At 45.2% G+C, this 70,634-nt stretch overlaps 3 protein-coding genes and 1 pseudogene across 5 annotated transcripts; 1 reads left to right on the top strand and 3 right to left on the bottom strand.

The window, feature by feature from the left end:
• Positions 1–17,183: 17,183 nt before the first annotated feature.
• RAE1 (ribonucleic acid export 1) lies at positions 17,184–44,832 on the bottom strand. Of its 3 annotated transcripts, none has more exons than XM_033186822.1 (12): positions 44,705–44,832; positions 41,978–42,074; positions 41,293–41,397; positions 39,395–39,487; positions 31,241–31,327; positions 29,463–29,549; positions 29,277–29,348; positions 27,469–27,576; positions 22,718–22,824; positions 22,559–22,634; positions 21,484–21,678; positions 17,860–18,304 (listed from the first exon to the last, which is right to left on the bottom strand). In XM_033186822.1, exons 2-12 carry the CDS (start codon positions 42,065–42,067, stop codon positions 18,218–18,220), a joined length of 1,107 nt encoding a protein of 368 aa, XP_033042713.1. In that variant the 5' UTR covers positions 42,068–42,074; positions 44,705–44,832; the 3' UTR covers positions 17,860–18,217. The 3 variants fall into 3 exon arrangements, with proteins under 3 accessions (XP_033042712.1, XP_033042713.1, XP_033042711.1); XM_033186820.1 differs by lacking the exon at positions 44,705–44,832 and adding an exon at positions 44,557–44,674; XM_033186821.1 differs by lacking the exons at positions 21,484–21,678; positions 44,705–44,832 and adding an exon at positions 44,557–44,674 and having other exon boundaries at positions 17,184–18,304.
• MTRNR2L3 (MT-RNR2 like 3) lies at positions 36,452–37,490 on the top strand. The gene has a single exon (XM_033186823.1). It carries the CDS (start codon positions 36,903–36,905, stop codon positions 36,975–36,977), a length of 75 nt encoding a protein of 24 aa, XP_033042714.1. The 5' UTR covers positions 36,452–36,902; the 3' UTR covers positions 36,978–37,490.
• Positions 44,833–50,596: 5,764 nt separating the features above from the next.
• On the bottom strand, positions 50,597–66,190 carry SPO11 (SPO11 initiator of meiotic double stranded breaks). The gene is made up of 13 exons (XM_033186819.1): positions 65,532–66,190; positions 62,928–63,041; positions 61,609–61,697; positions 61,131–61,197; positions 60,789–60,897; positions 60,036–60,122; positions 59,394–59,430; positions 58,942–59,051; positions 56,497–56,596; positions 55,873–55,910; positions 54,389–54,465; positions 51,729–51,840; positions 50,597–51,234 (listed from the first exon to the last, which is right to left on the bottom strand). Exons 1-13 carry the CDS (start codon positions 65,762–65,764, stop codon positions 51,115–51,117), a joined length of 1,293 nt encoding a protein of 430 aa, XP_033042710.1. The 5' UTR covers positions 65,765–66,190; the 3' UTR covers positions 50,597–51,114.
• Positions 66,191–66,841: 651 nt separating this feature from the next.
• LOC117068302 lies at positions 66,842–66,997 on the bottom strand (annotated as a pseudogene).
• Between the last annotated feature and the right edge of the window lie 3,637 nt (positions 66,998–70,634).

Raw genomic sequence — 70,634 nt, 5'->3', positions numbered from 1 at the left:
GTCTAGGACTGAGAAACAATTCCGCCAGTAAACATAGAGCATACGACCCCGGAGGGAGCTACACCAGGGTGCAGCCATAGAAGCGGTTGGGCAGAGGAAGCAGTTGTGGGCTCTTTCCAGCTCCACCCCGTTCTGGGCTGGTGTCTGGGACCCTTGGGGGCAAGCTGAGAGCAGACCCCGGTCCCTCATCCCGGCCCCCAGCCATAGAAGGGCGGCCTATACTGGGGCTCTGTGAGCTTCACACCGGGCAGGGCCAGCCACAGAATTTTCGGGGCCCAGTGCAAAATGCAAATGCGGGGCCCCTGATTCAAAACCTAGGAATTTCAAGTTGGCATTGGTTGAGCATGAAACCCAGCCCCGGGCTTTTCTGAGCGAAGGGAAGGGCCGTGTGACTGCACAGGCCCTGGGATCCTGAACCTGCGGGTCACACTCTCCACCCCTGAAGCCGAGACTGGGGGACCTCAAGCCCGCCTCATCTCCAGAACCCGCGGTTGCGACCTGTGCAGCTGGGAAACAGCAGCTCTAAGCCGGGTCACTGCCGGCCCCAGCCCTGCGGCCTCCCCTCAGCACAGGACGACGCAGGTGGAGTCTGTGGGGACTGGGAGTGGCACTCCGTGGGCTGTGGGGGACCGCGAGGCCGACGAGGAGTTCCCCACGTTTCCTCCAGCGCCGAGGAGCTCCCCGCGTTTCCTCCGTCACCCTCTGCCCTGGCTGCCGGCGGGGAGGAGTCTGTCCGCCCCTTCCCCCACTCCACGGCCCATGCTCCACGCGCAGCCTTGACCTCTGACCTCTCCCTTCCCCAGGTCCCGCTCTAGCCCTCTGCTCAATGGGGATGGGACCCCGAGTCTTTCGGAAGCCTCGGCCTCCTTTCCTCCCTTCCCGCTTCGTTCCTCGTTCCTGGCGCTCCTGTCCCTGCTCGCGGCCCCCCTTGCCCTTTGCCCCGCGTGGTTTCCTCTCCTTCCTTCGCGGAGCTTCCCCCCTCCCCGCCCTGTGTGTTCGCCTGCCTGGAGCCCGTCCCCTGCTATTTGGGCGCCGCGAGAACAGAGACCTGGGATGTTTCGCCCGAGCTGGAGGGCCTGGCAGGGAGGGGGCTCTGGGATATGTTTGTTGAGTGTATCCACGATGGAAGGAGGTGGGGTGGGGAAAGCTCCAGCCCAGCCGGAGGCCCTTCGAAGCGCCTTTGAAAACTTTCATTTAAGTGTGACCTTCACTTGCCCCCTAGAGGCGGGGGGAGGCGGCCACTGCCCGGCTGCGTGCTCTTAGGCCAGCTGGGTCCCTTCACCGGGCCTCAGTTTACCCTTCAGTTTTTCCGAGGCTGTCCCCCGCCGTCGCGTTACCTGGGCGGGCTGGAGCCCCGTCGATGGCGCGGCCACGCGCTTCAGCCCAGAGGCGCCCGGGCTCCCGGCCTACAAGTTCCAGCGCCGCCCGGGCCCGCCCCGCCCGCGCCCCTCCCGGCAAGACAGCCCCAAGTAGGGGTGCGGCCGCTCGGGTGCTGCCGCGGGGGCCGGGCCCAGGCGGCGGGGCAGCCTCGAGGACTCTGCCTGCCCCGGAAGGGGGCGAGACAGGACCGTGGAGGCTGGAGACGCGGTTGCCCAGGTGTGGGTCCGGTCGCACTCCTTCGCCCCAGGTCCCCTTGGGTTTCTGGATCACCAATCTCTCCGCCCCTCCGGCGGCCCCATGTCGCCATGGGTCACCAACTTCTGCCTAACAATCAGTCATTCACCCAAACACACACTTTAAAAAAAATTTTTTTTGAGACAAGGTCTCGCCGTGTTGCCCAGGCTGGAGTGTAGCGATCATAGCTCATTGCAGCCTCGACCTCTCCGGCTCCAAGCCATCCTCCTGCCTCAGCCTCCCAAGTAACTGGGATTACCGGAGAGTATTACGATGCCAGGATAATTTTCTATTTTGTGTAGAGACTGGTCTCGAACTCTTGTGCTTAGGCAATCCTCCTGACTTGGCCTCCCAAATTGCTGGGATTACAGGCTGAGCCACCGCACCCAGCCTCAAACACACATTTATGAATGACCCCAAACATACACTTACGAATGGCCCGTCACATGCCAGGCCCATGTTCTTGGTCCCAGGGACACAACAAGTAGGAAACAAACATCCCTCTGGAGCTTACATTTTAAGAGGGGACAAGAGACCATGTATGAATGAAAATGTTTAGTATTAGAGTTCTATGTAGGGAAAATTTCCTAGGCAAGTGCTGAGTAGAGCACAAGAGGAGGGGCCCAGGGGAGGCCAAGAGGGCTGGTGTCCACAGGGAAGGCCTCTGGGAGCTATGAGAGAGACAACCGTTTGCACAGAGGGAACAGTGGAGGGAACAGAATGCAAAGGCTCAGAAGTGAGAAATACAGTTCCTGCCATTTAATGAGGACTTTCTAAGTGCTGGGTCCATTCATGTGGTTAATTCTTTACAAATCACTAATAACAATCGAGGTCAGTTGCCTTGGAATGCCTGTTCTAGGCCAGTCCTGGACTGGGTGTCTTACATACATTAAGTGATAATCTGGAAACCGCCTTTGTCATACGTAGGTGCTCTTGGCCCAGTTTTAAGAGGGAGAGGGCTGGGCACGGTGGCTCACGCCTGTAATCTCAGCACTTTGGGAGGCCGAGGTGGGCGGATCACGAGGTCAAGAGACTGAGACCATCCTGGCCAACATGGGGAAACCCCGTCTCTACTAAAACTATAAAAACCAGCTGGGCGTGGTCGTGTGCGCCAGTAGTCCCAGCTACTCAGGAGGCTGAGGCAAGAGAATCACTTGAACTCGGGAGGTGGAGGTTGCAGCGAGCTGAGACGGGCCACTGCACTCCAGCCTGGCAACAGAGCAACACTCCGTCTCAAAAAAAAAAAAAAAGGGAACGGACCGAGGCTCAGCGTGGCTTCTCTAATGCCACCAAGGGCAGTTCACAGCAAGCTGGGTCCCTGATCTCATTTTGTTCCCCAACAGCATTTAGAAGACATTGTCTCCCTGCTTTAGGGTGGGGCAGGTACACCTTCAGAGAGGCTAAGTGAAGTGCCCAAGACCACACAGCCAAGTGGGGCAAGGGAAAGTCAGGATTAGAACTTCAGGGAGGAAATGACTCCATTCACCCCAGCTGTCACCTGAGCTGCAATGGGGGTGTTGGCAGTTCTAGCCCTGCTCACCTGATTCATGAATCAATAAGGGCAGTTAGTCCAAACCCCTGTTGCCATAGATGGGCAAGCTCAGGACAGAGCAGGCTCAAGGCTTGACCAGCCCCAGGCTCTCTGAGCCTATGCTGCCTGCAGCCTTGACCAAGGGATAAATGGCAGAGGCCATTTATCAGACAGCTTGCAGAGCCACAACCCACACTGATGTGGTCCTGGATGGTGTGGCCATGAACAGGCTGTCCCAAGGCTGGACAGAGAAGGGACAAGGAGCAGGGCTGGAGCCAGGGGGCCTAGGCTCCCAGCCTTACCCTCACTAGCCGTGTGGCCCTGGCCATCATCCTTAACAAACCTTCTATACATGGGGATAATTATAGCGCTTGCCACACAGTCAGTGGGAGGATCCTGTGATTCCATGGGCAGAGCACAGGGCCTGGCACTGGCCACCGGATCTCGGTCACCCCTGCAGTGCTGTCACTGGGACACTGACTTGGGATCTTCTTTCCATCCCTGGCTAGCCAAGGCTTCCCTAACTTCTCAGTCTGAGGGAAATCCTGTCCCAGGAACCCAGGAAAGGCTGGGAAAGGGTGAGTGCATGAGCAAGGGGAAGGAGTGAAGAGGTTATCGAGCCACGGGAGGCAGGCCTGAGATGGAGATATGGAATTTCCAGACAAGTCAGATTTCAAAAGACATTCCCAGGTCCAAGATCTCACCGCTTTTTAAAACCTTCAGCTCAACCCCAGTAAAGTGACATAGTCTTGATGTTTAATAGTGGTGAAGACAGGTGCCCTTGTATAAAAGTCCCAGGATAGTGGCGGGCACTGTGGGCAGCCACTCCCACCCTCTTCTTCCTTACCCATTACCACTAAAGGGTTGGAAAAATATATCATTGCTCTTCCAGCTTCCCTTGCAGCAGAGGGTGACCATGTCATGTCACCCAGTTGGGGCCAATGAGACCTAAGTGGAAGCCTGTTGCGGCCTCTGTGAAAACTTCCACTTTTCTGCTAAAAGACACAAAGGCAGTTGGTACCCTTATTGTTCTTTCTGGCCTAAACATGGGTGGGATGTCTGGAGCTGTGGCAGTCATATTGTGACCATGAGGCAAAGTCCAGGAGACTTATAGACACTGTTCCTCATACCGCTAAATCCAGAGGACATTTGGCAATGTCTGCAGACATTTTTGATAGTCCTGACTTGAGGGAGAGAACGCTACTGGCTTCTAGGCAGTGGAGGCCACGGATGCTGCTAAACGTTCTATAATGCACCAGACAGCCCCCCACAACAAGATTACTCTAGCCCAAAATATCCACAGTAAGATAGACAACCCCTGTGCTAAACCAGCACCAACAAACAGACTCTTTGTTAATACGAAAAATCAATCCTGAAGTGTTTAAGCTACTGTTAGTTGGGTTTTCCTTGGTGACAACCAAGAGCATTCCCAAATGATGGAGATGCCATTTGGTGACTGCCACTGACAGGGCCAGCGTGGCCTGGAAATGGGTCTTCTCCCCCACTGCCCTCAGTCCCTGTGGCTCAGTGGGTTGGGGGCCAGCCTGGAGTTTGACCTTGGCCCCATGGGTTTGTGAACGTGAGCTGGTGTAGCTCCCTCTAAAGCTTCAGCCCCTTCATCGACAGGAGACAACAGCAAGCCTTCGGCATGGGGGGTTGGGAGGCAGCAGTGAAGGCACACGGGGTGGTGGTCTGGCTGGGCCTGCGGGGTGTGCTCCGTCCACCCCTGCTGCCCACTCAAGCCCCACTGCTCACTTGAACCCCGCTGCCCACTCGAGCCCTGCTGCCCACTTGAGCCCTGCTGCCCACTCAACCCCCGCTGCCCACTCAAGCCCCGCTGCCCACTCGAGCCCCGCTGCCCACTCGAGCCCTACTGCCTGCCTTGCGTCCCCTGAGGACAGATTCCCAGGCTCGCTGCTCTGCATGTGGAAGACAAATATGGCAACCCAGGGCTCCCGTAGTTTCAAAGGAGCCGGCCTGCAGGGTAGGGGTGTACAGGCCACTGCACCAAGCTTGGCCCAAAGCTGAGTCCCCGAAGAGCCTTAATATAAACACCAACACGACAAACAAAAAGAGGAAGCCCAAGAGCGCGGGGCCTGAAGACTCAAACCAGAGCCCCGCCTGGACGGGGCCCGCGCTGTTTCAGATCGCAGTGGCCGGCCTCACCCGCTCCCCTCTGCCCATCCTCATCAGGGTAAACTCACTCTCCCTCCTCTGCAGGGCAGCTGGAGCCACGGCTGGGAGCAGAGAGCAGGCCTAGGCCAGGCAGTTCTGCATTTGTGCCCTGCACACATCACACATTTGCGAGGGAGGCAGGAGAGGACCTCTCTGAGCATCAGTTTCCTCAGCTATATAATGGGCATCATCGTAGTCATCTCTTCCTAGGGCTTTTGTGAGATGAACTAAGATAACACACAGAAAGTGCTGGGCTCATCCTCACATTGAGCAGGAATTCTGCATTCCAAGCTCCTGCAATTTCTATTTTCTCACCCAGCACACACAGTTGCCAGTCCTCCCTCCCGCGCTCCCCAGTGAGGCCTGAGGGACCCAAGTCACCTCTGCCCAGCCTGGCTCCCAGCCCAGTCTCACAAAACTGTGTTCCCTTTCCAGGGGCCCTTTGTGGGCCATGGAACCCTTGGCAGTCAGCTGATACCTAAGGTAATAGTATTAAACACTTAAAAATAAAATGCTTACTAGCCAGGCGTGGTAGCTCACATTTGTAATCCCAGTACTTTGGGAGGCGGAGGTGGGAGGATTGCTTGAGGCTAGGAGTGTGATGTAGCAATGTGGGCAATAAAGAGAGACCTTGACTCTACAAAGAAATTAAAAAATTTAGCTAGATGCATGCCTGTGGTTCCAGCTACTTGGGAGGCTGAGGCTGGAGGATCACTTGAGCCCAGGAGGCTGAGACTACAGGAAGCTATGATCACACCACTACACTCCAGCCTGGACAACAGAGCAAGATCCTGTCTTTATAAAAAATAGTAATAACAAATAAAATAAAATGCTTAGATTAGCAAAGGAAAACAATCACCTTAAAATATAGGCTGGGTGTGTTGGCATGTGCCTGAAGTCCCAGCTACTCAGGAGGCTGAGGCAAGGGGATCAGTTGAGCCCAGGAGTTCTGTATCAGCCTGGACGACATAGACAGACCCCCCTCTCTAATTAAAACAAACAAAAACGGCTATGAAAATATTTTTTAAAATGTGTGATATAGCAATGTGGGCAAGTAATGTCTTCCTCATCAATGTGTTCAACAACAAGGTCACGTAGTGGTGCTGATGAGACCGTAGTTTTGAAGGATTGATGAGCAAAACCGCTATGTCAAGACGTCAGTGACAGCCGTGTATGTGAGGGTGCATGACCTCTGTGACTTCTTTTTTTTGAGACAGAGCCTCACTCTGTTGCCCAGGCTGGAGTGCAGTGGTTGAATCTCCGCTCACTGCAACCTCCACCTCCTGGGTTCAAGTGATTTTTGTGCCTCAGCCTTCCGAGTAGCCGGAATTACAGGCATGCGCCACCACGCCCTGCTAATTTTTGTATTTTTAGTAGAGACAGAGTTTCGCCATGTTGGCCAGGCTAGTCTCGAACTCCTGACCTCAGGTGATCTGCCTGCCTCGGCCTCCCGAAGTGCTGGGATTACAGGCGTGAGCCACCTTGTCCAGCCCCTCTGTGGCTTCTTGTGGCTTCAGAGCAGCAGGTGCTGCTGACAGAGGCAGAGGCCGGCTGCATCTGTGCTCACCGTGGGCCTCACTTCAGCTGAGCTCTGCTTGATGAAGATAAAGATCTTTGTTCTCCATCAGGCTCACAGACCCTGAATTCTATCCCTGGGCGCTGTGGGGTCTGTGGACCCCAGGTCGGCACCCCTGTGTATTGGTTTCCTAAGTTTACTATGACAAATGACCACACATTTAGTGGCTTCAAACACTCCACAAATTTCTCCTCTTCTAGTTCCAGAGGTTGGAAGGCTGAAATGGGTCTCAGTGGGCTAACATCAAGGTGTTGGCAGGGCTGAGTCCCTTCTGGTGGTTCTACAGAGAATCCCTTATTTCCTGGCTTTTCCAGTGTAGACACCACTCACATTCCTAGGCTGGTGGCCTCACTTACTGTCTCCAAAGTCAGTGCTGACGGTGACGGTGACGGGTGGAGTCCTCCTCACTCTGCGTCCCGCCAGTCTCACTCCCATCTGCCCTGATCTTCCACCTTCAACAACGCTGTGATTCCAGCGGGCCCACCAGAGAAAGCCAGGACCATCGCCCTGTCTCAGGGTCCCCAGCCTCAACCACATCTGCACAGTCCCTCTGGCCGTGGAAGGTTGTGGGTGGCCATCGCTGGGGGGTAGGGTTCTTCAGCTCACTTCACTCCTTTCTCCGCCTCTTTCCTGCACTTTTGGGGTGTCTTTCACCCCCCGGGCTTGACAGTGTGCTAGGGTCACATGTGAGCTGAAATTATTTTCTATTTCCCAACCGATTAAAAGAGCTCTTTTTATAAGAGAGTGAGAGTGGCTGAGGTCGCGTCCTCTGGCCGCTAATGCAATCCAAGCTGAAGGTAAAGTATGCCTCTCTCCAGCTCCTCCGGCCAGGTAGGGCCGTGGTGGTCTGGCTGCACCCACCTCCCTGGCAGAGCCCACCCGCCTTTGCCCATTGCTGTCCTCTGAGCACCTGTCTCTTCATGGGGGTCCAGTTCCCACCCCTCACCACTGCCAACCCCTGCCCCCAACAACTACCTGATAACCCTCCTTGGCAAAGACTGTCAACCCATCTCCAAATCCCCAGGGATGGGCCTTCTGTCTGGGGTGTCACAGCATCTGTGGCTCTGTCCGCCTTGTCCCAGGGATTCTAGGCCCGCCCTGATTCCAGCAGGAGGCGTTTCCATGGAGGTTGGTGGCAGTTGCCACCATGGCACACTTTGGGGAAAAGGGTAAAACCTCCCAAGAGCTGCTGGCATACCTGAATCTGGGGCTCTGGCAGCCTCCCAGCCCACCTTGGCAGCCTTGGACACTGGGGGCAAGAGCTGGTGACACACGAAAATAGCGTGTCCCAGAGAAAGGTTTCCAGATGAGACCAGGCAGTCCTTCTACTGCTCTGCTGGCCAAGACCTGTCCCGGCATGCACCTGCACAGAGAACAGCAGAAAGGCAGGGAGCCTTGATCCAGAGTGCCTCTCCATTCAGGGCTCTAGCAGAGTGTCAGTGATGCCTATACACCTTCTGTGCACTGCCTTTAAGGTTCCCCATATTGGCTGGGCACGGTGGCTCATGCCTGTAATCCAAGCACTTTGGGAGGCTGAGGCAGGTGGATCACCTAAGGTCAGGAGTTCGAGACCAGCCTGGCCAACACAGTGAAACCCCATCTCTACTAAAAATACAAAATTAGCCGGGTGTGGTGGTGCGTGCCTGCAATCCCAGTTACTTGGGAGGCTGAGGCAGGAGAATCACTTGAACCTGGGAGGTGGAGGTTGTTGCAGTGAGCCAAGATCATGCCACTGCACTCCAGCCTGGGTGACAGAGCAAGGCTCTGTCTCAAAAAAAAAAAAGAAAAAAAGAAAAAAGGTTCAATACTACTGGGCACAGAGGCCAAAATGCACCAGCAGGCACTGGTACTGGGGAGAGGAAAGGCTCAGCTCCTCTCCAGGGGGCACTCACAGGCTCAGTCGATGCTGTCACAGGCCCCCAGCAGCGTTAGTGGACAGCTCCTGGAGCAGCAGAATGCACACGCCTCAGTTTCAGCTGCAAAGACAGGAAGACACTGGCCTGTGTGCATGGCTGAATCCTGGCCTCTGCATCCTAATCCCTGCAACCTGTAACATGGCACCCTGCCTGGTGACAGGGACTCTGCAGATGTGCCTAAGCTAAGGATCTGGAGGTGAGAAGAGTATCCAGGGTCATCCAGATGAACCCATCGAAATCATAAGAGTCTCCATCTGAGGACGGCTCCAGGTGATTTGACTAAGGAATGGGAATAGATGTGAGCCCAGAAGCAGGAGGCTGGAGTGATGCAGCCATAAGCCAAGTGTTGCTGGCAGCCACCAGAGGCCAGGAGAAGCAAGAAATGGGTCCTCCCTTCAGGCCTCCAGAAGGAACCAGCCTTGCCGCCACCTTGATTTTAGTCCCCCAAGAGTCATTTTGGACATCAGGCTTCCAGAACTATAAGAGGATTCATTTCTGTGGTTCTGAGCCAGTAAGTGTGTGGCCATTTGTTACTGCAGACTTGGGAAACTAACACAGCTCACATCGAAAGCTGTGCCCTCATCCCCTAGGGAAAGGAGTGCAATCCAAGTGGCAAATTGGGGGTGCAGCAGAATGAGAAAGTGGGGGAGAGCCTGCTGCTCCCTGTCAATAACCAAATGACCTGATTGGTCTCCTGTGCTCAAAGTTGTTCGTTGCCCCAGGATCTTTCTCATGAAGAGGGACGTGGCCTTGCTATGCAGCGTGGACAGGTGTGTCTATGAGGGCAGGGGCTGCATAAGGGCCCAGGCAGGTGCTGGCGCCAGCCTGCATGGTGGCACTTGCCCCTGGGCTCAGTGTCCCCTCATCCTTTGGCTTCAAGATGGTGATGAGAGGCTGGGTGCTGGTGGGTAATCCCAACACTTTGGGAAGCCAAGGCAGGTGGATCCTTTCAGGTCAGGTGTTCAAGACCAACCTGGCTCCCATCGCTACAAAAATTAGCTGAGCATGGTGGCAGGTGCCTGTAATCCCAGCTACTCAGGAGGCTGAGGCAGAAGAATCGCTTGAACCCGGGAGGTGGAGGTTGCAGTGAGCTGAGATCACGCCACTGAGATCACGAAATCATACCACTGCACTCCAGCCTGGGTGACAGACGGAGACTCCATCTCAAAAAAAAGAAAAAGAACAAAAGAAAAAAAAGGTGGATGGCCGGGCGCGGTGGCTCAAGCCTGTAATCCCAGCACTTTGGGAGGCCGAGTCGGGTGGATCACGAGGTCAGGAGATCGAGACCATCCTGGCTAACACGGTGAAACCCCGTCTCTACTAAAAAATACAAAAAACTAGCCGGGCGAGGTGGTGGGCGCCTGTAGTCCCAGCTGCTCGGAGGCTGAGGCAGGAGAATGGCGTGAACCGGGAGGCGGAGCTTGCAGTGAGCCGAGATCCGGCCACAGCACTCCAGCCTGGGCGACAGAGCGAGACTCCGTCTCAAAAAAAAAAAAAAAAAAAAAAAGAAAAAAAAGGTGGTGATAAAAGCTCTAGGAAAAGGAAGTGCCACGAAGAACAAGGATTCTCTTGAGCTGAGCTGGGTTGCCGAGACATCAGGTAAGAAGCTGGACAGCCGCAGGCAGCACCTTGATCAAACCAAGGAAAGCAGTCACTGCTGGCAGGAAACGTGGGGCACAAATGCCACAAGTCTCTGAGGGATGCTACCCACTTCTGGCTTTCTGGCACCTTGCAGGTTAGCAGGTGAAGGGAAGCCTGTAGCGAATCCCCGAGCTGTGAGCTGCACGTGGTGCTGGGGAAGGCTGAGTTTGTTTCCACAGTGGCTGCGAGGGTAGCGCAGGCCGGAGATCCTGCCCCGCCAGCGCCGCTACAGAAAGCTCAGCACTGTCTGCCTGGGAGCCCAGCGCGCGGTGGCTGGTGCTGTGGATCCTGCAGACACCAGGTCATGCAGCCCAAATGCAAGTGGCCACTGGAGAAGACTGTAGTGGTCACCTTGAGCTGCTGTGACAAACTACCACAGACTGGGTGACCGAGCGACAGAGGTTTATTCTCTTAGAGTTCTGAGGGCACAAATCTGAGATCCGGATATCTGCAGGGCTGGCTCCTGGCAAGGCCCTTCTCCGTGGCATGCGGACCTCGCCCTCTTCCTGTGTCTTCAGGTGACCCTTCCTCTGTCCTTGTCTGCGTCCAGATTTCCTGGTCTAGGATACCAGACCTATTGGATTAGGGCCTCATTTTATCTGAATTATTTAAAGACCATGTCTCCAAAATATGGTCCTAATCTGAGTTACTGGGAGTTAGGACTTCAACATAGGAATCTGGGGGATGACAGCTCAGCCCATAACAAATATCAATACCAATTTTGCTTTTGTAGGTTAAGCAGAACTGTGCTTGGGCCTTCCACACCAGTCAAGATGCCCTCACAGCAAAGCCCCACCGAAGGGGCCCACAGGGTGGACTCGAGGTACATGAAATCCCAAGAGATGACTTGAAGCCCCACATGGATGCCCTGGGCTCCCCAGCACCAGAGGGAGACACCCCCTCGCCGAAGACAGTGGCGAGCGCCATGCTTCAAGTAACGCAAGGAGCAGCCTCCAGTGCACCTGTTTTAGAGGCCAGCCCTGGAGGCAGAAAGATTTACAAGGGAGTGGAAAGGCTGGCAAACACAGGACACAAGGAGATGCCCAAAGTCAGTGGGGGTCAGGGTTCAACCTGGAAATGCAGTCTCTTCAGCTGAGGAAGGCAGCGAGTCCTGGCCAGGAAGCCGGTCCAAGCCCCCGCCTCGTCCCCAGTTCACCTCGTGAAAGCTGATGGATGACCAATGCTTACACATGGGTCTGGAGGAACGGTGGCACCGTATTCAGGGGCGATCAGGCTGTATCTTGATACTGGGATTCACAGAGGTGGAAGCCACCCATCGTGCTGACGAGGAGGGAAGAAGAGAAATGAAAGACGCAAGAGAAAGCCAGGTGCAGTGGCTCACTCCTGTAATCCCAGCTACCCCGGAGGGTGAGACAGGAGAATCGCTTGAACCCGGGAGACAGAGGGCACAGTGAACTGAGATCACACCACTGCACTGCAGCCTGGGCAACAGAGCGAGACTCGGTCTCAAAAAAAGAAAAAGAAAAAGATACCAGAGAGTGCCGCCGCCAGTGAGCCGCCAGAAGCCACAGCGTGGATGCGGGTCCGCAGGACGCTGGGACTGTCGATTCTTCTTTGAGCTTCGTCTCCTCCCACACCGCCTCCCCTCCCCTGGCCCACAATCAGGAGGGAAAAAGAAGAAAAGATGAAGAATGCAGGTCAGTTCGTTTTGGGGAGCTGATTTACCTTTTAAGCAAGTATGCAACAGGTGTTTCTTATCTGCTTTGGAACTAGCCCTCACCTTAAAGAATATTTCTCAATAGATTGATGCAAAATTCACAATAGGCTCTTAGACTGTGGTGATGGTTCCATGGGTGTATGTTTATCGCCAAACACATCAAGTTGTATACATTAAATACGTACAGCCTTTTATGTGTCAGTCACACTTCAATAAAGTGGTGTAAAAACTCACACAGTCAGCTACGAAACTATTTACACTGCCCATATTTGCCTTACAGTGACCTAACACCTGTCATCATAAAACCCTCAAAGTTGCAGCCACAACCTGTCCTGACGTCTCCCATCTCCATGGGATAAATGTGGGCCGTGAAACAGGGGAACCGCAGTTAGCAGGAAGACCTCGCAGAGCTGTGAAACATTGCCAGTCTCTGATGAACAGGACAGTACCTTGCAAGGAAATACAATGCTTGTGTTGAAACTGCCTTTCCTAAACACTATAGCCAGGCCCTGGTGTTGGGGCTTATACAGCTTCTTAAGAACCTAGGAAAATGTTGAAGGGGAGCAAGGTAGAAAGGGAGAAAGAAAAAGAGAACTAGCTTTAAGATATTTAAAAACAACAACCCCAGGCTGGGTGTGGTGGCTTATGCCTGTAATACCAGCACTTTGGGAGGCCGAGGCAGGAGGACTGCTTGAGCCCAGGAGTTTGAGACCAGCCTGGGCACACATAGCAAAACCCTGTCTCTACCAAAAATACAAAAAAAAAAAAAAAAAAAAAAAAAAGAGCCTGGTGTGGTGGCACGCACGCACTTGTCATCTCAGCTACTCAGGAGACTGAGGTGGGAGGATCTCTTGAGCCTGAGAGGCAGAGGCTGCAGTGAGCCGAGATCGCACAACTGCACTCCAGCCTGGGCGATGCAGCAAGATGCTATCCTCCCCCCAAAACACCTACAAACAAACAAGAAAAATCCCCAAATGAATCCGTTTAAGTAAAGGCCTACAAATATAATACTAGAGACCTCACGAACTGTTTAGTGTTCCAATATCCAATCGATTTGAAAACAATTTGTAGCTTTGTAGGAAATGCTGCACTTTGTGAGAAATTCCCTAGTATTTGAGGTGATGATTAAAAAATCAACATGAAGTATATGCTAACTTACTGCCAAATGATTTCAGAAGTAAAATATGAAATTTTTTTCAAAGAATTTGCCTTTAAAACAGTGTGATTTAAAGCAGGATGTGGGTGCATTTTAATATTTGGTGTGGAGTGGTGAGTGACACCTCAGAGACCTAGTGCAGTGATGTCCCAGAGACAGATGAATATAACATGAGCCACACATGTAATCTACAATTTTCCAGTAGCCACATTTTAACATTACAAGCAGGGGAAAGTTAAATTTATTATTCAAAATAGTATCATTTGAATGTGTAATTGGTATGAAAATTAATGGCATTTACATTAATTTCGAGAGCATGTGTTTAGTTCATTTTTTTTTTTTTGGCACTAAGCCTTTGACATTTGCTGTTTTAGGTTTACATCTCAATTCCAACGGGCCACAGAGCCTTCCAAGTTACTAACACGCGTCTTAAAGTGACCTGTTTGCCACCACCAGGGATTTGTGTTTCCCAAATCAGGGCAAGGGTGATGCTTTGGAGCACAGGAGTGCTCAGAGGCCCCCACATCGCGGGCGCCAGGGCTTCAGTGTTCCACGAGGAAACCATCGCGGCTGCTAAGTTTGAAACAGAAAAATCAGGGTCTCACCTCTGACAAATTATCTCCTTTAGCATTTTCCAAGGAGGTCTTCAATCTTCCTATAAAGTGTGTTATTTTTAAGACGATTCTTCTAACAGCAAGAGCAGTGTTTTGATTCTACTTCCCAAATATCTTAAAAGCAAAGCAGCAACAGGCCGGGCGCGGTGGCTTAAGCCTGTAATCCCAGCACTTTGGGAAGCTGAGGAGGGCGGATCACGAGGTCAGGAGATCGAGACCATCCTGGCTAACACAGTGAAACCCCGTCTCTACTAAAAATACAAAAAACTAGCCGGGCGAGGTGGCGGGCGCCTGTAGTCCCAGCTACTGGGAGAGCCTGAGGCAGGAGAATGGCGTAAACCTGGGAGGCGGAGCTTGCAGTAAACTGAGATCGCGCCACTGCACTCCAGCCTGGGTGACAGAGCGAGACTCCGTCTCAAATTAAAAAAACAAAACAAAACAAACGTTTAGCAACAGCAAATGGAGGGGCTGGCCAACACTTCGTTTCTTTTAATGAACTAAAGTCTGTAAAATTGAACACAGAGCAAATGCTCCTATGTTGGCACTGGGGCCATTCGCGCCATCTGCTGGCCAGACCTAAGCACAACACGCGGCTCCCGGGGAAAGAACCTTAAGAGACAAGCTGGATCTCCAGTCAGCTTGGTCTCTGGACCTTTTTGTCCCGCCTGTACACCGACAGCACTGCACCACTGAGCAGACTTCTCATGGGCGTCATCCTCACTGGCACTTACAGTAGCAGCTACATTTAAACTCTACATCACAGGCCAGCCACAGGGTCACTTTTACGCTTTAACTCTGACTACTCACACAACCATTCTGATAGCTACTTTTAATGTCTCCCATTTTGCAGATGAGGTCACTGAGGCTCAGAGGTTTAAATCACATGCTTAAACAAAGGGTAAATCACATGTTAGCAAAGTTGGTGACAGAGTTGGAACTGAAGGTGGGCAGTCCAATTCTAAGCACGTTTGTATTTTGAGACAGGCTCTGTTGTGATCTAGGCTCACTGCAACCTCCGCCTCCCAGGCTCAAGCACTCAGGCAATTCTCATGCCTCAGCCTCCCCAGCAGCCGGGATTATAGGCATGTGCCACCACGCCCAGCGAGTTTTTCTATTTTTAGTAGAGCTGGGTTTTGACTTGTTGGCCAGGCTGGTCTGGAACTCCTGGCCTCAAGTGGCCCGCCTGCCTCGGCCTCCCAAAGCGCTGGGATTACAGGCATGAGCCACCGCACCCCAGCCCCATGTCAATTGCAATGTTATATGGTTATTTCAAGAGACCTCAAGTGCAGTTATGGCTATTACTTGAAGTCACCGAAGCTAAGAACTCATCCTAAACCACATAAAAAGTGACAGGAACAGAGAAAGATCACACCCCAGGATATTAAAATAGGTAATACATACATATATTCCGTAATTTTTTGTGGCTCCACTAAAAGAAATGCTCATTGTGACAACTACATTCATTTCACAACCTACGAAGGGGTCATGAGTCAATTTGGAAAAGGCTGGCTTAGGTGCTCCTGCGTGTTCAAGAACGTGTTTAGTTCATGTTTTAGAGTCTCTCCTTCAAGAGACTAAAATTTTGGTTGAATGAGAAAAACAAAAATTTCCTACATGACTCAAATAAATTTTTTTGAGACAGGGTCTTGCTTTGGTGCCCAGGCTGGTCTGGAACTCCTGGCCTCGAAGTGATCCTCCCGTCTTGGCCTCCCCAAGTGTTGAGATTCCAGGCGTGAGCCACCGCGCCTGGCCCTTGCTGTTTACTTTCTCTTGGTAGTTATTTTCTGGTGAAAGCCAGCGAGCTCACTGCCAGCAGGCCAAGCACTTGCTGCATCCTTTGTTCTTCCTCTACCAGAGGATCCTCTGGCATGAAGCTAACCCAAAAATGGGGTGAGGCAGGTGGGTTCAGCTGGCCCCTTTGACTGAGAGGGTTTCATAGGCAGGCTTACATGCACACGTGCACACACGTGAGCACAGGCTCACAGACCGGTGTCTCACACACACGCATCACAGCTCCATCCTGCTTCCCACCAAACATGACAGGAACCAAGTGCACCTTCCGGTACCCGCGCTAAATCCCTGCCACCTTGTTTAAGCAGCATCTTTATACAAAGTTCTTCCCACCAGGCCCTGTTCCCACAGTGAGGAACCAGGGAAGTGATGTTACACCAAAGAGTGGGAGGAAAGCCAGGCAAAACCAAGCAGAAAATCAAGGGAAAGATCAGTGTTCATGGTGGCATCCTGGTGGCAGGCAGATGGCAGGTGTATGTTCACTGCCAAAACCCTTTCCACTTTTTTTGTATGTTTTAAAATTTTCATATGTTGGAAAAAACTAAGTGAAAGAACACAATGTGTCTTCTCCATGAGGTTTATATACCTTACTTTCAATGAAAGCAGCTCTGTTTCTAACAGGGTGTGCAGTAAATATTTCATGGCAGGATGACTTGACATTTATTAAAACAAAGAGCCACGATTACACTAGTATATCTTTGAACTAGAAGATGCCATCAAACTTATGAATACTTAATGAGCACCTACTGCATGCAACTTACAGGTGCCTGTAGAGATGCTGAAGTTTAAGATGAAGAGTTCCTCTAAGTCTCCGTATGCATTTTAGGAAACGTGAAAACAAATATTTTAAGAAGCTTCATGATCTCAGTGAATATTTCCTAGATCCTCATTAGCAAACATGCAGTGTGCGAAAGCTTTAGGTCCTGGGCAGCAGAGAAATGAGTCTTGGCCTCATCCAGGGCTCACATCCTGGTGGCAGCAAAGAGCTCCCTGACCCCCAGGTTCTGACAGCCCAAGTCCAATCTTGGACTATTTGCCAATCACAAAAACTGTCCCCTTGGGGAGGTGGCAAGGTCCCATCCTGGGAAAGCATACTCTAAAAGGCCTGTGATTGAGACTCAGTTTCCACCCTAGCTTGTCACTAGCGCTGGTAAAAACAATGAAACTCTGGCTAAGCTAAAGCCGACAAGTCTATTCCCCCTCACGTGAAAGTTGGCTGCTGAGATGATCAAGCTTCAATCCCCCTCACAGCAGTCTTAGACTTGCTAGCTAGATCTTCCCCACGTTGATAAGACCACAGGCCTGATTCATAAAGTGAAGAGAGCAATGAGCTGGAAACAGTTAACCTGAAAATTCAGTTATTTTTCTAGTGCACCTGCCTTTTTATCTCTAAAAAATAAGTTTTTTAGGCTAAAAAATAGGGCTGGAGAGTGAGTGGGTCTGAATTCATTTGTGACCTACCAAAGAATTTAAACCAGAGTGCAGATGGTCTCTTCCAGTAGAAAATTTTATTTTCATTGTTTTTTATGAGTAGGCAAACACATCTTACAACATTATCAATACTAGAATTTCACACTCAGCAAGTCAGACTTCACACATTAGTCCAAACAGGAAGGCCTAAGAAGCATTTGAGATCACAGGTGAAAAATACAGTGATCGACCCAAAAGTCACACGGTAAGCTGAATTTCACTTTGAATACTTACCAACCAGGAATTTTAAATGATACAATACACAAAAGCAACAGCCAAACAACCACTACCGAGGGGGTGAGTTCAGGGCAATTCCCATGCAGGGGACCTGGGTTCTAACTTGAAAGTCACACAAGTGTCACCCACAAATGGCCTGTCACCCAGCACAAGTAACGGTCCCCATTTGAGTCACTCGGAAATCTGAGCAGCAGGGCCAGAAAGCACTGGGGATTCTGAAGATGGGAATGAGGGAAGCAAGGAAAAACACATTCAAACTCTTCCCACCAGGGCTCACAGAGGCTGCCGTTCCGCGTGGCAGAAGGGAGCGCAGCTGGGGAACCCCTTTCCCCTAAGGTTGCTGTGTTTCCCAGAGGTTGTCTGAAATCTCAACACAAAACCCCACGCTGATGCTGGGCAGGACGCACGTTCCTGAAGTTACAGGGTGGGAAAGGGGAGAAAAGGACAAAGGAAGCTGGGAAAGCAATCTGCAAAAGACTTTATTACAAAACACAGCACGGGGCTCCCAGACGCTTTGCCAATATTCTCTAACACATACACTGAGGCACTGCCAACCCCCTGGTGGTGCCTGCAATCTAACGTCTATAGTAACCTCAACCCCCTTAGAGGTACAGAAAAACCCTGCAGCAGGCAGTGGAATGGAGACGGCAAGTCGCCGCGGACGCCTGGGCTCTCGGCTGCTCAACAATGACATCGTTTTCTCCGGGGGTTGAAATCCATGTCCATGGCTGACAACCCAACAAGGCTGGGACCCAAATTCGTATAGAGATGAGGCAGAGTGGAGAGAACAACTCTGGCCGGGCCAGAGTCTCCAGCCACTACTTCTTATTCCGGGGCTTTAGCTCTTCGGCTGCATTACGCAGGAAAATGTAATTTTTTTTCTGGGGATTATAAAATTCATGTCCCTAAAGAGAACAAAAAACACCAATGATCTTATTATTCAACAGAAAGCGTTTGTAGGTGCTTTTTCTAGGTGAAGTCCTGTGCTACCATACTGGAAGCATAATCTCTCAGAGAAATAAAAACAACAAAGATAAAGTCAAATGTGAAGTAAAACTTCAGTCCTCAGAGAAAGGCCTAAGGACGTGTTGGTACCAGTGTGTCATCCATGTCCTGCTGAGAGAGTCTTCACAGGTTCGTGTTTTCGACATTGAGCCCCCTTTTAACACCCCAGGACTTTAACACCAAGATAACTGCCTTGGGCCCCTTGGTCAGCATTAGCTCTGACCTGAGAATGTTTCACGGAAAGGAGGACATCTGACCTGTGAGGTATCATGGGGATGAAGGAAGACACCCCGCCCCACACAGAAGGAGTGACAGACACAGAGCGCAGCAGAGGCATGCATGGTGGTGAGCGATCCAGAGGCGTGTGTGGAGGTGTGCACGTCTGCCCAGGCCCACACTGGAGGGGATGCAGGGCTACATAGCATCGAAAGACCCCTGAAATCAGGATGAGGCCAGACTACAGGGCAGTGAACGGCAGAGGGAGGCCTTTGAATGTTATTCCCCAGGAAAAAGGAGGCCGTAGGCAGGTCAGTGATGTGATCACATTTCAGTTTTAGGAAGAGGCGAGTGGGGTGGGCCAGGTAGATGATCCGGAAGAGAGACAGCAGGCAGGAGCCACAGGTGGGCCAAAGACTTGGAAGAGGGAGGTGGGGCATGGCGCCGGGTGCACTCTGTCACCTGTACTGTGATGACACGTTTTTATTCTCTTCCCAACAGGCACGCCAAGAAAGCTCTAGAAGGTTTGCTCAACAGTGACCACTAATTCTCATAATAAACAAAGTGTAGTTTTTCTGAACAGTTACTCAAGCAGCAAGCTAATAACATCAATCATATGTGATCAGACTTTGCACTAGAGATAACTGTCCTTGAACTAAGAGCAATGAAAAACCCCTGAAGCAAATTTCTCTTTTAAACTAAAGAGATTCTAATTTATGTAACCCCACAATAAGCTGACATTAATTGCTTAAATGAATTAGATTACTTCAATTTTTAAACAGCACTCAAAGCAATTACTTTTCTCACTGCTTTCAATTTATTACGTTTTTTAATGCTTATAATGTATAGAGTCCCGCGTGTCATTTAAGTTAAAATGCAGAATTTTGATGTAGCTGCTGGGATGACGCAAAGAGAAGATTCGGTAAAGAGCCCAATGTGGGAGTTGAGGCCTTGGGCTCCAAGCATGCCACAGCCTGTCCAACCTCATCAGCCAGGCAGAACCAAAAAGGTACACTCTTGTCATAAAACTGAGTGCATGGCTTACACAGGTGAATGGATAAACAAATGGCACACCCTACCTGGGAATACTACACAGCACTGAAAAGTAACGGACAAGCGATTCACTCAACAGCATGGGTGAATTTCAAAATCCTTATGCTGAGGGAAAGAAGGTGGGGCAAGGAGAAAATGTAGTGTGGGGCTCCACTTATAGAAAATTCTAGAATATTCAGACTAGTCCATAATGCCAGAAAACAGATCCATAGTTTTGTGTGTGCGTACGGGAAGATTACAGGAATACACACAAAAACCTTTCGGGGAGATAACTGTGGTGATAGTTTCATGGGTATTTACAGATGTTGAAACTGATCAAACTGTACACTTTAAACAATGACTGCATTTCAACTGTACCTCAATAAAGTTGCTTTAAAAAAAAAAATGTAGCTGCATGGCTCACACAGCAAACCCTCAAACAGGGAAACACAGAAGCAGCAGCAGGCCTGGAGGGTCAGAGGGATGGAAGGCAATCAGCTAGACTTCTGTGTCTATGTTCAGGGCCTCAGGGAGACTAAGGTGCAGCCATACTCCTGAGACTGGGAAATACTAAAGGTGGAGTGGGCAGGGCTGGGACCAAGGGACGTCTCCAGTCACTGGCTTGTGTGGCAGCAGGTGTCTTGGGAATGCAAAGCACTGGTTAGAGCCCTGTGGTGGCCCCCCAGGCTGAGATGGCGAGACGTCAGCAAGGCAAGAGGGGCCAAGAGACAGGAGCTGGTAGGAGGATGGAAACCATAGCCCGAAGCAGAATAAACCAGGACGTGACCAAGCAGTAGTGAGGAGAGCTGTGTGGAAGAGGAAGGGACAGGTGAGTGCCTGGCACAGACAGAAAGGAAGTTTCTGGACTGGACGAGGAGGACGTGGCCACGGGGACTCTGAGTACAGCTCTAAGAGGCCAGAAAGTACCTGGCAGTGGACTGAGGAGGGGACCGAGCACAGGGAACCAAGAGGGCAGGTGCTGACACCACTCTCGCGATAGCCTTACCATACAGGGAAACGGTTCCAGGCTTCCGTGCTTAGACAGAGGGGAGGAGATGGTGAACGGGGACAGAAGACAATGGGAGAAGGCCCAGAAAAGAGCCGTGAGGGTGGAAGGAGGTGGGGTCAGCACAGGTGGACATGAGGTGAGGGGGAAGGACACTGCAGGCCACTAGAAGCCCCTCCTATGTGAAGCAGGCGACCTCCCCATCGGAAGCCAGGGCAGGGTAGGGAAAAGTCTAGAAGGCTGCTGTGGAGCAAAGGGCAGAGTGGGGTGGGAGAATGATGAAAACCACAAATACAACGATGACAACCTCTCCAGAAGAGCTGAGCAGTGGAGAAACACGCAGGCTGGTTGAAAGCCAACACACTTCCCACAGGGTTGGGCACTGAGTACCCGACTCTACACATTTCACCATCACTCCCAAAGGCCTCAAAATTGCAGCCCTGCTCCTGCCAGCTCCTAACTCCCCCTGCGCAAACCACCCAGCTAACCAACCAACCAACACCACCCAGGTGACAGCTCCATGACCCGCCCTGCCACCCCCTTCATAAAGTGCAGCCGCTGGCCTGCCTGTGCTTCTGTGCCCAGGAACAGAGCAGCCCATAATGGCTCACACTGGCTGAGTGCTTCCTGTGTGCTGGGTTCTGGCCAAAGGCTGTACTGAATTCCCACAACCATTTGAGGAAGTCCTGCAATTTCCCCTTACAGGGAGGGGACGGTGACCTGCCCAAGGACACATGTGAGTCCGGAGAAGAGTCACAACTCAGGCCTAGGCCTTCTGAACCCAGAACCTGGCTCTACTACCTTGGAGCGCCCAGGAGTTCTCACCTTTGACCAGTCGTAGCTGGAAGCATATGCAAATATGTTTCCATTGTGATTGAAACAGCAAGCTGAAATGGGCTGATCTAACTGTTCTGAAGTTTTTAGTTTTGTTCTGGCATCTTTGTCCCAGAAGCTGAATCTACCATCAGATCCCACAGTGGCAAGGGTGCCATGAACAGGATGGAACGCGATTCCATTTACCTGCAAGGATTGACATGCACAATGAGCAGCCAGGCAGAGGGGCGCGGAGAAGGTTCCACCCACGCACACTTCCTGCTTGAGTTAGGAAACAAAGCGCACAGGTACATTTCCTTCGAGCTGCTGCCCGCTGATCGCAAAAGAAACTATCCAGACTTCCTCCATCAAATGCCAGCCCAGAACCCAAACTTGCCTCCTGTAAGGCCTGCACACCAGAGAAAGTGAGCATGTGGACAGCAAGAAACAAGGAGCAGACCTCAGGAAAACGTTTCTTTTGAGCAAACAGATTTCTCAGTCTGAGCTCGGTGTGTGAGCTGTCTACCAGTACTCCTAAGGGAGGGAGAAGACTCTGGCAAAACATCCTAAGCTTGCGTTCAGAAACAAATACACAACGCTGCTAGTCAGGGGGCACATTAACACAGAAAACAAGGCCGGGCGCGGTGGCTCACGCCTGTAATTCCAGCACTTAGGGAGGCCGAGGCAGGCGAATCACAAGGTCAGGAGTTGGAGACCAGCCTGGCCAATATAGTGAAACCCCGTGTCTACTAAAAATACAAAAATTAGCTGGGCGCCTGTAGTCCCAGCTACTTGGGAGGCTGAGGCAGGAGAATCGCTTGAACCCAGGAGGTGGAGGTTGCAGTGAGTTGATACCATGCCACTGCACTCCAGCCTGGGCGACAGAGTGAGACTCTGTCTCAAAAACAGCAACAACAACAACAAAAACCCACAGAAACCTGAAGCCTACAGCATAAGCCACTTATCTCCAGATATGAACACACACAAGCTCTTCAATGATGAGTTTTTTCAGATCCCACAATTCCTCAGCCACCTCCAAGTCTGGTTTCCAGATGTATCACCACAGTTAAAGTGTCTAAAAACGTACCGCATAGATGTCTTGAGGAGCTGAAGTGTTGGTTCCATTAGATCGATGACATTTAAAGGTGAAGTTATCTTTGGCACTGAAAAACAAAGGTTCATGTAAGTCTTCCTTTGTTAATAAAAAAGTCAGGTGAAATCTGCAAGCTGACAGAATCACACTTACGGGTTTGGGGGGTTGATATAGTGAATAGCAACTCTCCCCTCGATACTTCCCAGGGCAAAACCAGTAGGCTTGTTCTGTTTGTCTTTAAAAATAGCCACACACCGATGCTACAGTTAAAATAAAACAGACATAATCACAGCATAATATAAGATTTCATGACTAACATGAAGGTAAGTCATTTTTACCCCATGTTTAGGTTGTAGAAGAACCAGAAGAACATCACTCAAATACGATACAGCAGTAAGCATTGCTTTCTAACCCCTTAATAACTCCGTCTAAGCCGTGAGCTTATGACCAAACTGCACACCCCGTGCTCCTCCCTGCCTCCGTTGCTCGCTCTCCCTCTGCCACCCTACAAGGCCACGTTCACGCCAGCAGAGCCCCATGGGTTGCGAGGCAGGCAGCGGCTCTGCCCGTGGGGAATGGAGACGTCCCTGGCTAGGCAGACACCCCTCAGGAGGTCACCTGATGCTTCTGCACCTCTGCCTCCCCAGCTGGAGGACGGACGCAGGCTCTGCTGCACCAGTCTCACAGGGAAACAGGGTGAAGGGGACAGTGGGTGTAGTGGCCATGCTACACACAAGCAACACGTTGCACTTCACCCAGTGTTGAGTTTGAGGGCCCAAGGGCGGGTCTCCACTCTACAAAAGAACCCAGAGGTTCTACTACCCAGCCTTCTGGGCAGAGAAGCCGACCACCCTGAGGAGAAGCTAACTTCAGAGATACCATTTCTTCCTTCCAGTCGTGGCAACCTGGCCAAAGCCCGGAGGGCCACCCACCCTGCCCAAGCTGGCCATCTGAGCTTCTGTGTGAGTTCAGGGGAAGCCTGGCAGGACCCAGGCAGGGGCTAGGCAAGACGAAGGGAGAAGCAGCCTCTGGTGTTGTGACAGCTGCTGGGGATGCACGTTTCCTAAGTATGAAGGAAAACAGCCTGTTCTTTCATTCCTGTACTGTTTGCTCCCCCACCTTTTAAAAAATTGCCAGACCATTACTTTTGTGAGTACAAAGAAAAAAAGTAAAGCAAAGTGACAAACATCTGCAAGTTCTTAGATGACAGAAAAGGCCATGGCTGGTCCTCAGCACAGGGTCTACTGTGTGGCACACACCAGGAACTGCACAATGCCAGGGGTGCCACTTGCACCAAGAGCCACACGCACTGGCCCTGTGCAAAGGCCGATGGCAATCAGTCCTCGACAACGGAGAGGCCAGGGCGCTAGCACCAGGTGGCAGGAAGTGAAGCCAGATGGGACCCGGTTTTTTGAGGATTCACCCAAAAGGAAATGGGGAGGTGGGGAAGGGCTTAGGCCGCAGTCCGGCAAGGCCAGTGGTGCCACTTACAAGAGCTGCTGCCTCACCTCGGGAGGATGCCTTGAACGAGAGCCAAGGTCTACGTGCTTGTTTTATTGTGGTAAGAACAGTTAACACGAGAGCCACCACTTAACACATTTCTAAGTCTACATTATTGTTGACTACAGGTACCATGTTGTACGGCGTATCTCTAGAGCATTCTCATCTTGCTTAATGAAATTTCATCCCATTGATTAAGTAGCTCCCCATTTCCCTCTCCCCCAATCCCCTGATGACCACCATTCCACCCTTTACTTCCGTGAGTCGACGTTGGATGTCACATTTCAGTGGAATCATGCAGTTTCTTTCTGTGTCTGGCTACTTCACTTTGCATAATCTCCTTCATGGTCACCCACACTGTCACGAGTGGCAGGATTTCCTCCTTCAGGCTGCACAGCATCCTACTGCAGGTATACATCTCATTTTCTTTATCTGTTCACTTGGCTGTTGTGAACAGTGCCGCAAGGAACACTAGGAGTACAGATCTCTCTTCAAAATACCCACTTCGATTCTTTTGAATCAAGACCCGTAAGTGGAACTTCTAGATCATATGGGGATTCTGTTTTTCATGTTTTGAGGCCTCCAGTTTTCTGTAACGATTGTGGCATTTTGCATTCCCCCAATAGTGCGCGCGAGTTCCAGGTTCCCCACACCCTCCCCAGCACGTGCTATCTTTGGGCTTTCTGGTAACAGTGGTCCTGTCAGGTAGGAGATGGTATCTCATTGTGGTTTTCGGTTGCCTTTCCCTGATGGTATGTGAAGCACATTTCCATACACCTGCTGGATATTTGTATGTCTTCTTTGGAGACATGTCTATTCAAGTCTTTGGTCCATTTTTCATGTCACCAGTTTTCTTGCTATTGAGTTGCAGGGGTTCCTTATGTATTCTGGAAATCAATCCCTTGTCAGAAATAGTCTCCAAATATTTTCTCCCATTCCACAGGCTGCCTTTTCACTCTCTTTATGGTTCCCCCTGCTGTGCAGGAGCTGTTAGTTTAACATAGTTCCACTTGGCCATTTTTGCTTTTGTTGCCTGTGCTTTTTGGTGTCATAGCCAAGAAATCACTGCCAAGACCAATGTCATAGAGCTCTGATCTAAGTGCTTTCCAATATTTGAATTAGATGTGGCAGGAGGGAGGGAGAAAAATGAACAGATTCCCAAATAATTTCAGGGTGGAGGGGAAGAGATTGAGGATTAGTGAGACAGGAGGGGGAGAGTTCAATCAGGGGTGACCTCAAGATTTCTGGCTCTACCAAAGGAGATGGAGGTCCCATTGAATGGGCTGTGAAGCACATCAGGAGCAACAGGTTGGTGGTGGCCGAGAGGGGCAGGTTCAGATCCAGTGTTCACTCTGCAAATATTTACAGAGCACCTTTTACACTTGAGGCCCTGCTCCAAGTGCTGGGAGGTGGCAACAAATACAAACAAAAACTCTGCTCTCATGAGGTTTACATTCTAGTAGGCAAAAGAAGTGAAATATTTAGTATGTATATGACATCCATACATACGTATAAAATAGATGGTACTGCTGGCAGTGGCAAGGGAGAATCCTGAGGCAAGGGTAACATTTGAATAAAGAGCCACAGAACGTAGTCTTGGGTTTGGCGTGGGATACTGCAGGCTCAGACGCCTGGGAGACACACCAAGGAGCTGTCCGACTGGGTGTCCATGTCAGGAACACAGAAATGAGGTCTCAGTCTCCAGTCCACAGGGCGTGGCTGAGTGACAGTGGATGGGAGATCAGTTGAGCTTGGGTGGAGGAGGCAGCAGCTTAGGGAGATATCTGTGGAACATCCACATTCAGCCAAGAGCCAGCAAAGACAGAGTAGCAGCCACAGAGGTAGCGGGTAAGAGGCTGGCAAAACAGCAGCCAGGGAAATGTGTCTTGTAAGAACAGTGAATGGTGCTCTGTTCCAGTAAGAGGATGGCTGTCCAGTGTCCCCTGGAATTACCAATGAGGATGCCACCGGTGGTCATGCCAAAAACCGTTCTGACGGAACAACAGGGGCAAAGGTCTCACGAGTGAGAAATGAGTGGGAGGTAAGGGAACAAAGCACATTTCAGGCAAGATGCCCAACTGCGGAAGGAAAAGGGACACAGGCGGTACTGGAGGAGGATGTGGGGGTCAAGGGAGGTGTGTTTTCTAGGATCAACTAGACTTGAGCAAGTGTCAGTGCTAATGGAGAAGTACTACGTGGCAGGAGAGATGGGGGAATGGGAAAGAGGTGATACTCTGCATATGGTTCCCGATAAGGCTGGAGGGCATGGGGTCCCACCACAAAACTGGCCTTAGCAGGACGGTTTCCACCTCATGGGGGAAAAGGCAGGGGAGGAGGCAAGCACAGACAAATTTCTAGATCCGGCAGGAGAAAGAGGAGGAAGTTCCCATTAGCTTCTTTTTAATCTGAGCAACAGCTGATCTGATTGGCTGAGACAAAGACTAAAGGATGGAGAAGCTGACAAGAATACAGGCCCAGCAGCCCTGTGGCAAATGGAGGCCTGAGCGAAGGAGAAAAAGCTAGCAACTGTCTAGGTGTGATGCAGGCTGAGTTGAGGTGGGAAGCTAGGAATTTACAATGGAACCAACCCATCCAGATGTGTAAGTTTATTCTCAAGGAAACCAAAATACTTCGCCCCGAAACAGACTTCTCCGACATATTTCAAGATGGCTATTCAGAAGGGCTGGAAATAATAGCTGAAAAGCTATCTTTTGTGGGGAGATTTGCACCTGCAGAGACAAATGGGCATTGGTGCAGCCAGGCTTTCTCCGAGGCCCTTCCCTTGTACTGATTCAGGGAAGATTAACTGCCGTCTGAGGCCGTTATCTCAGTCCTCTCTGAGGGTGCTGCCTGAGGGGCTTCCTCCACATAACAAGACCACCTTTGCCCCACAGAACTCCTCTTCTCTTCTTCCCATAACCTGTCTTGTCACGAGAACCCGATTTACCATGAGAGCCTGTTTTGGGCCATGCCCTGAGCCCTCTTCTTGCTGTGACCTCGAGATGGTATGAAAGCATCAACCACATTGCCTTTAAGATCTTTGTAAGATGCTGTGCACATCAATAAATTTGTATGCCATTTCTCCTATTAATCTGTCTTTTGCCAGCTGGTTTTCAGTAAACTCCTTCAGAGAGCAAAGGAGCAGCTTTCTCTTGGTTCCTACAATTCAGCTGCACTCAGCCATCCGGGGGCATGTTTGGAGAAGACATAAGTTCAGTTCATCCAGGGATACCTTAGTATTACTTAGTATTCACTCACTAAGTATTTGTGTTTATATCCTTCAATTCACCCTCCTTTGAACATACTTACAGGTTTTTCAAAATACAACTGTATTCCAGATGTGAGCACAATCTTGCATATAGCAGGTGCTAAATACATGCTTCTTGATTTGACTAATGACGCACCTGATGTTTCAGCGGAGATTCTATCCTCCTGAATTCAGAAGGTTGATTCTCTAGTTGATAGACAATCAGGCCCCTCTCTGCAGTTGCCACCACGGCCATGGGGTATATCTAGGGAATAGAGGAAAACAGGGATGCGATTCAGGTGAAGCAGTATGCTGTTTTTATACTAATGTGTTTGATTAAATTTTGGTTACAAAATTAAGTCTGGATTTTAATAATCCTGTGATTATGTTTCACTAAAACCTAGAGAAACAGTATTTGAAAGTAGAACATTGATATATTTTAAAAAGTCTTGTGTTTTGAAATTAACTATAAAATATTTGGATATTTAGAAAATATACTCAGGAACTAAGAATAAATACAAATCCCCTACGCCACCCCTTCAGTGGCTCTCACTAACTGGTTAACAGTACAGTATATTTTACTTCAGTCTTTGTCCTCAGCATCATACTTGGTATGTAGCATGTTTCTGTACAATTCATATCCTTTACTCAAAACATGTTTCATAAGGTCCATGTCACACACTTTCTCAAGCACTACTAGCAGCGGCTGTCTAACGTCCCCTCAAATGAACCTACAAAGGGTTTATTTATCTGTGTCTTGGTGACCCCTTAGACCACTTCCAATGTTCCACTACATAACATAAAACAAAGACCAGCCAGGCGCGGTGGCTCATGCCTGTAATCACAGCACTTTGGGAGGCCAAGACAGGTGAATCATGAGGTCAAGAGATTGAGACCATCCTGGCCAACATGTGAAACCCTGTCTCTACTAAAAATACAAAAATTAGCCAGGTCTGGTGGCACACACCTGCAGTCCCACTTACATGGGAGGCTGAGGCAGGAGAATCGCTTGAACCTGGAAGGCAAGAGGCTGCAGTGAGCTGAGATCGTGGCACTGCACTCCAGCCTGGCAACAGAGCGAGACTCCGTCTCAAAAAACAAACAAACAAAAAACACACAAAAACAAAGACCATTTCTATCTTTGATTATTTTCTTGTGATAAATTCCTAAAAGTGGAATTACAGGACTGTTGGTACAAAACTTTAAGACATGACTAAACAGATGGAGAAAGTTCCATTTCTTTCTTTATTTCTTTTTTTTTTTTTCTGAGACGGAATCTCACTCTGGCACCAAGGCTGAAGTGCAATGGCATGATCTCAGCTCACTTCAACCTCTACCTGCTAGGTTCAAGCAATTCTCATGCCTCAGCCTCCCAAATAGCTGGGATTACACACATGTGCCACCATGCCCAGCTAATTTTTATATTTTTAGAGGGGTTTGTATTTTTGTATTTTTTTGGTGTAATTTTCGTATTTTAGATGGGGTTTCACCATGTTGGCCAGGGTGGTCTCAAACTCCAGACCTTAAGCAATCCACCCACCTTGGCCTTCCAAAGTGCTGGGATTATAGGCGTGAGCTACCGTGCCTGGCCGAGAAAGTTCAATTCTATCCCACTCAGAGACAGTCCCCAAAGACCTGGTACCACCTCACAAAGTCACTGCAAGTTTTCCTACTGCCATGGAAAGGACATGATAGATGTCACACTAAAGATGGCACGTAGCTAGCTGCATATGTTCAAACAAGTGGCAGGAAAATTTGACATCCAGTATTAAGTACTTCTAGAAGAAACGCAGTACAAAAATCTCCCAATTGAAGACGACTGAGGCAATCTGAACTCTATCCTTTATATCTATTACTAAAGTCGGTAGGATTTTTACATTACCCGCTAACTGCAAGATACCAAAGGTGAGAAATACTTATTTTGTTTTTTTAAAAGTAAATACATGTTAAGTTAAAATCCCTTACCACATCAGCACAGTAACACCTTTCAGGGAGTTGCAAAACCATCATAGGATTTGAGGATCGAGTATCCCAAAACTAAAAGCAAAAAAGAGAAGTCAGTATGTGACCATTCAGAGCAGAAGTCAAAATGGTGCAACAATAAGTGACAATCCTGATGGGGCCAAACAATGCTTCAATTGCACATTCTACCTTTAAAGTCTTATCCCAGCTCCCAGTCATCACACAGCTGTAGTTTGGAGCTTTGATCCAATGGATGGTTTTAACAGGAGCATCATGCTTTCAACAAGACAAAAACAAAACAGGCCAAGGTAAATGTACGAACGTGCTGAATGGCTTTAGTTGTGGCAATTCAAAGGGAAGAAACTAATTTAAACACTGAGGTCATACCAAACAAAAATCAAAAGATATTTAGCATTTTACCAATCTTTCCTCACTGACATAGTTTGCATGTCCCCACTAAATCCCATGATGAGATGTAATCCCCAGTGTTGAAGGTGGAGCCTGGTGGGAGATGTCTGGGTCATGGGGGTGGATCCCTCCTGTCTTAGTGCCGTCCTCACGATAGTGAGTTCTCACGACATCTGGCTGTTGTAAGGTGTGGCACCTCCTCTCTCCCACAGCTCTCTCTCCTACTTTTGCCATGTGATGTGCCTGCTCCTGCTTCACCTTCCGCCATGAATAAAAGCTCCCTTGGGATTCCCCAGAAGCCGAGCAGATGCCGGCGCCATGCTCATACAACCTGCAGAACATGAGCAAACTAAATCTCTTTTCTCTATAAATTACCCAGTCTCAGGAATTTCTTTACAGCAACGCAGGAAGGGAGTAATACACTCATGATCAAAATAGTCAATTTAACACAAGAACATATATCTACCTTCCATGCTAGCAAACTTTAACTTTTTTACTTATAAGACCTATGTGCGGCCGGGCACGGTGGCTCAAGCCTGTAATCCCAGCACTTTGGGAGGCCGAGACAGGCGGATCACGAGGTCAGGTCAGGAGATCGAGACCATCCTGGCTAACACGGTGAAACCCCGTCTCTACTAAAAGTACAAAAAACTAGCCAGGCGAGGTGGGGGGCGCCTGTAGTCCCAGCTACTCGGGAGGCTAAGGCAGGAGAATGGCGTAAACCCGGGAGGCGGAGCTTGCAGCGAGCTGAGATCCGGCCACTGCACTCCAGCCTGGGCGACAGAGCGAGACTCCGTCTCAAAAAAAAAAAAAAAAAAAGACATATGTACGAGTGAAAGTAAGCTCCTCCTTAGGGAGATACTCAGAAGTAACAAGTAGGGGATTCCACCACAGTTTTACTCACTAAGGTGACATGAATTAAGAGATCAAGGAGATGTTTCTAGTACACAGCACTATGACCTGAGTATGCAGCGCCTTCCTGAAAACGTTCCAGCATTGTGCTCTTCCTGAAGCCCCCTTAGCAGCTGGACCCTCTGGTTCTAGGTTCTCTTATCTTCATTATTACTTCTGCCCTTGGCATTCTTCCCACAGTACCTGCCAGTGGCCCTGAGTAATGCTGAAAGTTCCACATGTGTGGGGAAATGCCCCTCTTACTCGCTGCTCTATTACTGACCCCTAGACAGAGAACACTTGCTGAACGAGTAAGTGACCAAATGCAGTTGGCAGAAGACCAGCCATGCATGAGATCAAAACGTCCAACCTGTGAATGTCACGGATCACCTAGGACCTATCTTTCATAGATTTTAATGTCACTAACTCCTTATGACTCCATCCATACATATATGAAGACCCGTGACAAGACAATCTGTGAACACTAGTTAAGAATGAGAATGGTTATAAAATTGTTATTTCTGTGCTCAAGACGTTTCTGCTATATTGTCTGATTGATTTGACAGAGTCTAACTGCACCTTTTCTTATTATAATAATTACTTCACTTAGAGCCATGAGAGTCCTGGGTACCACTTGCGCCCAGCCTTTCTGCAGAGGCTTCTGTTACCTGTGCGATCTGTATCGCTTGGTTACTGCTGAGGTCCCACATTTTGGCAGTTTTATCACACGATGCCGTAAACACTTTGCTACCATCCTAAAATAAAACAAAAATTTTGCATTTTAAGGAAAATTAAATCTCTATATACATTTAGATACTAAGTTCTTTGGCAATCTTTATTTTTCCAACTGTTTGGGGACCAGTGTACTGCAAACTACAGTGTCATACAAAAAACTCATTTTCATCTATTTCATTATTGACTTACTTTTCTAAGTAAGAACACATAAACAGGATTTTAAAAATCAGAAATCACAAACTAGTGAAAACAAACTCTCTTGTCCCCGATCTCAGGTCTCCTGTCAGCAGCAACCATGGGCCACTTAAAAATTTTTTCTTATTTTGATAAACCTTAAGCCTTCAGAAAAGTTGCAAAAATACAAAAAATACCCATAAGCACTTCACACAGATTCACCAATTGTAAACATTTTGTTACATTTACCCCTCTCTCTACATATAAAACACATAACTCTATAATCACTATTACTTTTGTTCAGTCCCTTTCTAATAACACTTCGAAGTACATGCAATAAAGCTATGCCAATTTACAACAGTCACTGGTCCTAGCTAACCTGTCAAACAGATTTAAAAATTAGTGGTCACTGTCTGATGGTTTCACAATATCCATACACATAACTGAAAGTAGGTTTTCTCTGTCACTGCAGCTTGAAAGCAGCCAGACATATTATGTCAATCAATGAGTGTGGCTGCATTCCAATAAAACTTTTATTTACAAGTCAGTGGGTCACGTTTGACTCATGGGCCATAGTTTGCTGAATCTTGGCCTAGTCTATTTATTTCATTTTTGGTTTCAGAGCTCAAAAATTGACCACCATTCTCCTCTAGCAAAAACTTGTTCTACTGAAGTGACTTCATTTGAAAGAAGAGATAAAACTTGCTCCTCATGCTTTTAATGAGGTTGTAATTCTATAAATCCTTGAAAACACAGCAAAGGAAAGGTATGAGTGTATGGAGAGGGCCGCTCTGAATCCAAGTGAACACTGGCCTCTCAATCTCATAACGCCAGCCCCACCACATGTCATCAGTATTGTGGAGCAGAGCATGCCAATCTCAGTGGACACGTGCAGACATAAAGGAGAATCCAGCAAAGCACTGGGAAGAGAAAGAGTATGTGTGTATGCTTCACCAGCTGCTCTAAGTCTACCTGCTTCAGCCGCAGAGTTTGAACCATGTCCTTAAAGTACCAAAGATTCAACTTTACCAAGTTTGGCTTGGGAGGAAGGATAGCTTGAGGCCAGGAGTCTGAGACCAGCTTGGGTAACATAAGGAGACCCCGTCTCTACAAAAAATAGAAAAATAAGCCGGGTATGGTGGTGCACACCTGTAGTCCCAGCTACTTCAGAGACTGAGGCGGGAGGATCACTTGATCCCAGGAGAATGAGGCTGCAGTGATCCATGAGGACACCACTGCATTCCAGCCTGGCAGCAACCCTGTCTTTCTAAACAAGAAAACAAATTTAGAAAGATTAAACAACTTGGCAAAGTCAAAAGCCTGGAAGAGACAGAGCTGAAATTTGAACCCAGGCCTCAACTGGATGAGACAATGCTTAAAAAGCTATAGGCATGTGGTTTACTTTTTAAGAATCAGCTCTACTGGCAAGGCGCGGTGGCTCATGTTTGTAATCCCAGAACTTGGGGGAGGCCGAGACAGGTGGATCACTTTGAACTCAGCAGTTCGAGACCAGCCTCGGCAACATGGCAAAACCCCGTCTCTACAAATCAGCTGGGTGTGGAGGTGGGCGCCTGTAATCCCTGCTACTTGGGAGGCTGAGGCAGGAGAATCACTTGAACCCAGGAGGCGAAGGCTGCAGCGAGCTGAGATCGCACCATTGCACTCCTGGGTGACAGAGCAACAGTGAAAAAAAAAAAGCTCTATTCTTGTTTTCTGTAAAGTATTCACAGAAGCCTTTCCAAACTTTACAGTTGCCTTCTGTATTCTTTTCCCACCCAGCACCAGTTCATCTTACCTCCCTCAGAACGTACAACTCTCATTCCTATGTCTGATCCTCCCACTAGATGGTATGAAACTTACATTCAGTTTTATAAATTCCAATAGCCATTAGATAACATTTGAGCAAAAGGATTCCTGCATCAGTTAGTTCTATTTCTTGCCATACTTTATAAGAAACTTTCTAATTCTGACCCGTTGCCCAATCAGTAAAGACAGGCAATATACATTAGAAAAGTTTCAAATCTACTCATGCTGCTCCTTTTCCATGCGTAAGCTAAAAATAAGTTGCATATGAAATGAATGTTTCACTTTTCAAACTTTTCATGTATCTATTAATGTAGTGTCATAACTTGATCAGGTGTGTCAGGAAGACATTTTACAGATGATAAAAATGCCTTAGAGAAGCCTATCCTTGCTAATGAACGAAATGGGAGCAACTGTGGCCCCTAAACTATGTTAAAATGTTTACACACAGAATTCTTTCTTATATACGAGCTAAATAAGATCACATGAAAGCAGGAGTCCCCAGCCTTTGTGGCACCAGGGACCGGTGTCATGGAAGACAATTTCTCCAGACTGGGGTGGGTGAGGGTGTCGTTTCAGGATGAAACTGCTCCACCTCAGATCATCAGGCATTAGATTCTCATGAGGAAGACACAGCCTAGATCCCTCACGTGCGCAGTTCACAACAGGGTTCGAGCTCCTATGACAATCTAATGCTGCCGCTGATCTGACAGGCGGCGGAGCTCAGGGAGTAAGGCTCACTACTGGCCCACCATTCACCTCCTGCTGGGCAGCTTAGTTCCTAACAGGCCATGGACCTGTTCTGGTCCACAGCCTGCGGGTTGGGGACCCCTGCATTAACGTATGGCCATAAAATTAAGATGGCCCACACGTTCCCTTTAAATAAGACATCCTGATGGACTAATGACTACCACCCTATTAGCCAGTCACGGGTGCACTGTCATGTATTTGGTATTTAACTTTGGGGGTGCTGTGACTCAGCATGGCAAGAGCCTGATTCCTGCCAAACCCATTGTAGCTGAACTTACACTGAATATTCCAGACTGACATAACAACCATAGGTGTTAATTCTGGTTGAAGGACATAACAACTAATCAACAGACGCTCACGCTTGCACATATTCTGAATTTCAAGAACTATTTCTGATTGAATCTGCAGCCCTCCCCCAATCTGACTTTACTATCAACCTGGGGAAACACACCTTTGCCAAACCCCAAACACAAAAGACCAAAATGCAACCCAGTCAGAATCCAGACATATTTTAACCACAAACACCCGAACAGCTACTCCTCGATTGATGTAATTTTCTAAAAAATCTTAAGACCCCCCTACCAAATAAATCCTCCATTATGTATAATATATTAACTAAACTTCTGCCCTAATACCAACATAATACCTTGAGCATAGCCCTCTGAAAGTGCTGCCCCAATACACCACAACCCTAAATCAACCATACTCTAATTATGAATAACCCTCTCAGTCAAACCTCTGTCAATTCAACTTCAAAGACCCTGACCTTCCAGAACTGTAAACAACTATTTCTTTCTTTCTTTCTCATACTTTAATTTTCCACTTAAGTATTCTATGCAGTAAATGTAGCTTAACCACTCAAAGCAAGACACTGAAAATGTCTAGATGGGTCCACACAACCCCATAAACAGATAGGTTTGGTCCTGGCCTTTTAATTAATTATTTGTAAGATTACACATGCAAGCATCCCTACCCCAGTGAAAACGCCCTCTAGATCACCCGGATCAAAAGGAGCAGGTATCAAGCACGCCCACACAAATGCAGCTCAAAACACTTTGCTCAACCACACCCCCACAGGAAACAGTAGTGTTAAATCTAGTAATAAACAGAAGTTTAACTAAGCTATACTAATACTTAGGGTTGGTTAACTTCGTGCCAGCCACGTGGCCATATGGTTAACCAAAGCTAATAGAACTTGGCATAAAGAGTGTTTAAGGTCTGCCCTCAATAAAGCTAAACTCCATCTAAGTTGTAAAAAACTCCAGTTGAAATAAAATATATTACAAAAGTAGCTTTAATACCCTGAAGACACAGTAGCTAAGACAAGAACTGGGATTAGACATCCCACTATGCTTAGCCCTAAACCCTAATAGTTACATTAACAAAACCATTCGCCAGAGTACTAAAAGCAACAGCTTAAAACTCAAAGGACTTGGCAGTGCTTTATATCCCTCCAGAGGAGCCTGTTCTATAATCGATTAACCCTGATACACCTCACCATCTCTTGCCCCCGGCCTATACGCTGCCATCTGCAGCACACCCTAAAAAGGTTATAGAGTAAGCACAAGTACACACATAAAAACGTTGGGTCAAGGTGTAGCCCAGGAGGTGGCAAGAAATAGGCAACATTTTCTATGTCCAGAAAATCTCACGACAGCCTTTATGAAATCTAAGGGCTTAAAGAGGATTGAGTAGTAAACCAAGAGCAGAGTGTTTGGTTGAATAAGGCCATGAAGCATGCACACAAAGCCCATCACCCTCCTTGAATACTACTCTAGAAATCACTGTTACTGATAATTTTCTACACAGGTACAGAGGAGGTAAGTTGTAACATGGTAAGCGTACTGGAAAGTGCGCTTGGACAAGCCAAAGTGTAGCTTAACCCAAAGCATCCGGCTTACACTCAGAAGATTTCATCATGACCTGACCACTCTGAGCCAACTCTAGCCCCAAACCTCGCGAAAAAACATTATCAAACTATCTTAATCAAACCATTTACCTTAAACAAAAGTATAGGTGACATTTCTATCCTGGTGCAATAGACGGTACTGTAAGGGAAAGATGAAAGAACTATACCAAGGAATAAAAAGCAAAGACAAGCCCTTATACCTTCTGCATAATGCATTCACTAGAAATAACTTTATAGAGAGAACTATGGCCAAGTCCCCTGAAACCAGACAAGCTACCCAAGGATACCTGAAAGAGCACACTCACCTATGTGGCAAAATAGGGGGAAGATTCACGAGGAGCAGTGACAAGCCTGCTGAGCCTGGTGACAGCTGGCTGTCTCAGTTCAACGTTAAACTTACCTACGGAATTACTTAATCTCCCTGTACATTTGTTAGTCTAGAGAGAGACAGCTCTTTAGACTCTTCCTACAGAGAGTAAAAAACATTACCACCACAGATGGTCCAAAGGCAGCCGCTAATTAAGAAAGCATTTAAGCTCAGTATCTAACTGTCTTAAATTCTAACCAGTCTACTGAACTCCTAACATCACATCGGACTAAACTATTACTTAATAGAAGCAATAATGTTAATATAAGTAACATGAAGACATTCTCCACTGCATAAGCTTACATCAGACCGGAGCAACCCACTGACAGTTAACAGCCCAATACTAATAAATGATATAATAAACACCCTATTATTTGCACTGTTAACCCAACACAGGCATGCTCTAAGGAAACATTACAAAAAGTAAAAGGAACTTGGCAAATCCTACCCTGCCTGTTTACCAAAAACATCACCTCTAGCATTACCAGTATCAGAGGCACGGTCTGCCCAGTGACATATGCTCAACGGCCGTGGTATCCTGACCGTGCAAAGGTAGCATCATCACTTGTTCCCTAAATAGGGACTTGTATGAATGGCCACACGAGAGTTCAGCTGTCTCTTACTTTCAACCAGTGAACTCGACCTATCCGTGAAGAGGCGGATATAAACAAGATGAGAAGACCTTACGGAGCTTGAATTCATCCATGCAAATAAAAACTCCAACAAGCCTACAGGCCCTAGCCTCCTATCCCTGCATTAAAAATTTTGGTTGGGGTGACCTCGGAGCATAATTCAATCTCCTAACAACCTAAACTAAGACCACACTAGTCTAAGTGAGTTTTTACACACTGAGCCAATAATTTGATCAACGGAGTAAGTTATCCGAGGGATAACGGTGCGATCCTCTTCTAGAGTCCATATCGACAATAGGGTTTATGGCCTCGATGTTGGATCAGGACATCCTAATGGTGTAGCCGCTATTAAGGGTTCGTTTGTTCAATGATTAAAGTCCTGTGTGATCTGAGTTCAGACTGGGGTAATCCAGGTCTGCTTCTACCTATTTAACATTCCTCTTAGTAAGAAAGGACAAGAGAAATAGGGCCCACTTCATAACATGCCCTCACTCCATAGATGATGCTATCTCAATCTAATAAATCATCACATACTCTACCCAAGAGCAGGGTTTGTTAAGATGGCAGAGCCTGGCAACTGCATAAAACACTTTATAATCAGAGGTTCAATTCCTCTTCTTAACAACATGCCTATAATTAACCTTCTCCTGCTCCTAACATCCCCACTCTCATCGTGATAGCGTTCCTTACACTCATCGAACGAAAAATCTTAGGCTATATACAATGACGTGAAGGACTCAACATTGTAGGACCCTACAGACTGCTTCAACCATTCGCTGATGTAATAAAACTTTTTACCAAAGAATCTTTGCGGGCCTTACCATCTACTATCAATCACCCTTTATATTACTGCTCCAACCCTAGCCCTCTCTATCGCTCTCCTCTTATGAACGCCCCTCCCTACACCAGATCCTCTAATTTTAATGTAGGCCTCCTATTTATACTAGCCACATCAAGCCTAGCCGTCTATTCTATGATCAGATGAGCATCTAATTCAAGATACGCACTAATCAGCACACTATGAGCTGTGGCCCAGACGATTTCATATGAAGTCACCCTAGCTATTATCCTGCTATCAGTTCTACTGATAAGCAGCTCATTTAACTTATACACATTCATCACAAGAATTACTCTGACTGCTCCTACCATCATGGCCCCCAGCCATAATATGATTTATCTCCACACTAGCAGAAACTAACCGAGCTCCTTTTGATCTAACAAAAGCAGAGTCAGAGGTAGCCTCAGGCTTCAACATCGAATATGCCGCAGGCTCATTTGCCCTCTTCTTTATAGAATACATGAATATTATCATAATAAATGCTCTAACTACTACTATTTTCCTAGGAGCACTACACACTGTATATCCACCAGAACTCTATACCACAAATGTCATTATCAAGACCCTTCTAACCACTCTCCCTCCTCTTACGAATTCCAACGGCATACCCCCAATACTACGACCAACTTGTACTTCTTTTATGAGAAACTCCTACCACTTACACTAGCATTTTGCAGATGATATATCTCAATGACTGTCCTAATTTCCAGCATCCCACCCCAAACATAGGAAATACATCTGACAAAACAATCCCCATACGTTAATGCAACATGCTGAGTGCAAAGGTTGCACCCTACAGGATTTCACTGAGATGACATTCCTGTAAAGGCAAAACTACAGGGACAAAAACAAACAAACAAAAAAACAGATCAGTGGTTTCCAGGGGCTGGGAGCTGGGAAGAATTTGACGAGAATCTGGAGGCCGATGGATCTGTTCTATATTTTGAACACAACTCTATGCATTTCTTAACACTCACAGAGCTGTACACCAAAAAGGTTCAATTTTACAGCAGGCAAATCAGACTCAATAAACCTGACTAAACGAACAGGTACAAGGCCTTGGAAGGGTCCTCAAAGCTTAGCTTCTTCAGCACTACAATGTGTCTGCCTGTCACCAGGCCCCTTAACATTCTCCCTACTTTTGGGTTCAGCCACCAGGAGCAATGGCAGGAGAACAGAGGAGAGAGGCTGGGGTGTTCAACTCCTGGCTCCCCTCGCCAGGCCAAGGCCCATCTACAGCTGTTCATCCCTTGACTCCCCTGTGCCAGGTGGAAGGCCTTCCACAGCTGCAGCGCATGATGTACTCCAGGAACCCACCCACTGCAGCTCGCCACAGGTGTTTCCCCTTCCCTGCTGGCTTCCTTGTAAATTGCCGCTTAATCATTCAACTCTCCTTAATCACACACACAAAATTTAATACAAGAAAAGCTTTCAAAGAAAGTGGCTAACTAAAGCCAACATTAAGAACATTAATAAACGACTATATTTATGTTCAGAAACTTAGAATTCTTACAATATGAACACGTATATGCTATTTGTGTTTGGATTATTAAACATTCTCCGTTATTCTGTACTTTAAGTAAAAGGGTACATGAGAAACGGAAGGGAACGTACATCACTCCAGCAGACATCCAGCACAGGCCCAGTGTGCATCTGCTGGGCTTTTGGAATGGTCTGTCCACTGTCTTGAACTTCCCAGCAGCGAACCTGTAGTAACAAAAAAATTCAATGCAAACAAAGCAATTTACAATGTATTGCTTGCATTTAACACCTAAAAACTAATGGTGTACACCTTAACCATACATAGACTTCTCATAGCAACCTAATTATCTAACTTCAAGAACAAAGGAATTAAAATATCTGTGAAAACAACTGTTTTCTTATGCCTAAGCTATTAAAATAAACAAATTCTATTGCTTATACATAAAATTGCAGATAATTTTCTCACTGCATCTATGAGACACGTCTTCTAAAGTAGAATATCACTTACCCATTACCATTCTCTGAATTGTAAGACCAAAGTAGAAACTTACCTCTTTTCTGAATACTTTTTAATATAATCTCCCCTCCGTTAAAAAAGTAATACATTTTAGAGATTTTGTAAATCTGGCAAAAAAATAAAAATCACCCTAATCACACCACAGATAACCACAGCTAATGGTTCTGTGTGCTCTTACTTTTCTTTCCATGTACACATATTTTCTGGAAGACACTAGATCACACAGTATCTTCGCTTTTGCAGCTACAGCTTTCCTCCTGCATCACCAGCCTGTTCAACTTTAAACATCCTTTTTTTGAAGCAGCAAATCATCTGAAATCTTTCTAGAAATTACATGTAGAACGCAAGCTTGCTCAACCTTGACTACCATCTTTCCTGCTGTTCTCCTAACCCCTGCTGCCCCTGTGCTGTACGCTACAGTTTGAAAACTTTCCCAAAAACTTACAATGGTATTCCATCATACAAACACACCATAAATTGCCATTACTATTGGATATTAACATTTGCAAAATTTTCACTAGCATTATGGTTTTCTGAGAGGCAGTACCAGGCACTGGCTAACTAGAAGCGTGGGCCTGAGCCTTACTGTGGGTCTGCAGCCTCTGGCTTTGCCACTCAGATACGTAACCCGAGGTCAGTTATTCTACTTCCCTAAGCTCAGCATCCTGATCCATAAAATAGAGACCAAGTTCACAGTGCTTTGGCTGTTATAAAGGTTAATTTAGACAATGCAGATGAAGTACATTATCAGGTTTCCTACTCAAGTCCCAGAAGAGTATCAATGAGATAAAGGGTATAAGCTTAAGGATTTTTGATAACTATTGCTAATTATCCTGTGGAAAAGCTCTGCCAACTTATATACCTACCAGTCGTACATGTAGGGTTTTCAGCTTATCCTTGCTGGCACTATTATTCTTTTAAACTTTTAATTTTGTTAATTTAATAGAAAAAAGAGTCTTAAATTTACATTTTTCTGATTACAAGTATGGATGAATGGTTCAGGTTTAGTCTTACTTTTGTGAAGGCCCTCTTTACACACTTTGCTTATTTTTCTACCAGAGTTTTCTTTCTTTTAGTAAATTGTAATTTTTTTGGTCTTTCTTTTTGTACACGATGAGAAAGTATTTAGGCAGATCTATTATTTAATGTTGAAAAAGTTTAACACATGCCTGAGGAACACTGTCAGGATGCCAAGAAGGAGAATTTGTTGATGTGTGCCACTGGGTATAATGTTCACTCTGGATAAATATGACATTTTATTTAGGAATAAACTTCAAGAGATTGAACTACAGTAGAAAATTCCAAGCAATACATTTTTGTGCTTTCCTAACAAAAACCAGTGTAAGAACAAATAATGTCTGCCATTCAGAAGGGTTCACACCCCCAAATTGATTTCTTAAAAAAAGGCCATAAATAAGTCTGATTCATTTACTTGGGAAACAATGGAGCTAAAGCTAATCTTGCCCATACAAAGACAGATGATTTATAGAACACGTATTTAAGGAGTACTTACATCATTAGCCCATGATCCTGCAATAAGAAAGTTCCCCGGCAAGGTTGGTGGGCTAAAAGACAGACAACCGATGCTATCATCAGGAGATGATGTTACTTCAATATCCTGGGGGAAAAAAGTCCATGTTAAAATGTATGCATACTCACAGCTTCATTCAAAATGGTTTTCTTTCTCACTAATTACCTCACGGTGGCCTTTCCTTGTGCTCAAGAACTAACTGAATTAGACCTTTCCTTACTATGATCAAAAAGAGGAATAAAAAATAAGCTGGAGAAAGCACCAGCACCACCAAGACTAGCAGCAGCAGCTGCTAATGAAATGCCCATGGCCTCGTTTTCTAAATGACCAGTTCACTCTGGCCCCGCAGGGCTAGATCATAGTTTTCACCTGCCCTCCCTTCTCCCCAACCATGGGGATTCTGAGTCAACAGTCCTGGGCCAGGTCCTGGGAATCTGCACTGGAATCTGCACCTTCGGTGATTCTGGAGACCTGGCAGGCCAGGCGGAACAGGACACTAGTAGAGGGGACATATTTTCTGTGCTCCAGTGTTTGAGAAAGATGAGTTAGACAAAGTTTCAAAGCTTTTGGCCCAAAGGAGGCTCCCAAGTCATCTCAGGTTCTATCCTTGATGGGAGAAACTCTGGCCAAACTCTTCCTACAAGCCCCAGGAAGCTTTTCATGGCACCTTCATAGGGTTGTGATTGTCTGTGGTTGCGCTGCCAAACATGCTGGTCCCACTGGTTCCAAAACCTGAGGTTGTTCCAAACAGGCTCATTTTGACCCTAAAAAATAATGAAAAATGTTAAGGGTGGGTTTTCTCTTAAGTAATATCACTGAGAGGCAATGGTAAGATAATTAACTGGCAGAAGAGAAATACTCAAAGTGGCTTGAGGCCAGGCTTCACTTTTCAGACAAGATTTATACATGCAATGAGCAGACTGCTTTCAAAAAATAAACCTTCTATTTTAGAGTAGTTTTAGGTTTCCAGAAATAGTAAAGATGGAATTCCCATACACTCCATATCCAGTTTCCCCTATTATCTCATATTAGTATGGTTCATTTGTTACCATTAATAGACCAATATGGATACATTGCAGATTATTTTGTAGTCACCAGCTAGAAAATAAATTCATTCATTTTTTACATGGAGACACTGAGTTGTGCATCAGAAATATAACAGTAAAGAAGATGGCAGGTCCTGTGCTTTCAGGTTTCCACCTAGTGGGCACTCACTTTCTTACTAATTTCTGAATCCTGGTTTACATCCGTATCTGCATGAAACTACCTAGAAGAACCAGTCCGGGCAGCAAATCAGCAATTTCTTGGTAAAGGTTTTAAAAAGGTCTGGCATCGTGTTTTGGACATTCACCCAGCAAGAACCTCTCCCACCCTGGGTTTTTTCCTGGGTATCACAATCTAACAGGCCCAGCAGGGTTTGGCCAGGGCCTCTGCCACTCAGGAGTTGGGACTGTGATCTCACAGTCTTCATCTTCCTGCTCTGCAAACATAGAGAACATTAACACCTTCTCCAGGGCGGGTCTGGGGATCAAATCAGATTATGTAGAAAATGCAGTGTCTAGTTCAGAGCAGGTACAATAAACGACTTTTCCTTTCTTTCATCCAACTCCCCAAGGAGTTACATACACTGAAGCCACATTTCAATCCTGCTACCCGTTACACTGAGAAGTCCTCCATACAAGTCACTTCTCCAAAGGCAGACAAATGGCTGAGGGACATCCTTGCTAATAAGACAACACAGAACAGAGAAACTGCAAGGAATTTGGGGAAGGCATTTAAGTTTCCTCAGCTTCATGAAAAATAAGTGCAGAACAAAAGGTGAGCGCAACAGCTACAAGCACATGTATGTTTCAGTGAACGTGAGGGGATGTGGTGCTTGCCGACCACATTTCTGCCCTCAAATGTAGAGGTACTTACAACACCAGTTCACTGTATGAACGAACAAAGGCAAAACAAGGCCTCTGCAATCAGTCCAAGTGCTGGCTACATGGCTTTGGACAGGTCGCTTAACCTTGATTTTCTCATCTGTAAAACAGAGACACTAATATCTACTTCAGAGTTATGAGAACTAACTGAAGCCACACACACAGTGCCTAAAACGCTATAGGTTCTTAATAAATGTTACTTTCACTCTATTCCTCTACCTCAACCTTCAAGCTGGGAGAGAACATTTCTGCCATTAGGGACGAACTTAGGGAAAAGAACATGGTACGTGAGAGTCGTTCGTGTTAGCCAGTGTGGACCACATCTTATGCTGAGCACTGGGAAACTTCCAAAGTTCAGAAGGCACAGGCATCTGTGGGACCCACCTAATCTCTTCCCGCTCTCTACTGCCTTGCTGCACCCCAGCCCTCCTAGCTCTGCTGGCTTCCTTTCTCTCCTGAACACAGCAAGTTCATCCCTGCCTTGGAGCAAACCTAGTGCTGTTTCTTCAGCCTGGGATGATCTGTTTCCCCTTCCCCACAGCTACCTCCGTTTTAATCTTCATATCCCAGTGCAAAAGTTGCCTTCTCCGAACTTTCTGGGGTCATGAAAATGTCCCAAATTTGAAGTTGTGATGTTTACGCAACTGTATAAAATTTCCAGACTCACAATGTACACTTTAAATGGCTGAAAGGTATGTAAGCTATACTTCAAAAAAGCTGTCACAAGTATTCTTTCATTACCTCCTCAGAGGCTTCTCTGCCAACTTGAACCTATCTAACCTTCCATCACATCCCCTTGCTTTCATCACAGCACCAGTCATGACCTGGAATTTCTTGTTTACACTCAATCTCTTCCCCACCAGAATGCAAGCTCCAAGGGGGCAGCCACTTGCCTGGATTCTTCCCCTAATGCATGCTCGGTCCCACAGTACAGTGCCTGGCCCAGGGCGGCTGGTATTTAATAATACTTGCGGGGAGAAGTACGGCCTGTATAGTTGCACCTATATACGTATACAATAAATACTCGGCGGGGTAAGACAGAAACAGACTTAGTTTCAGAGAGTGGTAACTGCTACGAAAGAAAAGCAGCAGCATGACGTGGAAGAGGCTAAAAGGGGATGCCCTTCTGCAAATCGGGCAGGGAAGGCTTCTCCGAGGAGCTGACATGTATCTGACGCGAGGCCAGACGTGTAAGGGGGAGGGGCGGAGGCGACAGACACTGCATTAACGCAATGTGACCCTTCCCAGGGCCTCAGCTCCCCCACAAGAAAAACGATGGATGAGACCCTAGGTGACCCCTAAGGCGACTTTCAGCTCTGACCTCGCTTCCAGGACCCAGCAACGAAGCTTAGTCAACAGTCCCGCTCGCGCCCCAGCATCCCGCAGAAGCGCGCTCCCCGGAGGCAACTCGGCCTCTGCGGGCGCCATGGCGGCGGGTAACCACGGGATGCGCGCGGCACAGGGCCTACCTGGGGGTCTCGCCGCGGCGGAAAGCGGCGGCCGGGAGCAGGAGGGTCTGAGGAGTTTGCGAACCTGCTCCGGCGCGGAGGACGAGGGCGAGGAGCGTGGACAGAAATCCCAGGAGCCCGAAGCCTCCTTACGCCGGCGGTAGAAACTGCCCTGAATACCGCGGAAACAACGCGCGTGCGCCCTGGAGCCACTTCCTGCGTCGCCCGGAAATCGTCGCTGAAAAAGGCTCCTTTCTGCAAGGCTACAGCACATGCGCAAAAACGCTTTACACCAGCAGTTTGCGAATTGGTCCAAGGTTGGTGTAGCCACAGCAAGTTGCTAAGCGACTGCTTTTATAAATCCGCAACTGGTCGGGCGCGGTGGCTCACGCCTGTAATCCCAGCACTTTGGGAGGCCGAGGCGGGCTGATCACCTGGGGTCAGGAGTTCGAGACCAGCCTGGCCAATATCGTGAACCGTCCCCCGACCCCGTCAGTACTAAAAATACAAAAATTAGCCGGGCATGGTGGCGGGTGCCTGTAATCCCAGCTACTTGGGAGGCTGAGGCAGGAGAATCGCTTGAACCCAGGAGGCGGAGGTTGGAGTGAGCCGAGACCATGCCATTGCACTCCAGCCTGGGCAACAAGAGTGAAACTCCGTCTCAAATCAGTCAGTCTGTAACTAGGGCTAGCGCAAGGTAGCTAGCTGTTTCTCTTGTGAATTAATTATTGCATTTATCATGTATAAACATCTAAAATATTCTGATTGCTGCCAATTCAAGTCCAAGGCCATTCTCTGAGAAGCTGCTCTAATGCTGCCTCCGAATGAGGCAAGACTAGCTGGGGGTTTCCTGCCCTGGCCTCTCTGTTTGCCCACTGGGGTACCCTGAGCCCACCTCGGGGCTCTTTGGGTCTCAGTTTCCTGCTGCATGATGGGGAAAATGATGCCAGGGCTGTTCCTTATTAGGGTCAAGTGAAATCACAAGTGAACTACTCTTACTAATAGAACATTCCGTAGAAATGTTAAGGGATTCTTATTACTCACACATATGCCCACTCCAAATGTTTGAGCTGGTTGGTTCCTCCCAACCCCCACTTTTAGGAGTGTCTGAAGAAGAAAGTGAAAGAAAAGACCACAAGGAAGGGATTTCGTGAGGTTATGTAGGTACCATGGATCCTCTCCTTCACTACTCAGTGTGGTCTGCGTGCCTTGGCCTTCTTAGGAAGCTTAAGGATCTGGGGTATCTTCTTATAAAATGCAGATTCAGTAGGTCTAGGATGGGCCTGAGAATCCACATTTCTACCAAGTCCCCAGCTGAGGTTGCCGGGCCACAAACCACAGTTACGTATCAAGGCTGTAGATCATTTAGAATCCTGGGCAGCTTTTTAAAAACTGTGATGCTTAGACTGCACCCTTAGAGATTCTGATTTAGTAGGTCTGGGCTAGAACAGAGGAAATTAATATTTTTTAAAAGCTCCCCCGGTGATTCTAAGATGCAGCCAAGATTGAGAACCTCTAGTCTAGACGATGATGGTAATAATAGCTCTTTTGAGCATCAGCCTATGCTAAGTGCTTTAGATGCTCCATCTTCTGTAGTTTCCAGAACAGCCCTAAAAGATAGGTATTGCAATTATCTCCATTTTATAGATATGGAAAATGAAGTTGACAGAGGTGATGTGACTTACCAGAGCTCACACAGCTGATACACAGTAGGTCCAATGAGATCTGTCCTGTGCCTGACCCTCCTACCAGCAAAGCTTTGGACTCATCTCTGAGAAGTGCTTCTTCTTCAACTACCTTTTCTTATCCTTTTTTCAATGGAACTCCTCTTACTATCGTTCCTTTAAACTCTCAAAAGCCCTCTCAAAGTTCTCTCAGGATTTCAAGGCATATTATGCCTCATTAAACAGTGTATTTGTCTTGTCTAGATTCCCAGATTTAAAACTTGTATCTACTTCCATGGTATTTGCATGGTATATGCTTTGCAGCACCAAGCAGAGTATCTTACACGTGTTCATTATTAATACTTGTTGCATTTTATGGTTCAATGCCCAAGGTATCTTCCAGAAGTCTCTATTATGATACAGATTCCTCTGTAATCCTGGTTATTCAGCATACTCTATAAACTCTTCCTGCTGTTTAGGGTTATGTAGTTGACAAACTGCTTTTGCATATACAATCAGTGGAACCACTAAGGAGCAGTATGCTTGCCCAAATATGACAGCTAATATTCCAAGACTCTTGTTACATGAATAATCTCATTTAATCCTCACCATGACCCTACCAAGTCATTATTATTGTTGTTACTCCCATTTTATGGTTGATGAAACTGAGATCAGGTTGTAAATTGTCCCAGCCATAGAGGCAATGAGCAGAGGCAGAATTGGAATGCAAGCAGCCTGCCCCAAAACCGAACTCCACTTCCACAGGTGGCAGATTATGCTGATTTATGTTTTCCCTCCTAGAAACAAAAAGGGAGAGCAGTAATTTTTTTTTTTTTTTTTTTAGATGGAATCTCACCCTGTCGCCCAGGCTGGAGTGCAGTGGCACAATCTCGGCTCACTGCAACCTCTGCCCCCAGGGCTCAAGCAATTCTTCTGACTCAGCCTCCCCAGTAGCTGGGATTACAGGTGCACACCACCACGCCTGGCTAATTTTTATACTAAGTAGAGATGGGGTTTCACTATGTTGGTCAGGCTGGTCTTGAACTTCCGACCTTGTGATCCACCCACCTCGGCCTCCCAAAGTGCTGGGATTACAGGCATGAGCCACCATGCCCTGTGAGATCAGTAAAATTTTATCCATGGGTATGATTGTATGATTATTGATCCATACAATATAGGTGAAAATAATTAAACAATAGAAAAATAATTAAATTTTGGTAGTGACTATCTTTCAAACTGGGAAACTTTTCTGCCATTTTTACACAGGGAATATTTATGAATAAGTACAGTTTCTATTTAATTGCTAGGTGAATAGAAACTGAACATGCCTATATTCTTAGCATGAGTTACTTTTCATTTTGAATTTTTAATAAGAGATGCACTATGTTGGCTTACAGTTTTGTGAACAGCTTGGTTGCAAAGAAGCACACATTAAGTGTGGCTTTACCGGGAATTGGGGCATCCAAAGTGGATTAACAAAGCAGATTCCTGTTGAGTGTATCACACAGAAACCCTCTTGGTTTTCCCCAAACTCTTTTGTTGTGACTCAAGACTCTTTCGCCCCATTCCTTAAGACAATGACTTGAAAACATTTCAAAGAAATTTCCACCCAAAATAGTGGAAGGAGTTGAGAGCACAGTGAGCGTTTGCCAGCAGAGGGCGACCTTGGCTTGTTTCTACAGGATTGTTTACTTGGGATACCTATCTGTGTAACAGTGAACAGAAGTTCATTTAGCAAACAGAAGTACACATTTCTCAATATTTCACTACAAAAACATTCCATTGAAAATCTTTTAATGTACATGTATATACAGCTTAGAAAGTCTGTTCTTTTCAGCAGCACTGAACAGATTATCTACATCAAACTAGCGGCTCAACTGAGACACTCAGTAAAGAATTCGTAGATGGAAACCCTGGAGGATTTTCCTTATTTTTGTAAAGTGCACTATGGTTTTTCCTCCTTATGAACTCGTAACTTCTGAAATCACTTAGTATCACCAATGATTATAATCGAATTTCTCAGAAAACGGGGGGTATTACAAGCAGCTTTTACTTTGTTAGGGTCATTATGAGCCCTTCAGGGAAAACTAAGAGTCTCTGGGCACCTTTTTGTTGTACTAGTTTTTGTTGTTGTTGTTGTTGTTTGAAACAAGGTCTCACTCTGTCACCCAGGCCAGAGTGCAGTGGTGCGATCATAGCTCACTGCAGCATTGAACTCCTGGTCTCAAGTGACTTCCACCTCAACCTCCCAAGTAGATGAGACTATGGACGTGTGCCACCATGCCCAAGTAATTTTTAAAAATTGAGATGGGAGTCCCATTATTTTGCCCAGGCTGGTCTTGAACTCCTGGGTTCAAGCAATCCTCCTCCTGCCTGGGCCTCCCAAAGCTCTGGGATTACAGGTGTGAGCCACTGTGCCTGACCTTGTTGCATTCGTTTTTAAAAACTTTAATTACAAAAATTCCAATCTAATGTTCTTTCTTGATTAAAATTATGGAAATATCCAAATTAGATACAGTAGATGATGGTAGATGGGATGACTGTTATCAGTTACCATTTTAAATGCTAAGTATTATGGTAATCCTTTTTAGAAAGAAATCTCTAGAATTAGAATTCTAGAAGGTTCCCAAAGATCCACTAGCATTAATTTTTCATTTTCATCTAATAAAGATAGGTAGTAACGTCAAACTATATATAGTGCTCTCCTTCCATTTTCGTTTCCCAAATAACTGAAAATTATTTTAAGTAAATTTGCAACAATAAACTTGAGATGACTTAATTATCCAAACTGGAGGGATCTGTCTTTTTCAAATTTATTTTTAAATTTGAATGACTATTGTAGATTTGTGGCTCCTTCCCATTTTGATAGTATATCCTAAACCAGATGTGCTGTGGGTTAAATATATTTTTAAATTAGTAATTTCTTCCTTTACAAAGCATACCAAAGTTCAGTGACACTGTTACATGTTAAAGGAGTAAGTATGGTATAAATTCAGAGGAAATTTTTTCTTATTTATAAAAATGTTTTTACAATTTTTGACAGTCTCAAGAGTAAGTAAAATTAACAGCATACCAGAATGTTCTCAAAATGAAATGTTTGGTTCCTATGTGACCAGGGAATATAACATATTTTTTAATTGTAGATATGGTATTGGGGGATCTTGATTTGACACTAGCCAACAATAAGACTTGCAGACCTTTCCCTGCAGTGTGCACACAGACCTCACGTGAAGTACTTTACCTGTACTAGCACCATGGTACCCAGACTTTCTGGGTTTAAGTCCCAGCTCCACTGCTTATTAGTTTTGTGACCTTGGGAAAGTTATTTAACCTTTCTGTACCTTTGTTTTCTCACCTGTAAAATGGGGATGATTTTTTTAAAGTACCTAGCTTATAAGGTTTCTGTGAAGATGCAATGAATTATTGTTTGCAAAGCACCTACAAAAATACCTAGCGCATAGCAAGTGCTATGTATGTATTTTCCTTTCTCATTATATTACCTTATTTGGTCCTTACTACATACAACCTCTTGGGCAGGCCCAGCCTCTCAGGTGTACAACCTGTGCAGTCACCCAGGACCCCAGGCTAAGAAGGGTCTATACTTGGTTTAATTCTCTGCTGCTATCATCTTGAAATTCTTAATAAAAGGGGATCCCACATTTACATTTTGCATTGAGACCCACATTTTCTTGAGGTAAGTAGTAGTATTGTCCCCTGGTATTATTGTGGCTTTGGACAAATAGCATCCTCAGTGTTCTCACCTGTAAACCATGGTGTAGTGACCGAGTAATTACAAGGTCCTTGGGAGAACTGAATGAGACACTGAATCAGCAGTGATTGGCACATATAAGTTCTCAGAAATGGTATATATTATTATTATTGTTACCATTTCTCTTTATAAAATAACTAACTTAGTATTTCTGTACTTCTATAAATTCTTATTCTTGCTTGCAAGCGCAAGAAACTTTCAGTGCAATTAAAGGTTTACTGAAAGCACAGAATAAAATCATAAAACTCATCTCTGGCAAAATTAAGATAGGTTTATGGAGGGAAAAGGTCACATATTTACTGTTGGAGAAGTACCTTATTAAAATCTGAGACTTCTGTAGATCTTAAAACTGAAGAAGTTTTTTGTTCTACAGACCTAGGCTAGAGAAGCATTCAAGACCTTGGAGAAACTTTTCAAATAAATAATATTATCAATAAAAAGTAGGCTCAATACAAAATAAAGCAAAACACTGAAGACTATATCAATCCAAATATTTATTCATATCGAATTTTACTAACTTAACAAATGAATTAACGGAGTAAGACCCCTAAGTATAAAGGCAAAGGAAAATGTAAGAAGAAACTACTGGACACCACAGTTCATTTGCAACATCTCAAATTCAGATCATTATGATTTCTGTTACCAGTAAGATACTTTATGCCTTAGCATTAGTTATATCGTAGAAAGTAAATAAAGTATTTTGTAGACTTTGATGACATGTATAAAATATTATTTTTTCAAACATAATTTAAAGGTCAAAATAACATTCTTTTATAATTTACTTTAGAAGATAGGATAGAAATCTGTCTCTACAGATTTTCTAAAGAAAATTGGAGTACAGCATTTGTTTTGACAAAAAAAAATAATTAATGGAAAGTTATTGTATTTCACCTTTAAGAATTAAGAATATAATATATGTTCTTTCCACAATAGTATCTGCCAATCAAAACAAAACTAATGAAAAGCCTCTGGCAATCAGAAGTTCTTCTGATTTATTTTTATATCCATCCTCCAAATTTTAATTTGTTAGGTAAGTACACTCTGGAAAGATAATCTGATGATAGGAAAGTCAAAGCTTGAATTTCTGCCTTCATTTTAGAGTCTGCCATTATTTCCATCTGTCAATAAAAGTAAAATATACTCATACCAGAGTTCTTAGCTGCATTTCTGTCAATTCAACAAACTAGTAATCTAGAATTGCTTTATTCTCCAAAACCAGGGACAACAGCCTTAAGGGTCAGCCAGAATATTCTAGAGCTGCTACAGCTAAAAATATCTGGAGTGAGAATACTCTGTATGCTGTCTTCAATAATTAGGGATAGTCTGAATCTTTATGATTTCTTCTTCCTTTTTCTAATCCCACAAACTATGATACAGCCATCAAGAATGTGTATATAACCGTGATAAGGATAAAAATAGGCCAGCTGCATTCACTGATCTCATCTATTAGCATTCATATGACTCAATTTCAACAACTATTTATCGCCAAACAACACTTATGTTAGTCGTGTCATATAAAATTTCAAGAGGGATATTTTCAAAATACGATGTGAATAGCCACTACTAAAGTAAAAACAAACATGCAACACTTGAATTGTAAAAAGAAACATACTTCTTTTCTCCAAAATGGTTGGCAGGTAACATAAGGTCTCCTCAGGATGCTGTCAAGTTTCATTTGGTCCCTGTTTGTCAGTGGAATCAAACTATCTTTAGGTACATTTAACCTGGAAAAAAGTAGGTGAAAAAAATCAGTAAAAAAGTGTTTCTGTAACTTGTCATGTATTTTGCCTGTATTTATTGTACTACTTCAAGAAACTCAGAAATAAGAAAATTAGTACAGATCTACCTCTTACATCCAGGATTGAGGGGATCTGTCATGTCTTAGACCAGCAAGTTTTCAAGTTCATAGTGGAAGTTTGTGTTTCCACAGTAAGATTCTAAAGTTTTTGTTTTCCTTCATGTCACTCTCGTGGGATGATGACAGGATGACAGGAAGACCGATATTGGTTATTAAACAAATGCCAATAGCACTACCATCATGTACATAGATACCAGGGCAGCTTAATAATATACAGTTAAGCCTCTCAGAGCCTCACACTCTTCTGGCAGTGAGCTCCAATATGCATGGCCAATGGCTGAGATTCACTGAGGGACTTTAGGTTCCATTGAGTATTTAATTCTTCATAATTCATTGAAGATTCTGGGCCATGGAAATTAGTCTCTCACTTTTATCACTTTACACACACACACACACTCTCACTTTTATCACTTTACACACACACACACACAAACACATTCTTACCTATCTAGTTTTAAATTTGAAAAACATGGAATATAACTTTATCATGGTATGTGTTTTGAAAATAGAACATGAGAGGTCCTGGATTTATGGTGTGGTCTACCTTTTGAAGTCACAAATCCTAGATTTCCCAGGAGAGTCTTTTTCAATGTGTCCATAATTATGACCATTTGCCAGGGGCAGCTCTTGGATAGGGGTGACAATTTGATTGAAAGGGAGGCCTAGAGATTTCCCTTGCAGCCCGCTTCTGTAGCTACCATAGTGTTTTTCCTTTGATCGTATATTCATTTGGAATGGCTTTTTAGTGCACTGATAGAATTTATGAGATGCAGCTAGAGTTTCTTGAAGCCATTCACCTTAATAATTATCAGATCATATGTCTTGAATTTGTGTTAAAATTGTTTTTATACAAACAGATCACCCCCAAGGGATTTCGACCATGACACACATACACTAAATTGAACACGTTAATTCACTGGAGTGTAAATATTCAAAAATAAAAAATGAAATGTTTCCTCTTGGACCTTCATTTTGTAGAAAGTGGCTGATCACCCAAAACCTGTTCACATTCCATATTTAGGAAACAAGCACCTGTTATCAAGGATTGCTCACCACTTAAAGAAATCCAATAAACATGTTTAAATTCATTCTTACTGACCAATTACAACAATAAGAAAACATTTTAAAATATCATATTAGCAGAGGTGAAAAAAAGTGTTAATGCAGTAAGCTGAGGGACAGGTGGACTCTTACTCTTCAGAGAAAGCAAGATACTTAATCTATCCAGACAGCAGTCAAGCCCTGATTACGGGGATCTTCTTTGACCCACCAGTTCTTCTGGGAATTCAGCCTGAGGGACTAATTAAGGATGTGCCTAGAGATTTAGTCACAAGAGACTCCATCAAAGCACTACCTATCAGAACAGAGATTTGGAAACCACCTAAATGGCTATGAGGGAATGGCTGAACAAACACTAGCACATCTAGAATTAAAACTCAGCAACAAAAGACGCTAAAATAAGAAATGTACTTTATTGACATGGAAAAGTGATCACATTGTGTTGTGTTTTAAAAAAAGCAGATTACAAAATAACAGAGTATGATCTCAGTTTTGTGAAAAAGTTATGGCTATGCACAGAAAAAAAATTTACAAAGGCTGCTGATCTGTAGGTGATATTTAACTTGTTACTTAATATTTTTTTCTATAATGAACATATATAGTAAATTTGCCAAACTTGAGGTTCCCAAATTTTAACAATCTTAAAATGATATTTTTTTGAAGTTAAAAATTTAAATCTATGACAAAATTGACTCATATGGCAAATGATGTTGTCAATGGTTACAATTTAATTGGATTTACTGTATTGTATTATTATTTTTTATTTTTTTGGAGACAGAGTCTCGCTCTGTCACCCAGGCTGGAGTGCAGTGGCGCCATTGTGGCTCACTGCAACTGCGGTCTCCCAGGTTCAAGCAATTCTTGTGCCTCAGCCTTCCCGGTAGCTGGGATTACAGGCATGCACCACCACACCTGGCTAATGTTTGTATTTTTAGTAGAGACAGGGTTTGTCATGTTGCCCTGGCTGGTCTCAAACTCCTGGCCTCAAGCAATCCACCCGCCTTGGCCTCTCAAAGTGCTGGGATTACAGGCGTTAGCCACCCTGTGCCCGGCCTACAATGTATTGTACTTTTAAGTACAAACAGTGTATAAAATGTCTTCACCATAAGAGTAAAACAAAAACAGTTTTTAGCTAGCTGAAAGTGTAACACATTAACCAAATTCATGTGTTAAGTATTTTAGTAGTTGAAACAGAAACATTAATGAATTTAATTCATAATTATATAATCATAAGTCATTGTGGACAATATAAATAAAAAACATTAAGAGCTTTTCCTTGTGACTTTTTAGGCTTATTGTTACATATGACAATGAATTGTCATTTTAAATATCCTAGTTCTGCTATACTATCTAACCTTTTCAGATCAGAAGGGAGAAGACCAAGCCATCTAATAGCTGGAACTGTGAGATGATGAGCTTCAAAAGACATAGACTAAAATAAAGAACAAAAGTATATTAGGTGAGGCTAAATTGCAGAAAACTAGCATTCTTGTTTTTCAGTCACATTTTTCACTTATTAAGAAGGACAGCCGGGCGCGGTGGCTCAAGCCTGTAATCCCAGCACTTTGGGAGGCCGAGACGGGCGGATCACGAGGTCAGGAGATCGAGACCATCCTGGCTAACACGGTGAAACCCCGTCTCTACTAAAAAAAAATACAAAAACTAGCCGGGCGAGATGGCAGGCGCCTGTAGTCCCAGCTACTCGGGAGGCTGAGGCAGGAGAATGGCGTGAACCCGGGAGGCGGAGCTTGCAGTGAGCTGAGATCCGGCCACTGCACTCCAGTCCGGGCAACAGAGCGAGACTCCGCCTCAAAAAAAAAAAAAAAAAAAAAAAAAAAAAAAAAAAAAAAAGAAGGACAAGTACTAAAGCTGGCTTCACATGCCCAGAGCCCACAGAAGTAAGAAAACCATCAGGAGCTATGCTAAGCTGGGCTTTTAGTGAAGGTGTTAAAACTTTCTGGGTTAAGTGCGGTGGCTCATGCCTGTAATCCCAGCACTTTGGGAGACCAAGGCAGGAGGATGGCTTGAGCTCAAAAGTCCAAGTTTGCAGTGAGCTGTCACTGTACCACCACACTCCCACCTGGGTGACAGAGTGAGACCCTGTCTCAAAACAGCAATAAAAGAACAACAACAACAACTTCTATGTAGTGTTTCTGTATTAATTTTCTAAAGCAAACTATAAATGAAGCTCTCTGATCTACATTTCTTATTGTTCATGATTCCCCATCTTACACCCTGCTCCACCATCCTTTTCATCTGCTATAAATTTTGCCATGCATCACAATCCCTTGGAGGATCCCACCCCCAGAGATTTTGGCTCAGTAGTTCTGGATGGGGACTGAGATTTGCATTTCTAAGAATATTCCAGATGATGCTGATGCTGCTGGCTTCGGGCCACACTGTGAGGCCACTGGTATATGGTAATTTTAGACACTGGCGGTGACATTTATTGTTTCCATTTCTCTTTATAGTGGGAAAAGGGATTAGACAAGTCAGAATTCAAGGCTCTATATAATATTTAGAGTATATTTGGTGATCAGACAGCGTTGTTATTACCCCAGAGCCCCACAGTTCCTTCAGTATGCCAAGAGAGTACAGGATAATAATGCCATTTGCCCATAGCTAATCCCACTCTGTCATCTGTGGTTGCACTGGTCATACTGGGAGCCGGAGTCACAGCCGCCGACACACAGATTGCTCCTAGAATAGCATAATAAGCCCTCTGGTACACTTTGGGTACTCTCAGCCTACTTGGGGGTGATTAGTAAATGCAGAAATCACCTCAGTGAATATAAAATATCTAAATAATAAAAAAGGAAAACTGCTTTTCTATACTTACCATAGATCCATACTTATAGATGCACATTATTTCTATGCCTGTTAAAAGAAAGTTTACACATTACAGGTTAATTTGCACTCTCAAATTTTATCTACTATCTACAATTTAAATTTTGTGGACATCGCCAGTGAAAAATTTATCGTTCTCAGTCTAATATGACAAAATAACAAAAATTGTCTCAAATAATTATAGACCTAATTTTAATGTAATCATTTTCTTTTAAAATGTTTGATAAAAGTGTCCTGAGAGTAGAAAACACAACTACAGGCTGGGCATGGTGGCTCACACCTGTAATCCCAGCACTTTGGGAGGCCGAGGTGGGTAGATTACCTGAGGTCAGGAGTTCAAGACCAGCCTGGCCAACATGGTGACACCCCATCTCTACTAAAACTACAAAAAATGAGCCAGGCATGGTGGCATGTGCCTGTAGTTCCAGCTACTCAGGAGGCTGAGGCAGGAGAATCACTTGAACCTGGGAGGCAGAGGTTGCAGTGAGCCGAGATCGCGCCATTGCGCTTCAGCCTGGGTGACAGAGCAGGATTCAATTCAAAAAAAAAAGAAAAACACAACTACAAATATGATTTAGTTATGACTATTGTTATAAATAGTCCAATGATAAATTACCATGTGGATCAGCATCTACAAGAGTGAAAACAGGAACATGAAACGTATCCCAGAGTTTCTTGACTAAAAGTCTTGTGTTTAGATCAGGAACTCCCTTTCCCTAAAAGCAAGATGAAAATTAAGAATTTTAACTTCAGTAGAATAAAATGGTTACAACTACACTCTTACTAATAATTTAAAAGTTAGGCTGGACGCAGTGGTTCACGCCTGTAATCCTAGCACGTTGGGAGGCCAAGGTGGGGGGATCACCTGAGGTCAAGAGTTTGAGACCAGTCTGGCCAACGTGGTGAAACCCTGTCTCTGCTAAAAATACAAAATTAGCCAGGTGTGGTGGTACATGCCTGTAATCCCAGGTACTCAGCAGACTGAGACAGGAGAACCACTTGAACCTACAAGGCAGAAGTTGCAATGAGCTGAGATCACGCCATTGAACTCCAGCCTGGGCAAAAAGGGTGAAACTCTATCTCAAAATATTACTACTAATAAAAATAATTTAAAAATTACAGGTTATGCTCGTACAATGGTTAGTACTCTGCATGTGGCCACAGCAACCCTGGTTCATATCTGAGCCATAGCACCGAAAAAAAAAAAAAAAAGGTTACATCTTCCTACCTTGGATTTCAGGTGCTGAAAGACTGGTGTTGACTGTGAAAAAAAATTGTACATTATATACAAACAGAGTGAAGGACTGGGAATTATGCCAGTCCTAGGAAATGATCCTAAGGAAATATTTCAGCAAAAACAGAAATAATAAACACCCTACATATTTAAAGATGCTCACTGAAGTGTTATTTAAAGTGGCAAAAACTAATATAAATAGCCAAAATATCTAACAACAGGGATGTGGAGAGGCAGCACAGTGCAGTGGTGATCTGCACCAGTTGCAGGGCCAGGCAGCCTGAGCTCGCATCTCAGCTCTGCTACTTCTTAGCAGCATGAACATGAATGAGTAACAAAACCACTCTGTGGTTTGGGGCTCTGTGACAACATATGAGATTATTATAGGATTATTTAGGGTTTAATAAAACTTAACTGGTGGGATAATATTATGAAGTCATTAAAATAATAATTATGTAGAAAAGTAAATTGAAGAGTGTTACAACAATGTTAGAGAAAAGCAGAAAACCAAATGAAACAGGGAGCAGAGGAAGAGCGCAGAGTAGCCCTAGAGATTCAGAATGGGCTTTGGGTTACCGCTGCGAGTTTGAATTCCCTCTCTGCCCATCATCAGTGGTGTGATGTTGGGCAAGTTTCTTAGTCTCTTTTGGCCATGGCTTTATCTATAAAATCAGCATAAATATGCCTGTCACACCGAGTGATGGCATTATAGTAACATGGAGTTCAACTATTCAAATCCAGTCCTGGTTTTGAATAGCCATCCAGATGTGGTAAAAATACCTTCCTGCATTCCAGTACCCCATTATTAAGGTGACGATGATGTTAGTACCTACCTCCTAAGGCCGTTGAGAGCCTTTACAAGTTGATATATGATAAACACCAGTAAATGTGAACTCTCACTACGTCAAGTGCTTAGCAGGGCTCCTAGCTCATCATGGGTACTTAGTGTATTTTCACAATGTTCTTTGGGAAAAATAATAGCACATGAACACAGTAGAGGAGTCAAATAATATTAAAGGACCTGGTGGAAAATGGCTCTTCCTAATACGGCCCTCGAGTCCCAGCCCCTTCTTGAGAGGCGTTTGTGAGGGATGCTTATGGAGGCAGTGAGGAGCGCTACCCTGGAGAGGAGGCGGAATAGAGTCTTAGGAGGGCTGACCATTTCCACAGAGGCATCCAGATTTAGAGCAGAAGTATCAGACAAAACCAAAAGTTTTTGAACTGGCGAGGAGGGAAATGACAAGTCTGGTGTGGCAGGGAATCAGTTAGGTAGAGTGAGAGATAATTGAAGTCGGGGGCCTGTCTGGAGGCTACCAGGTGGTTGTCTTGTGTCAGAATGAAAGGGGAAGGATTAAGGGGAAAGGGCTGAAATGAAAGAGATTCCCAAGGCCAATTCAAAAGGACTTGGTGACCATGGGATGTGAGCAGTAAGTCAAACTGACTGACGTGTGGACCTCATTGCAGTATCTGCATTGATAGCCACAGGACAAGTGGCAGGAACACTCAGCTCTTCAAGGAAGAAAGCTTTTGAGTGTGGTTTTAGAAACATGAACTTATCAAGGTTACAGCACTCTATGATCATGCCATGGTACTTTGGCCTGGGCAACAGAGCGAGACCCTGTCTCTATTAAAAAAAAAAATGAACTTGAGGTGACAGCTAGCTTTGAGGATGTTTAAATAAATACCTTGGAAATTTCTGTTCTATGATCCCAAACGATGCATTATATTGAAAACAGGACATTGTGTAGATAATATTGTAAATCCTCTTACCAATCACCATAACAGTATATATTAGTATTGGAATTATAGTAAAGTTAGATAATATACCGTAATCATGATGCATGGAGACAATTTGTTGCAAAAGTTGTCATCTAGGAGCCGCTGAAATGTTGCATCTTTTTCTACAATTAATACAAACTTTGCATCTGTAACTAAATCTGTGAAGTTAAGGCTGATAATTTGAAAGCAAGAGTATTTCAGTTTAATCACCAACTAAATTAAGGTGCCATACAGATAATTCAAAAGCAGCTATAAATACAACATTTTAATTTGTACCTTCAAACATATAAACATATCTATTCATATATTCAGATATCTGTCTCTTCCACTAGATGGTGAGCTCCTAAAAGAGTCCTAAAGAAAGGACCATGGTGTGTTCATCTTGACTGCTATAGGGTTTAAGTTGTTCCTTACACATTATGAATGCTTGGCTTACCAAAGGAATGAATGAATGAATGAACATTCCAAAAGTTTAAATAGTTTTCCCACTTAAAGGATACTCCGAATTCCTTGAATATTAGATGGCACAGCAACAGCCTTTTAAAAAAACAAAAACAAACAAACAAAAGAAAAACAGTTTTTATCTCACATAAAAAGCAAAAAGCCACATTTTTTAGTTTATCACAAAGCCCTCTGTTTTTATTTTTCTTTGACCATACCAGTCATCAGAGACTTATTCCTCTGGAAAAAATAGTAGAAAACAGCTTTACCCCTCAGTGAGAAAACCGGCACATGACTCACAGCAATTCTCCCAACAGGGGTACTAACTTTAGTATTGTAGACTCTCTTTGTATCTAAGCCCAGCAAATAGTTCAGTATTAAAAATATCGCTTTCAGAACCAGAACATTTAATGAAGATTACTAAATAACCACGCTAAAATGATCAAGCTACACTTTATCTGAAAATGGTGCATTTTTAAAGAGTTGTATATGTATGCTTATTTCATTCTGACATTTGACAATTAGCATATTTTGAAACTATGTAATGTACAGTACTGTAAAGCATATTCCTATTCATCTTTCAGTTTAATTTTGAAATCTTAAGCTCTAGGTTACATAACAAAGCAAGAAATACAATTAGGCTTCAAAACTGAAGGAGCTAAAAGAGTTAAAGCTGTGAAAACATCGATGATGCTTCTTACTGTTGCACCACAGGTACAATTCACTTTGGTGCCATCTTCCTCGATATACCTTAAATTGCCAGCAATTAAACCTTTTGATGTAGATAACTGCAAAAAATAATAGACATATTTGAAACCTGTTTCACGAATATGTTTTACGCTATTAAGTCACTCCTCGTGTTCATCTACTAAATTATTGGTATTTTCACTTGGGTTGAAATTTAAGAGACGAGGCCGGGTGCGGTGGCTCAAGCCTGTAATCCCAGCACTTTGGGAGGCCGAGACGGGCGGATCACGAGGTCAGGAGATCGAGACCATCCTGACTAACACGGTGAAACCCCGTCTCTACTAAAAAATACAAAAAAACTAGCCGGGCGAGGTGGTGGGCGCCTGTAGTCCCAGCTACTCGGGAGGCTGAGGCAGGAGAATGGCGTGAACCCGGGAGGCGGAGCTTGCAGTGAGCTGAGATCTGGCCACTGCACTCCAGCCTGGGCGACAGAGCAAGACTCCGTCTCAAAAAAAAAAAAAAAAAAAAAAAAAGAAATTTAAGAGACGAAAGAGAAAATATGTAAAGGTATTTAGGAATTAAAAATATTTGGTAATTCATCAGTTTGGTCCATTCACCCAAAGGAATATATTGAGAATCTATTATTTAAATTTATAGTGAGAAAAATGCAGCATCAAATAATATCAAGGCTATATTATGTTTTAAAATTATGTTTTATGCAAGCATTTTGTTTTAAAATAAAATATTTTGTATTAGGTACTACTTACTATATGCAGACTCCTCCTTGACACTTTTAACATACAAGAAATGTCATTGATAATATTGTCCACAACAGTCTGGTTGCCAAAGAGTTGGCTGTCAGTGTAATATATGTCTCTGTGAAAATTTAAAATACATATTTTTAATTAACCATATTCCCTTTGAATATGACAAGTATTAGAGTGTTAACCGAAGAAAGCTTTAACTGGATGAAAACACAACATGTAAAAAAAGTAAATTATGAGCCATAGCTTAGTCTTATGTAACTTTTCAAAGTATATAATAGAAGTTAATCCAAGTAATTCTCACATTACATTTTAAAGAGTAATTTACTAGAAGAATATATTTACCTTTTGGTTGCATAAGTGTTGCTCTGTACTAACTTATAAATCATGGACAGTATTTTAAGGATTAGAGCTGGAAAATAAGATTCAACAAATAAGTTGCTCATCATTTCTCTTATTGATTCAAAAGATACTGCTATCAAGGATTTTAACTTAACTTCAGTTAACATTTAAAAAATTATCTTTCCAAAATGGGAGGGTTAAGTACAGAACAATTACCTGAGGAATCAGTTAAAATTAATTGCTCTATGGACAGCAAAACTAAGAGGATGACTTTGCACTGAACCATATACCTTGAAAAATGTGTTTATGTTGATAACCTACTTCCATAGTTATTGACAATGAAAAATTCTAGAAATTTATTTTATGTACAAAAGTGGTCTATTAAAACAAGTAAAATCATTTAACTTGGAACAAATAAAATTAAGAAGATAACAAAATTTATTTATCCTTTATTACCAAAAGCTAAGAACAATTAACTTACCAAATTTTTTAACTGATTTTGGTGAATCACTTTTGATCTTTCTTGTGGTGCAATGGGATACCATCTGAAGACCTACAGAATCTTCAAACCTGTCGTTTTGTTTAAAGCAAAGGAATAAAGTGAAAAAGACAACTTCTAAACACCAAACAATATATACTTATGGTCTTTAAAACCCACACTTCTTCTCAATTTAAGCACTGAAGCTTAGGATCAACTGGTTTGAAAGCATAGATCATTCCAGGTGATAACTAGGAAATTAGATTTGTGACATACAGAGGCACCAAGATAAACCATTTAACATAAATGAGCTAATACCTTTGATTAGGGGGTGTGGGAGTGTGTTTGTGTGTGTGTGTGCATACTTTTTTCCTGGGAAGACATTTTTAGTGTATGTAAAACGTTTTCAAATACTTCACAATTAGTACTTTACTCATTTTAATAATCTACTCATTTAATAATTTTACTCAATTTAATAAGCTTTGAAATGTTTCATTTCTAGTTTACCTGCAAAATTACTTTACATAAAATAGCAATTTTATTAGGTTGTTAAGCTGAACTGCCAAACCTCCCCTAAAGGTGGCAGAAGGCACCAGGTGGATAGGTCAGGTGTAAGCTGCTTCAAAGCTAGGTAAAATCCATCTTTCAAAACATGACTGAAAAGTATACAGCTTATATTACTTACATAGATCATAAAACAATAGTGAGGAAGGAGACTCAAAATTCCTTTCATTTTGTTTCTGTACCTCTTACAAAATATGAGAGGCTGAAAAAAACCTGTATAACCAGGTTCAATAATTCTGATAAAGCTGTTTGCTGATTTTACCCTTTTTGGACACATGACTTAGCAGGGTTAGAAGGTCTGTCAGGAGAAAGCCTTAAATGTGCTATATGTTCAGGATACTTTTATTTTGGTCTGGTATCAGGATTGGTTATACAAGTGGTTTGCTTTTGTGGTATATATGAGAATTGCACCCATGACATCTCCCCCTCTGTCTGCTAGAAAGCATAGCTCCAAGTTTAGTGTCTATTTTTAGAAAAATTATGAGACTTTATCACATGCATTTGGAATTCTAACATGTTCTGGTGCTCCATTCTGTTGGTGCTAGCGTTGTTTTCCCTTTGCCTCATCTTTCACGCCTACTTCTAGTTTACATCACCTCTCTGTATGGTATGTATTATGTAAACTTCCTAAATCCTTTTTTTTGGCAAGGTAATGGCAATAAAATGAAAAAAAAAAAAAATGACCAGAACTCTAACTCAAATAATTCGAATAATGACATAGATACTACATTTAAAAAATAAAAATGCAAAATGCCTACTTTATGTTTTCCCAGCTTGATCTGTTGTCTATCGTGAATGCAGGTGCTTCGTTTCTTGCCAAGCTTGTGATTATGTCTTGGATAATATTTTCTATGGATACAAGAACCTCAGAACTGAAACAATAAACACAGCATGATTCCATCTTAATCATGCATTTTGACTTTATAATACGTAAGATTTTCCCAGATCAATATTAAAGTAACTTTTTATTTTATTCTTTTTTAAGACTAGGTAATTGGGAAGGGATTTTTTAAAAAAGAGAAAGACTAGGTAATCCATGTCAATAATTATCTCTCCCATTAAACCTTTACTACTGCATTAAAGCAACTGTATTTACAAATAAATTTCATTTGCTTGTAATTTTACTTCTCAAGCAATTACCAATTGAAGGTCTTCCTTTTACATTAATGACTACATTTACAACTATATTTTTATCTACACTTCATATTAACCTACCGTAATCTAGCTGAACTTTAATACAAACTTGACTTGACATACTACTGATAAATATTTTAATTAAAAAGTGATACAATATTGGCTTTGAATTTCTTTCCCAAAAATGCAATGCAAAAATTTCAAAAGAAACACCTTTTGTGGTCGCACATTACCCTAGTTAATCTCAAGCCTTAAAATCGGCTCTTCTGAAATTTAGTGATACAAAACAGAAATTTAATTACTACCCTGGAAAGAATAAATCGTGAGGCCGGGCGCAGTGGCTTACGCCTGTAATCCCAGCACATTGGGAGGCCGAGGCAGGCAGATCACGAGGTCAGGAGATTGAGACCCTCCTGGCTAACACGGTGAAACCCTGTCTCTACTAAAAATACACACACACACACACCACACACACACACACACACAAGCTGGGCGTAGTGGCGGGCGCCTGTAGTCCCAGCTACTCAGGAGGCTGAGGCAGGAGAATGGCGTGAACCCCGGGAGGCGGAGCTTGCAGTGAGCCGAGATTGCGCCACTGCACTCCAGCCTGGGCGACAGAGCGAGACTCCGTCTCAAAAAAAAAAAAAAAAAAGAAGAAAAAAGAATAAAGTGTGAGTTCTGCAACAAACGGTGACTTGGCAGCGATTACGCCACTCTACAGCAAAATGCGAAGACTAAGCCCAGTTTTCTGTCAGCTGACTGTTAATTTCACAAGCCATCAGCTTCAAAAAATGTTGTTCTGTTATAAACACCATTAGCTTATTGTCTAGGAAGAGAAATCAAATGCATTCTAGAAAATAGGCAAAATGTTGAGAGCTTTAATTTCCACAGGAACTTCAGAGTTTTTACTGAAAACTTGTGTATCAGAAAATGAATTTTAAAACTTTTAGTCTATTCTAACATTGGGAGGTAACAACTGACCCAAATACTCATTTTTCCTAGTTTGGAGAAACAAAGTATTGCAGGATAATACTGTAACCAACTTTAAGATACAATCAGATTCATCTACGTCTGCGCTATTAACAAGGGACTTGCCACTCTCCTTTTCCCTCACTCTCCTAAGTTCTCCCTCAAACTAAATTCTTTTGCAAAAATTGGTTTGCTTGCAGGTTTTTCAGATTTTTTGGTGGTTGGTTTGGGCTTAAAAATAAAAGGCTGAAAAACTTTGCTGAGCAATCAACCAAGAAAGCAGGTCAAGGAAACAAAACAAAGTATTTTTAAGTGAAAGTGGTCAATCACGTAACCATGTTTTCCGTTGTTAATTCCAACATGGGTAGCTGAACGGTTCCTGTATTTTATTTTATTTTATTTTTTATTTTCTGACGGAGTCTCGCTCTGTCCCCCAGGCTGGAGTGCAGTGGCTGGATCTCAGCTCACTGCAAGCTCCGCCTCCCGGGTTCACGCCATTCTCCTGCCTCAGCCTCCCGAGTAGCTGGGACTACAGGTGACCGCCACCTCGCCCGGCTAGTTTTTTGTATTTTTTAGTAGAGACGGGGTTTCACCATTTAGCCAGGATGGTCTTGATCTCCTGACCTCGTGATCCGCCCGTCTCGGCCTCCCAAAGTACTGGGATGACAGGCTTGAGCCACCGCGCCCGGCCCCTGTAATTGATTTTAAATACATAATTTAAAATACATACTTTGTCTCCACTTCCAAAACAATAAAACATGTTGTCTTATTATAAACCACTTAAAATGTGTTGATGTCCTTGTTAATTCTGAGAAAACCATTCGCTTACTGAGAGAAGACATACAACACTCATTTTCTTTCTCAAACAAAACAAAACAAAAAAACCTTAAAGTTTAACCTAAAATTTTATCTGAGAAAACGTTTAAAAAATACAAAGCTAACTGTACCCAAAATTCTCCAACCTATAAAGGATCTTTAGGACATCTTCCAACCCAGCTGCAGAGAGCCTCCTGGAACATTCTAGAAGGGAACATCCTGGAAGCCACAAAAGAGGGGTTGACACCTGGCTTTCTTTTTGAGTTCAAAATAAGGGTTCAAAGCAGGTGGCGGGTACTTAGGAAGGATTTTTTGGGGGTTCCAGGCTGGCCCTCCAAGGGGTTCCTCCTCAGCCTCAACACTAGGAGGCAGCCCGGCGCCCGGAAGAATGCCCGACTTCTCTACAGAGTGGCTGCCTCGCGCCTCAGCACCAGCTCCTGTACCTGGAGGCCAGGCGGCTTCCCCCACTGCTGGGCTCCTGGCCACCTCTCCTCAGGGCAGCCAGCAGGGACTCCCTGTGTCGGTCTAAAACCTCGAAGAACGAGGCCTCGGGCCCCATAGGTGCAAAGGCCATGAGGGCGGTGGGCTGCCAGAAGCTCCAGAAGCCCCTGTCCCGGGCTGCGCCTTTGGGGCGTCGCTGCGTGCTTTTCCCGCGCGTTCTGAGTGGCCAGCGCATGCGCACACCCGACACCCAGAGGCGGGGCTGGACAGGCCTCTGCGTAGTTCAGGGCTTGGAGTGCGCAAGCGCAGGGCTCTCAAGCACGGTCTCACCTGCGAGGCCCTGAGGCGGTCGCCTCCCTGAGCTTGGGTCGCGCAGACATCGGCTCCGGAGCTGAGAGATGTTTGTGTGGCCTGCTGCGGATATTGGACCCAGAGTCCCTGAAGATGATTTAATTATTTTGGGGGTGGGCTGTTTAGGGACAGCAATATCAGCGATTTTTCGTTAAAATACATAACGATGAAGATCCAGCTGTATGGGATAACAGCTCTCCGCACTGGGTTCAGCTGTGATTGAGGCAAGTGCAATCTCTGTCCTTACTAACGTTTCATAGCAGTTGAATGCCTCCAAAGCCCTTTGCACTCAGGTCCCTCTTCTAATTCCCTTAAGAACCCCAGGAAGTTCCTAATGTGTCATCCTAATTTTGCAGGAGCCAGGAAAGGTCTGCTCAGAGCAGACAGGCCTGGGTTAAAATCCCAGCCCTCCCACTCTGTAGGGCAGACCAATTTAGCAAATGAAAATGCAGGACAACCAGTTAAATTAGAATTTCAGATAAACAACAAATACTTTTTTTTTTTTTTAGGTTAACTACGTATCATATAATGTTTGGTATATACTTTCACTAGAAAGTTATTTCATAGCCATGCACAGTGGTGCTCACTTGTAATCCCAGCTACTAGGGAGGCTGAGGCAGGAGGATGGATTTAGAGGCTCTAGGAGTTGGAGGCTGCTATGCGCTAGGATTGTGCCTGTGAATAGCCATTGTACTCCAGGATGGGCAACACAGGGAGATCCCTTCTCAAAAAAAAAAAAAAAAAATTAGTTCTTTTTTTTTTTTTTAAATGAAAGGGCGCACGTATTTATTACTGAACCCAGCCAACCAACGCATTCATAACAGGTTCAGAGAGAGAAAATATATTCCCAATAAAACATGTCCCAACTCTCCAGAGAGTGGCGACATTTTCACCTTGATGTGGTAACATGACTGTGACCTTCAGGCAGTATAAATATGTGTGCCATCTCAAGTGCAATTCCTTATAGGCCCAGCTTGGTTCTTCTCCAGTGTCTCCTTTTGGAGTTGTACCTGTTTTTATTACCAGTTTTCATCTGAATCCACTGGGGAATGGGACGATTTCGCTTTTATTTCTCGGACAGGAATTGCTTAATCCTGAAAGTCTTGTGAGAAGACATGGCGAGAAGCGGAGTCAAGCACACACCACGATGGCAGAGAAAGGAACGTTCTTTCATTGTTTATGTGAAATTCAAACTTAACTGGCATCTTGTATTTTATCTAGCTCCTCTCCCTCTTTACTATGTTGTCCCCTCGCAGACTTGGTGAGTGGTGCCTTTCCCCCACTTGCTCCAAGCCTTCTAGAGCAGAAGATAGAAATTCTGAAGCCCCAGGAAAGGAGTCCTGACTTTGGAGAGGAGAGGACAGAGGAGCGAGACCCTGGAACAAGGCGGCTCCAAGGCCTTTGGGGGCCTGGTCCTGCATGGGTAGGGTGCTGGGGGCTTGGCCCCAGAAGAGCCACTCGGGAGAACTGTTTTGTTCCTGGTAATTTGATAGTTTTCCAACTAAAACTGGTTTACCATCATAAATAATGGACTCCTCCTGTTCGCTGGGGTGCTTGCCTGTGTTGATGGCTGTTCTGCATGTACCAAGCATTGTGTTGATGGCCTTACATTGCTGTTATCACAAATACTTCCTCCCTGCCTACCTTGCACCAGGCAAGGTTTATTACTGAGGACACAACTGTGAACAAAGCAGGTAAACCCCTTCCTTTTAGGGATTTCAGAGCCTAGAAGGAGGGGAGAACTAAGGACAATCAGGTGAACTCTTTTTTTTTTTTTTGAGACGGAGTTTCGCTCTTGTTTCCCAGGCTGGAGTGCAGTGGCACAGTCTCAGCTCACTGCAATCTCTACCTCCTGGGTTCAAGTAATTCTCCTGCCTCAGCCTCCTGAGTAGCTGGGATTACAGGCGAGTGCCATCACACCGGCTAGGTTTTTGTATTTTTTAGTAGAGATGGGGTTTCACCTTGTTGGCCAGGCTGGTCTTGAACTCCTGACCTTAGTTGATCCATCCACCTCACCCTCCCAAAGTGCTGGGATTACGGGCGTGAGCCACTGCACTTGGCCAGATGTACTCTTACATAATTAAGTTGGCAGGGTAAGAAATGCACTTAAAATAAATCAATGACTTTAAGAGGTGAAAAATAGTACACCCAGTTCACACATGAAGATACTGAGGTTTGGAGAAATTAATCCATTTGTGCCACATTGGACCTCCAGTAAATGATAGAGCTGAGAGTTAAACCTTGTCCCCAAATTCATGCTCTTAACCACTTGGATATGAGGCACCTGTGGGGATCTGGCTCGGAGTGTGTCATCATTCTGTGGGAGTTTCTTTGGCGGTAATCTTAGTTTTCTCATCTTTGAAATGAGGGTGTTGTGGCAGGTGGGTTCTCATGCATCATCCCCAAAAAGGAACAAACAAATGAAAGGCTCTTGCAGGCTGGGAGGTCAATGACACCGTCAAGGCTTGTCTGCTGGAAGATGCCTCTCTTTTGGGACTAGAAACATTTCTGTCCACTTTTCCCTGTCCCCTGAGGACAGAGCCTGTGCATGAGACTCAACCAGAAGCCAGCAACCTTGCTAGATCTGACACAGAGGGAAAGGTCCTGAGCTGGGTGGGGGCACAAGGAGAGGATCAAAACAGTGAAGTGAACAAACCCGTAATAAAACTGGCATTCCTGAGAGGAGAAACCGCAAGGTGCAACTTGAAAGGACTTGGCTGGGGTTCCCACTGCGCTGACAAAAGCAGGAGAGGCAGCTCACCCTCCAGCAGCTATGGCTCTGCCTGTGCCCTGCAGGTATCCTGCTCCACCGCAGGACTTGCAGGCCCTCCCCCAGCAGCTGTGTGCACCACCTTCACATCAAAGTCAACAGTCCCAGCCCCAGGCTGTGAGCAGGAACCAGAAAAACATATTCTGCTCCCAGCAACACATTGCAAATGAAACTGACAAATGCCAACTTGCAGGGCAGTCTCTTTTTTTTTTTTTTTTTGAGGCGGAGTCTCGCTCTGTCTCCCGGACTGGAGTGCAGTGGCCGGATCTCAGCTCACTGCAAGCTCCGCCTCCTGGGTTTACGCCATTCTCCTGCCTCAGTCTCCCGAGTAGCTGGGACTACAGGCGCCCGCCACCTCGCCCAGCTAGTTTTTTTGTATTTTTAGTAGAGACGGGGTTTCACCGTGTTAGCCAGGATGGTCTCGATCTCCTGACCTCGTGATCCACCCGTCTCGGCCTCCCAAAGTGCTGGGATGACAGGCTTGAGCCACCGCGCCCGGCCTAGGGCAGTCTCAATACTGAGTTCTCCCTATGGGCCAGGAAGCTCCCCCCAAACCTTACTAGCCGTGTTTCCTCCAAGCTCAGACTCAGTCCCAGAAACACCGTGGAGGGCCAACACCTTTGTGCAGCCTGGAAAGGGGTATTGTTTAAATTAGGTGCAAAGATCTATTCCACCTCTAACACATCCGAAAGGGAAAGAAGGGAGGGAAAGATGGGGAGGCCCTTTCAACAAACCAGACAGGAGAGGATAGCATACTTCTTACACTTAAACAAGGTGGCTTCTTTTTTTTTTTTTTTTTTTTTTGAGACGGAGTCTTGCTCTGCCGCCCAGGCTGGAGTGCAGTGGCCGGATCTCAGCTCACTGCAAGCTCCGCCTCCCGGGTTCACGCCATTCTCCTGCCTCAGCCTCCCGAGTAGCTGGGACTACAGGCGCCCGCCACCTCGCCCGGCTAGTTTTTTTTTTGTATTTTTTAGTAGAGACGGGGTTTCACTGTGTTAGCCAGGATGGTCTTGATCTCCTGACCTCGTGATCCGCCCGTCTCGGCCTCCCAAAGTGCTGGGATTACAGGCTTGAGCCACCGCGCCCGGCCACAAGGTGGCTTCTTTAGCAAACATAAGTGAATTGTAACATTTTGTAGATTCATGGCAGGGTGCGGTGGCTCATGCCTGTAACCCCAGCACTTTGGGAGGCCGAGGTGGGCAGATCACTTGAACTTAGGAGTTTGAGACCAGCTGGGGCAACATGGTGAAACCACGTCTCTACAAAAAATACAAAAATTAGCCAGGTGTGGTGGCCTGAGGTGGAAGGATTGCTTGAGTCCTGGAGGCGGAGTTTAGAGTGAGCTGAGGTTCATGCCACTGCCACTCCAGACTGGGTCACAGAGCAGATCTTGTCTCAAAAAAAGAAAAAAAAGAAAAATATTGTACATTCTTGTTAGACAAAAAGTAGAGAAAATGCCATAGTATTTTCTTTACTTCTTGAGGGTTTACAGCCATTTTTGCTTTGCATTTTTTAGCTTTAAAAAAATTATAAGACTGCTACATGCTTCTCATACGATATTGACATAATTCAGAAGTGTGTGAGGTGTGAGTGAAAGAGGAAGAGACCTCCCTGCTCCCCATCACTGCAGCTGCACTGGCTCCACCTTCATGGTTCCTGCCTTTTTTTTTTTTTTTGAGATAGGATCTCCCTCTGTCACCTAAGCTGGAGTGCAGTGGCGCTATCATAGCTCACTGCAGCCTTGACCTCCTGGGCTCAATTGATCCTCCTGCCTCAGTCTCCCAGTGTGTTAGAATTACAGGTGTGAACCACTGCTTCTGGTCTGGTCTGCTCTTTACGCTGTAACCTTTGGATCCTGGAATGGTTCCTTCCTGCTCTAAGGCCTTTGCACTTGCGTTTCCCTTCGCATCTTGGGACTCCTTGTCCTTTTTCTTTCCCTACTCTCTTCCCTTCCCCTCCCAAATCCAACCTGGCTAACTCCTGC

The sequence above is a fragment of the Trachypithecus francoisi genome, unplaced genomic scaffold (genome assembly GCF_009764315.1).
Source record: "Trachypithecus francoisi isolate TF-2019V2 unplaced genomic scaffold, Tfra_2.0 Lachesis_group21, whole genome shotgun sequence".
Taxonomy (NCBI): domain Eukaryota; kingdom Metazoa; phylum Chordata; class Mammalia; order Primates; family Cercopithecidae; genus Trachypithecus; species Trachypithecus francoisi.
This window is presented reverse-complemented; position numbering and strand designations above follow the sequence as displayed.

What these genes read in the sequence shown, in the direction of transcription:
- RAE1 (XM_033186820.1), bottom strand. Translation starts at nt 44,663, where the DNA reads ATGGCGCCCGCAGAGGCCGAGTTGCCTCCGGGGAGCGCGCTTCTGCGG. An exon ending in GCTGGGATAAGACTTTAAAG is followed by an intron (nt 29,349 to 29,462) that starts GTAGAATGTGCA and finishes TTTTGCTTTTAG; the next exon opens with TTTTGGGATACTCGATCCTC. An exon ending in CCAGCTACGACTGGTCAAAG is followed by an intron (nt 18,305 to 21,483) that starts GTGAGAACTCCT and finishes TGTTCTCTTTAG; the next exon opens with GGACATGAATTTTATAATCC.
- SPO11 (XM_033186819.1), bottom strand. Translation starts at nt 65,764, where the DNA reads ATGCGCTGGCCACTCAGAACGCGCGGGAAAAGCACGCAGCGACGCCCC. An exon ending in TAATATTCAAGGAATTCGGA is followed by an intron (nt 59,052 to 59,393) that starts GTATCCTTTAAG and finishes TTAACTTCACAG; the next exon opens with ATTTAGTTACAGATGCAAAG. An exon ending in TGTAGATGCTGATCCACATG is followed by an intron (nt 55,911 to 56,496) that starts GTAATTTATCAT and finishes TTCTTTTAACAG; the next exon opens with GCATAGAAATAATGTGCATC.